The sequence below is a fragment of the Salvelinus alpinus genome, chromosome 2 (assembly GCF_045679555.1).
Source record: "Salvelinus alpinus chromosome 2, SLU_Salpinus.1, whole genome shotgun sequence".
NCBI lineage: Eukaryota > Metazoa > Chordata > Actinopteri > Salmoniformes > Salmonidae > Salvelinus > Salvelinus alpinus.
The window spans coordinates 79,756,521-79,826,977 of NC_092087.1; the positions used below are offsets into that span (position 1 = coordinate 79,756,521).

General features: G+C 44.5%; 4 protein-coding genes and 1 long non-coding RNA gene across 11 annotated transcripts; 2 read left to right on the forward strand and 3 right to left on the reverse strand.

Annotated features, from left to right (window-relative positions):
- Nucleotides 1-2,154: 2,154 nt before the first annotated feature.
- Nucleotides 2,155-4,656, reverse strand: LOC139544451 (uncharacterized). 5 transcript variants are annotated; one of them, XM_071351573.1, is made up of 4 exons: nt 4,505-4,656; nt 4,354-4,412; nt 4,108-4,248; nt 2,155-3,969 (listed from the first exon to the last, which is right to left on the reverse strand). In XM_071351573.1, exons 1-4 carry the CDS (start codon nt 4,540-4,542, stop codon nt 2,708-2,710), a joined length of 1,500 nt encoding a protein of 499 aa, XP_071207674.1. In that variant the 5' UTR covers nt 4,543-4,656; the 3' UTR covers nt 2,155-2,707. The 5 variants fall into 5 exon arrangements, with proteins under 5 accessions (XP_071207674.1, XP_071207666.1, XP_071207698.1 ...); XM_071351565.1 differs by having other exon boundaries at nt 2,155-3,695; nt 3,753-4,248; XM_071351597.1 differs by having other exon boundaries at nt 2,155-2,940; nt 3,022-4,248; nt 4,505-4,649.
- Nucleotides 4,657-7,143: 2,487 nt separating this feature from the next.
- LOC139544441 (involucrin-like) lies at nt 7,144-10,171 on the reverse strand. Its single transcript, XM_071351553.1, has 5 exons — nt 10,046-10,171; nt 9,910-9,962; nt 7,400-9,821; nt 7,292-7,321; nt 7,144-7,207 (listed from the first exon to the last, which is right to left on the reverse strand). Exons 1-4 carry the CDS (start codon nt 10,072-10,074, stop codon nt 7,303-7,305), a joined length of 2,523 nt encoding a protein of 840 aa, XP_071207654.1. The 5' UTR covers nt 10,075-10,171; the 3' UTR covers nt 7,144-7,207; nt 7,292-7,302.
- A 3,004-nt stretch (nt 10,172-13,175) lies between these two features.
- LOC139541370 (autotransporter adhesin BpaC-like) lies at nt 13,176-22,019 on the reverse strand. The gene is made up of 7 exons (XM_071345961.1): nt 21,873-22,019; nt 21,722-21,780; nt 21,141-21,615; nt 20,310-21,083; nt 14,055-14,125; nt 13,641-13,771; nt 13,176-13,248 (listed from the first exon to the last, which is right to left on the reverse strand). Exons 3-7 carry the CDS (start codon nt 21,565-21,567, stop codon nt 13,176-13,178), a joined length of 1,476 nt encoding a protein of 491 aa, XP_071202062.1. The 5' UTR covers nt 21,568-21,615; nt 21,722-21,780; nt 21,873-22,019.
- Nucleotides 22,020-41,181: 19,162 nt separating this feature from the next.
- On the forward strand, nt 41,182-44,547 carry LOC139544492 (involucrin-like). 3 transcript variants are annotated; one of them, XM_071351655.1, is made up of 5 exons: nt 41,182-41,331; nt 41,413-41,465; nt 41,554-43,199; nt 43,230-44,269; nt 44,350-44,547. In XM_071351655.1, exons 1-5 carry the CDS (start codon nt 41,303-41,305, stop codon nt 44,357-44,359), a joined length of 2,778 nt encoding a protein of 925 aa, XP_071207756.1. In that variant the 5' UTR covers nt 41,182-41,302; the 3' UTR covers nt 44,360-44,547. The 3 variants fall into 3 exon arrangements, with proteins under 3 accessions (XP_071207756.1, XP_071207762.1, XP_071207748.1); XM_071351661.1 differs by having other exon boundaries at nt 41,554-41,847; nt 42,067-44,269; XM_071351647.1 differs by having other exon boundaries at nt 41,554-44,269.
- Nucleotides 44,548-54,868: 10,321 nt separating this feature from the next.
- On the forward strand, nt 54,869-56,318 carry LOC139544510 (uncharacterized). The gene is made up of 3 exons (XR_011668885.1): nt 54,869-55,038; nt 55,127-55,184; nt 55,290-56,318. It is a non-coding gene; the product is annotated as an uncharacterized lncRNA (long non-coding RNA).
- The last annotated feature ends 14,139 nt before the right edge of the window (nt 56,319-70,457 follow it).

The window sequence follows — 70,457 nt, forward strand, 5'->3', positions numbered from 1 at the left end:
CCCCATATTGTTTTTATTTACTTTTCTGCTCTTTTTCACACCAGTATTTCTACTTGCACATCCTCATCTGCTCATCTATCACTCCAGTGTTAATTTGCTAAACTGTAATTACTTCACTACTATGGCCTATTTATTGCCTTACCTCCCCACGCCATTTGCACACACTGTATATAGACTTTCTTTTTTTCTATTGTGTTATTGACTGTACGCTTGTTTATCCCATGTGTAACTCTGTTGTTTGTGTCGCACTGCTTTGCTTTATCTTGGCCAGGTCGCAGTTGTAAATGAGAACTTGTTCTCAACTAGCTAACCTGGTTAAATAAAGGGGAAAAAATAAAAAATGATTAACACCAGGAACGCACAATCCCTCCATCAGTGCTCAGACTGTCCGCAATAGGCTGAGAGAAGCTGGACTGAGGGCTTGTAGGCCTGTTGTAAGGCAAGTCCTCACCAGACATCACCGGCAACAACGTCGCCTATGGGCACAATCCCAGCGTCGCTGGACCAGACAGGACTGGCAAAAAGTGCTCTTCACTGACGAGTCGCAGGTTTGTCTTACCAGGGGTGATGGTCGGATTCACATTTATCGTTGAAGGAATGAGTGTTACACCGAGGCCTGTACTCTGGAGTGGGATCGATTTGGAGGTGGAGGTCCGTCATGGTCTGGGGCGGTGCGTCACAGCATCATCGGACTGAGCTTGTCACTGCAGGTAATCTCAACGCTATGTTACGTCCTCCTCCCTTATGTGGTAACCTTCCTGCAGGCTCATCCTGACATGACCCTCCAGCATGACAATGCCACCAGCCATACTGCTCGTTCTGTGCGTTATTTCCTGCAAGACAGGAATGTCAGTGTTCTGTCATGGCAGGCGAAGAGCCCGGATCTCAATCCCATTGAGCACGTCTGGGACCTGTTGGATCGGAGGGTGAGGGCTAGGGGCATTCCCCCTAGAAATGTCCGGGAACTTGCAGGTGCCTTAGTGGAAGAGTGGGGTAACATCTCACAGCAAGAACTGGCAAATCTGGTACAGTCCATGAGGAGATGCACTGCAGTACTTAATGCAGCAGGTGGCCACACCAGATTCTGACTGTTACTTTTGATTTTGTCTCCCCTTTTGTTCAGGGACACATAATTCCATTTCGGTTAGTCATGTCTATAAAACTTGTTCAGTTTCTCAGTTGTAGAATCTTATGTTCATACAAATATTTACACATTAAGTTTGCTGAAAATAAACAGGGGACAGTGAGAGGAAGTTTATTTTTTGCAGAGTTTATATTAACTTCAGTTGCAGTGAAATTATAAAAATGTATCTTTAAATTGTCTTGGGAACAGGAGTGGATAAATATTTCTATCAGCGTCTCAGGGAAAACGTGAATTCACGTGTAATGTGCAAGCAGACAGCATTTCAACCACATAAAATACACACCCAAGACTAACTGAAGTCACAATTCTCAGCTTTCCATTTCCTTAAAATCTGTCAGAATTACATTTGGCACAGGACCAATGTTTTCACTGTGTTCTAGCATGCTACCTGGTCCTTAATTTTACCTGTTAAGATTACTAATGCATTCATTCTATCAACGTAAGACATTTGTGAGCACTACTTTAGTCTTCTGGGGCAACAAGTTATGACAGAAGAGAAGCTGCATGTATTAAACTATAGTTGACAAATGGCCTACCTAATGTAAGTAAGCAGTAACTTGTCTAAATTAGGGGTGAAAGTAGCCGTTAAGCTCAGTTATGGTGGATCAAACTGAGCAGGTAGCCCACTTTAAATTGATTTGTTTGACAGAGTCAGACAACCATGAAATGCGAAACGGAGCCTGTGCATACCACAAAAACAGAATTCAGAGGTTTACATGCCAAAGCAGCCCATCTCCGGGGTACAAGCTTTCTCAGGTTTTTGTAAAACACAAAATAAATACTTCAGTATTCCGATAAATGGAATATTGATGTAAACGTGGTCAGTGGCTTTAACGTAGAGCCAATCTTGGGATTTGTCAACCAGCAGCAAAGATAAAAAATAAATTATATATTTGAAATCCAAAAGATTAGGAACTGTGAACCACATTCCCTTTTACTACAAATTGTACTGGCAACCAACAAGCCAAAGGTAGACATTAAACACAGTATTTCAAAACACAAGGAGGCACTTTTAAAGGTACAATATTTTATTGTTTTACAAGTAATGCAGGGTAGCATGAGCAGCAGCAACTCCCTGGCCGACGCAAAAGCATACAGTGGAAGCTTAGTGTCAGCAACAACTCAGAATTGTCAACCAAAGGATGAATCTACCATTGCAATTCTGTTGATAGATGATTAGTACAAAGGATTTCAAAATCAGAACGCAACGTTCAGATTAGTGTAAAAAAATGTACATGACATTGCATCCCAGTAGCTGTTCCCTTGTGGTGGGGTTTCTTTAGCAGGTTGTCAGTTTTTAGCAGGTGGGGATATGCTTGGTTCAGAGAAGCCAACGTCACTACGGTCCTTGAGAGCATCTCCACTATCAAAAAGGTATAAACTCCCCAGTGGTGTGGCAGGTTTGGGAGTAGACAGTTTTGCCATTCTCATACACCGATTTGTAACTATATTGGGACGAGAACTGACTGTTCAAAGATGCTGCCTTGAACGCTGCTGGAGCTGACACATTGGGTGCTTTCATTGTCACCGTCAGACCGAAAATCCTGAGAAACATCACTGCTGCTAAAATCCATGTTTCTTGAGGAGTTGGCCCTCCTGTTCAAGGCCTGCGGCTCCTGCCGAGGCAAGGGCGCCTGCGGCTCCTGCCGAGGCAAGGGCGCCTGGCGAGGCAAGGGCTCCTGCCGAGGCAAGGGCGCCTGCCGAGGCAAGGGCTCCTGTGGCTCCTGCCGAGGCAAGGGCGCCTGTGGCTCCTGCCGAGGCAAGGGCGCCTGTGGCTCCTGCCGAGGCAAGGGCGCCTGTGGCTCCTGCCGAGGCAAGGGCGCCTGTGGCTCCTGCCGAGGCAAGGGCGCCTGTGGCTCCTGCCGAGGAAAGGGCGCCTGTGGCTCCTGCCGAGGCAAGGGCGCCTGTGGCTCCTGCCGAGGCAAGGGCGCCTGTGGCTCCTGCCGAGGCAAGGGCGCCTGTGGCTCCTGCCGAGGCAAGGGCGCCTGTGGCTCCTGCCGAGGCAAGGGCGCCTGTGGCTCCTGCCGAGGCAAGGGCGCCTGTCGCTCCTGCCGAGGCATTTGAACCAGATTCCGCACTTGATGAGGCAAAGTGGCCGGTTGCTTCACCTAAGTTATTTGGGCCAGTCGTGACGCTTGCTGAGGCATTGTGGGTGGCTGCTTCCGAGGCATTATGGGTGGCCGCTTGCGTGGCACTGTGTCCAGTTGCTTCCGCTGCCGAGGCATGGTGGCCAGTTGCTTCCGAGGCACCGTGGCCATTTGCTTCACCTAAGGCATTTAGGCCAGTCGTGACGCTTGATGAAGCATTGTGGCCAGTTGCTTCACCTAAGGTATTTGGGCCAGTCGTGACGCTTGCTGAGGCATTATGGGTGGCCGCTTGAGTGGCACTGTGTCCAGTTGCTTCCGCTGCCGAGGCCCCTTGGCCAGCTGCTTCACCTAAGGTATTTGGGCCAGTTGTAGCGCTTGATGAAGCATTGTGGCCAGTTGTTTCAGCTAAGGTATTTGGGCCAGTCGTGACACTTGAAGCATTGTGGCCAGCTGCTTCACCTAAGGTATTTGGGCCAGTCGTAGCGCTCGATGAAGCATTGTGGCCAGTTGCTTCAGCTAAGGTATTTGGGCCAGTCGTGATGCTTGCTGAGGCATTGTGGGTGACTGCTTCTGCTGCTAAGGCACGGGATCCGGTTGCTCCACCTAAGGTATTTGGGCCGGTCGTGACGCTTGCTGAGGCATTGTGGGTGGCTGCTTCCGAGGCATTATGGGTGGCTGCTTGCGTGGCACTGTGTCCAGTTGCTTCCGCTGCCGAGGCACCGTGGCCCGCTGCTTCACCTAAGGTATTTGGGCCAGTCGTAGTGCTTGATGAAGCATTGTGGCCAGTTGCTTCAGCTAAGGTATTTGGGCCAGTCATGATGCTTGCTGAGGCATTGTGGGTGACTGCTTCTGCGGCACGGGATCCAGTTGCTCCACCTAAGGTATTTGGGCCAGTCGTGACGCTTGCTGAGGCATTACGGGTGGCTGCTTCACCTGCCGAGGCACGGGAGCCGGTAGCTTCCGCTGCATTGTGGCCAGTTCTTTTTAATTGATTTTGGGGAATATATCTATAATTACCTACAAAAGAAAATGAAGTTTCAAATCGTAAAATGCCAGCATTTGAAGTTCTGCCATTTATACAGTGTTACTTTTACTGAATTAAATGTGCAGAACAAAACACACCTTTAGGTGGAGGATAACAGGTTATCCCTCCAATTAGCAGGCAACAAATCCAAGAAATTCTAAATAAAAATAAAAACATCCTAGTCAGTTAAATACAGCTACCTGTAAAACATGGAAGACAAGGGAAACAAACTAGAGCCATACAACTTACCTCAAAGACATTTCAAAACTCACAGCCATTTTTCTCATCAAACCTCAGTATTCAGAACTAATGGTAGCCAGAAGCCTTACCAGGAGATCCCTGATATTTTATCTGATTGTCTTTTAGCTGTGCCTTACAAAGGAATCATAGACCCTTCTAATCTGGCTGGTTAATTAAGTACATCTGCAAGCCACTGAACATAATTTCCATTGGTCCAATTTCCCAATTGAGATTAGGTGCGCTTGATTTCATTCAGCTGGTGTGCTGGAGGGTTTGCGCTTCATGGACAAATCCAATGGTTTTAAAGAGTGAACTCTACCTACCCATTGCACTGGGTGAGCTTAATCAAGTGCACCTTTATTTCATGCTAATTAAGATCCTGCCAGGGGCTTTTGCAGGTGCAACCTCAGTGGTCCGGTAGAAGTGTGTTGTGCAAAAATATATTTTAGATTTTTCAAAGTAGCCTCACTTTGCCTTGATTACAGCTTTGCACACTCTTGGCATTCTCTAAACCAGCTTCATCTGGAATGATTTTCCAACAGTCTTGAAGGAGTTCCCACATTTGCTGAGCACTTGTTGGCTGCTTTTCCTTCACTCTTTGGTCCAACTCATGCCAAACCATCTCAATTGGGTTGAGGTCGGGTGATTATGGAGGCCAGGTCATCTGATGCAGCACTCCATCACTCTCCTTCTTGGTCAAATAGACCTTACACAGTCTGGAGGTGTGTTGGGGTCATTGTCTTATTGAAAAACAAACGATAGTCCCACTAAGCGCAAACCAGATGGGATGGCGTATAGCTACAGAATGTTGTGGTAGCCAGTGTACCTTGAATTCTAAAAATATCACAGACCGTGTCACCAGCAAAGCACCCCCACACCATCACACCTCATCCTCCATGCTTCATGGTGGGAACCAGACATGCGGAGATCATCCGTTCAGCTACTCTGCATCTCACAAAGACACGGGGGTTGGTCTTGTTTTGGTTACTACATGATTCCATATGTGACTCACCACCTTCGGTCTTATGTAGTAAAATGTGAAATGGTGTTTTTTCTACATCTGCTAAAAGTAGAGACTCAGAGCTACAAAATGGTATATCATATACGGCATTTGAGGAACAATGGTAAAGTACTTCTGCTTTGAAAGTTGATCAACTTTTAATCTCACTTTTGAGAAAATCCCCTTTGAATGTTTTGGTATCTAGTTTAGAGCTCTTCTTTGTCTACACCCATTCAGCATCGTTCACACCCTCTTAATAAGCTTTAGCCCCACCCATCTTGTTTCGCTTTCAGAGCACACACTTGACGCTCTGGCCGATGATTTGTTTACCTCTGGATAACATGAAAACAGCCTAACCAGTTCTGCTGAATACAATTTCATGACTCTTTCTTGCAGACGTTTACTGACACCGGCCATATTCAACGGGTGTTGTACACACGTCACGTAGCGTTAGCTAACGAGCCAGCCAGCTAACGTCAGCTAGTTAAACAATGAATAAAGTGGCAACAATGCCACAGTGCTGGGAGCTAACCAACCAGGTCCAATGTTAGCTAGCTAACATTAGGCTCTAACTAGACAAGCAAACGGCTCTGGGAAACAAATAATAACGTCAGCTAGGGAACCAGCCAGCTAACAGTACACTTAGCGTGAAATGAAACCACTTTGTCAAAATTAGAAATGTGTCATATCTGAAAATGTAGTTAGCTAATGCTAGACTATAAACATGCATCATGGACGCATCTCCCTGTCATGAATGCCATACCACGGTTGCACGGTTTGAAGATGTAATCCGGAGACAGGTGTTTTCTCCATCTCTTTAGCTATCATACTCTAATTCCACTGATTTTCTCCAGAAAACGGAGAGCAACACTTATGCAGCTCCACTATACAAAACTTTTTTTTTAAAGCGGCGTTCGACAGGATTACCAAAACAGACTGACGAGCTCAACTAGACAGACAACTTCAATGGCAGACCAATCCGAACTCCTCTCGCTGCATGTCCAGCCCACTCATTATCTCAGACAATCATGGCTAGTGAGAAGTTTGCTTACTTTTACTGTGGCTTAACCAGCAAGGCTCATAATTTAACAATTGTATTTGTATTTACAGATGGCATACATGTTTGTTATTAAGGCAGATGAAAGTTCACATGTTCGAGAAGGAATTTCTGCCAAAAACGCATTTTGATTTTTACGTTCAAACGGCTCTCCTGTGAAGTCGTGACTTGCGACATACGCCTAGTTTCCTGAATCAGGTCACATATGTGTTATTTCATAGTTTTGATGTCTTCACTATTATTCTACAATGTAGAAAATAGTAAAAATAAAGAAAACCCTTGAATGAGTACGTGTGTCCAAATTTGAGTGCTACTGCATGGTAGACAAGATTGTCCGAGAACACAGAATTTACATTGTTTACATAAAAGCAGACCATTGAATGCATATACAATTTCATCCCGTGTCATGAGTCTTTGGTCAAACAGGCATGTAGACCCAAGCTTTTATTTTGAACAACCTGTAGCGAAGGTGAAAAGATTAGAAAACCAAAGAATTAACTGAACAGTAGTCATTTTTACTACCGAATGCACACCACCTGTTCTCAATTAACAAGCATTGGACACGAGAACCAATATCTCAGAGACAAGGCATTTTTGAAAGTAAAATTGTTTATGGATTCCATCATGCTAGAGCAGCAAGAGCACCAGCAACTTCCTGGTCGAAACAAAAACAGATAGAAATGTAAAATGTGTAAGCAACACAGAATGTTAAGTAACCAATGTCAAAAACATTTCTCACCATTAGAGCTTCTAGAGGATGAATCCATTCCTGTTGATAGATCTATGGTTAGTACAAAGGACTTCCAATTCAGAGCAAAGTTCAGAGCAGGTTAAAGTTACCCATTACCTTTCAGAATCCTTCACTAGTGGTGGATATATGCTTGGTTCACCAATGCCAACATAACTGTCCTTGGGAGCATTTCCACTGTCAACAGGCATAGCCTCCCTAGGAGTGTAGCGGGTTTGGGAGAAGACAGTTCTGCCATTCTCGTAGTGTGATTTGGAACTGTAGGAATAGATTGGGATGACACCAGACTGTTCAACAATGCTGGCCTGAGAGCTACCAGAGGCACCACCTTCAGTGCTTTCGTGGTGCTTCTGGACCATTTTAGCTGGATACCACACGTCGTGAGGCTGCTGGGGCATAGGGGCCGATTGCTTCTGTGCCAGATGCCACACTTGCTGAAGCATGGCAGCCGGTTGCTTATGCTGCTGGGACGTTTGAGCCGTTTGCCACAGTTGTTGGGGTATGCCAGTCAATTCCTTCTGAGGTAGATGCATAGGGGCTGGTTGCTTCTGGGAAAATTGAGCTGGATGCCACACTTGCTGAGGTGGCTGGGGAATGGCGGTCAGTTCAATTTGCTGCTGCGGTTCAGCGGCCGGTTGCTTCTGCAGCTGGGACTTTTGAGCTGGATGCAACACGTCCGGGGGCATGGTGGCTGGTTGCTTCTGCAGCATGGTGGCCAGTTGTTTCTGCAGCTGGGGCATTTGAGCTGGATGCAACACGTCCGGGGGCATGGTGGCTGGTTGCTTCTGCAGCATGGTGGCCAGTTGTTTCTGCTGCTGGGGCATTTGAGCTGGATACCATGCATGCTGGGGTGGCTGGGGAATGGTGGTCAGTGCTATTTGCTGCTGAGGTTCAGCGGCCGGTTGCTTCTGCAGCTGGGGCTTTTGAGCTGGATACCATGCATGCTGGGGTATAGCTGTTGGTTGTTTCTGCAGTAAAAGCATTGGGGCCAGTTGCTGTTGGGGCATTTGAGCTGGATACCACTCTTGCTGGGGCATGGCGGTCAGTTGCTTCTGTGGTAAAGGCATTGAGGCTGGTTGCTTCTGCTCCTGGGGAAATTGAGCTGGATGCCACACTTGCTGAGGTGGCTGGGGAATGGTGGTCAGTGCTATTTGCTGCTGAGGTTCAGCGGCCGGTTGCTTCTGCAGCTGGGGCTTTTGAGCTGGATACCATGCATGCTGGGGTATAGCTGTTGGTTGTTTCTGCAGTAAAAGCATTGGGGCCAGTTGCTTCTGCTCCTGGGGAAATTGAGCTGGATGCCACACTTGCTGAGGTGGCTGGGGAATGGTGGTCAGTGCTATTTGCTGCTGAGGTTCAGCGGCCGGTTGCTTCTGCAGCTGGGGCTTTTGAGCTGGATACCATGCTTGCTGGGGTATGGCGGTCAGTTCCTTCTGCCGCCGAGTTGCAGCGGCTTGTTGCTTCTGGACCATTTTAGCTGGATACCAGACATCGTGAGGCTGCTGGGGCATGGGGGCCAATTGCCACACTTGCTGAAGCATGGCAGCCGGTTGCTTATGCTGCTGGGGCATTTGAGCGGATTGCAACAGTTGTGGCGGAATGGCGGTCAGTTCCTTCTGCGGTTGATGCATAGGGACTGGTTGATTCTGGGGAAATTGAGCTGGATGCCACACTTGCTGAGGTGGCTGGGGCATGGCAATCTGCTGCTGAGGTTCAACGGCCGGTTGCTTCTGCCGCTGGGGCTTTTGAGCAGGATACCACACTTGCTGGGGCATGGCAGTCAATTGCTTTAGCAGCATTTGAGCTGGATGCAACACTTGCTGAGGTTGCTGGGTTATGGCGGCAGGTTCCTTCTGCTGCTGAGGTTTAGTAGCTAGTTGCTTTTGCTGCTGAGGCATTTGAGCTGGATGCCACACTTGCTTGGGCATGGTGGCCGGTTGCTTCTGGGGTGGACGCATTAGGGCTGGTTGCTTGTGCTGCATTTGAGCTGGATACCATACTTGCTGGGGCATAGCTGTTGGTTGTTTCTGCGGTATAGGCATTGGAGCCGGATGCTTCTGGGGCATGGTAGTCAGTTCCTTCTGCTGCTGAGGACCAGTAGCTGGTTGCTTTTGCTGCTGGGGAATTTGAACTGTATACCACACTTGCTGAGGTAGCTGGGGTATAGAGGCCTGTTCCTTCTGATGCTGAAGTACAGTAGCTGGTTGATTCTGGGGCATTTGAGCTGGATACAACACTGCTTGAGGCTGCTTAGGATAACTGGCCGGTAGAGTCTGCTGTTGGGTCATGGCGGCCGGTTGCTTTTCCTGCAGGGGCATTTGAACTGGATACAACATTTTCTGAGGTGCCTGGGGCATGGGGGCCAGTTGCTTTTGCAGGATGGCAGCCAGATGTTTCTGTTGCTCTTCGGTCAGCTGCGCTTGTAAGGGAGCTGTTGGAGAGTTGTAATTACCATATCCTTTAGACCTAAGTGAGCCTGCATAGAGCCATGCGGCATCAGAACCTGGTGCAGGACTCCCATCACCTAGGTTAGAATAAAGTAAAGTAAAATGCCAGCCTTTGAAGTCATTGGAACCACAACTACTATTTGAAATGAATGTGTAGAAACTCACTTGATGTAGAACAGGTTATCCCTCCAATTAGCAAGTAACAAAGCCAAGAAACTCTTAAGGGGAAAAAAGTATGTTATAAACATAGCTACCTGAAGGACAAGGGAAACAAACTAGATCAATACTTTCAAAAACCTACCTGAAAGCGATTCCAATTATCACAGCCATTTTGCACCTCAAAACCTCCACGGTAATCAGAACTGGCAAGCTTTTTGGTTCCTCCTTTAAATCAAATCCCAGACCCTTCTAATGTCATTGGATAATTAAGGACAGCTGTAAGCCCCTGAACTACATTTGAGTCCTAATTCCAAATTGACCCCTAAATCCTTCACCCTGGACTAAACACTTCTGTGAATCAGAAATGATTGAATAGGTATAAGCAATATGGCCACAATTGCATCCAGCCTATCAGAAGGCAAGGTGAAGCAATTTCCATATTGCTTTAACCTATCTGATCGTTTCAAATGCCCATAAGTGACTAAGTGGTAGGTGTAGGGGCTAGGGGTTGATTTGGAATTCAGAAATTTACTCAGGTGTGGTTGATTCTCTAATTGAGTTCCTGACAGGTTTGACAGCCCTTACTCTAAAGCACACTTCAAACTCATTACACAGAGGGCCAAGTGTCTGTGGGTTTTCGTTCCTTCCTTGTACTTGATTGCTGAATTAAGGCCACTAATTACTCCCCTCACCTACAGTAGTTGTCTAGGTCTTAATTGAAAGTTTAAAAAAACAAAAACCTACAGACACTAGACCCTCCATGGAATGAGTTTGACACCCCTGCTCTAAAGTTGGAAACAAATTTTGTCTTGGCACTTCATTGATCGGTTTAAATTATTGCTTGTACAAAATTCACTTGGTTCATTTGAAGATTAGAGACTAAATGAACAGTTAGGCACCACTATTTTACACATGCCTTTTAAACAGTGTGTTTCATTCAGCATAGCAACATTAGATGATTAACATGTTTCAGTTGCACCTAGTGCAACATCTTGGACAAATTCTGAAATCAGACAGACGCCAGTTAAACACTCACATTATGCAAACACACCACACACTTATGCTTTTGATGATCTGAGTCTTTAATTTTTCAGAGGCAAACATATAGTAGGGCTCGTTTGAGTGGCAGGGCTAAAGCAACTGACTGTAGACCAAAGTCAAGAAGTAAAGTCAGGAGAGGTGCATCTGCGACAACCGAAATTTGGATACTAATGTTGTTTTCCAACAGCAAGGCTCAGATCACCATGGCAGTGTTGCCATTGTTTATAAAAGGTTTCGTTTATAATGTCAAAAAAACATGTCTCCAACACCCACTCACAAACTGAAATAATTTGTGTGTACATTATACAATCAATAAATGAGAGAGAGCCTCAATCACATCATTCATTTATGCACTGTAGGCTACACATTAACTGCAGCAAATTGGTTCCTGTTTCAGTCATGTTTTTGTTCGCGTGGGTCAAACAAAAACACTAATGATTGGTTGACAATGGAGCCCCCACATGACAGGTGATGGCTGCAGGATGAAGTTGGTGAAGAGCAATTGCAGAAACTTGGAGTTTCTGCAGATTTTTGTAAAGTTTATGCAGTCGACATATAGACTCAAGTCGGAAATGTTTCATCCCCAGAAAGCAACACACTTTGAAAGGCGGTGACCAACAATTGTCACCGACTTGACAATAGTGATCAGCTCGAAGGTGCCCACTATCTCCATAAAATGTCTCCCTCATGTGGATGAAATAAAACACAAGACAACAACCCATCACATCATCCTCTGACCGTCTACCCTCCTTTATGGAAGCATTTTTTTCCAATGTTGTCTCAGCTTTGATTGCAGTACACATCCACAAACACATAAACTCGAATGCAACTGTTTAGATAGCTATGCATATATCTCCAGCCCCCTTAAATCTGCCAAAGTGTTTTCCCTATTCCGACTGATGGTTCCGCTTTGCATTCCATCTCTGATAATTATACTTGATTTCAAGTCTGTGCCTTGAAAATTCCAATCTCCTTTTCTTCTCCTGTCTCTTTCAGCACAGCAGGCAGACATTCTGTTCTTTTATATTCACCCCAAGTGCTCCAATCCTTCTTTACTTTATTGTACGGCCCTTAATGTCTAGAAATCTGCACTAACTCCCCTCTTCCACTGCTGTAGGCTGGCCTACTGTAACTGGAACGCAAATGTATGTCACTTAAATCAGACCTGGGTTCAAATACTATTTAAAATATTTCAATCAATTTCAAATACATTCAAAGAAAGTATTCTGATCTTTTATTTGAAAAGATAAGTTAAATGTTATGTATTTGGAAATAAACTTGGAAAGTGTTTGAAAAACTCAAAATCACACACTAATTGACACTCTAATGTATTAAATAAGTATTTGAAAATACTGTCAAATAATACAATTTGTATTATAACCCAGATATAACCCAGATACTGAAATACACATGTTTTTGAACACAGGTCTGCACTTAAATGTAGCATTTGCATGTAAACACACAAAGATGTATTGTATTGTAGTATACTGCATCATATTTTATTGTATTTGTTGTTTCTTTGCGATTGCATTTGAAATCCTCAACTGTTATTTTTTCTGAAGACAGATTCCAATTCTTCTTTCTCTGTTAGACCCTCCAGGCCCTATTAGTCTACTGAGGTCAGTCAGTTGCGATTGTAACCATCACATCCAAAATCTCAGTGGTGAGTAGCCACTGAGCTGTTGTCAACTCGCAGATGGCAGACTTGCCCTCACATAAACACACACCATGCCCACCAGAGCACACACATAGCCTACATAAGATTCAGGCAGAAATCAATACTGACTCCAAAACAGACACAATTATTATCACAAAGCTAATTATTTACATTCATTTATTTGTTTATTTTACAACTCAGTTTTAGGATAAGGTACTACTGCCTGCTTCACCTCCTAAAATTAAGGAAAAAGTATTTGGGAAGCAATGTAGATAGATTATATAGAGGAAACTCAGTATAATTTACTGCCTCTTTCTATATATTATCAAAGCCACTGAAATGTATACTGCTCCATAGACATGGGTTCAAAATGAATTTGTTTCTTTCAAATACTTTTTTAGCTGCTCTCATCTGTCACTCCAGGCAGGCTCAATCAACCCTCAAAGGCATTTGAAAGAAAACCAATACTATTTGAACTCAGGTTTGTTTTCACCTCAGACATTGAGATCGCCTCTTATGAGTGAGTGGAGATCTCTCCCTCGGGCATGAGCCATTTCATGTCTGACACGCCGTCCTAAATGCCCACCCGGGGAAGGTCACGTGACATCAGGCCGAAGCAGCACAGAGATTTTTCATTGGACTTCACCCTGTTTACCAGCACAAACAGGAACTGTGACAAATAAATCATAGTTATGTTCAGTAGGGCACAGCGTAGCAAAACGTTCTGCAACCAAAACTAAAACCAGTGGTTTTATTGGACGAGTAGTTCAATATATATATGAATTTTGTTGATGGGCAGTTCCTTATCTCCTGCATTTGGTAAGGGTTTTCACAGTTCACAGAGCAGTTCAAAACATCTGACTCCAATTAATCAATTTACAAATTCAATTCAAGCTGCAATTAAAGAGTTGATTCAAAATAACTTGTTCCAAATAGTGGATTAGGGACATTATCTTAAGATCTGAATCAAATAGCCAATAAAATAGAGGTTTTGGTGAGTTGCTCTTTTCAGGTCCAGTAGATGCTTGCCTGCTTTCACCTTTTCAACAAACTCTGGGACCAGAGCTCCTGACCTAGCCGGTCCTTGAGCACTTCATAGTCACCACTCCCCCTGTTGATGAAGAGCAGGATGTGCCCCTTCACCTCTGACTGGTACAGACCCACTGCTGTCTGTGTGAGAGAGAAAGAGAAAAATAAAAAGAGAGAGAGCGAGTGACGAAGAGAAAGACAGAGGTGTGGGAAATTGATATCAAAATAGGCATGTGACAGTACATTAACTGTCTGTAGATATAGTCTGGTTATATGACTGAACATGAAAGGCTAATAATACAAAGATGTGATGCCAAGGTGTAGTTTTAACAAGTAACAAGTTGTAGTTTTAACAAGTGTAAATTTGCTGTCCAGGTATTTGTAATGCGAGTCAAGCAGGTGATTTCTGATGGAAATTTTGGACGGTTGCTTCTGCCGAGTCATTGTGGACGGTTGCTTCTGCTGAAGAGGCATGCGAGCCCGCTCCTTTTGTTGCTGGGACATAGGAGCAGGTTCCTTTTAATGAAGTGTGGAGAATATATCTATAATTTAACAAAGACAAAAAACAAAGACAAAAAGTTCAAAATAGTAAAATTCCAGAATTTGAAGTCATTGGAACTATACAAATGCTGTTTTTTTTTACTTAATTAATTTGTGTATAACAAACAGCTTTAGGTATAGGATAACAGGTTGTCCCTCCAATGAATAGATCAATTGAAGGTCAGCATTCTCATAATATACAGTTAGTGAATGATTTCAGCAACAGTACTTGGTTTAGAAAAATGTACATGTTCAAAGACGATCTGTTGTGTGTAGAGAATATTTGAGTTAATTGACATATTCCCAACCAATTGTGTTTTTTGTTCGTTTCTTGAATTGTTTGGAACTTATTTTTTTACTTATTTTGTACATAATGTTGCCGCTACCATCTCTCATGACCAAAAATAACTTCTGGACATCAGAACTGCGATTACTCACCACGGACTGGCAGAATCCTTTTTTTTCCTTTAACGAATCCGACAAGCCCGACGTGAATGACATACTGCTTTTCCGGGAACAGGCCCAGATCCCCGTGATTTGTGTGAAGAGAAGGTGGAGAAAAAGTGGCCAGAGGCTGGACTGCCTTCTGAGAATTAGTAGGCGATCGAATAAACCCCCACTTCCTTCCATTCTGCTAGCAAACGTGCAGTCTTTGTAAAGTAAAATAGATGACCTACGCGAAAGATTAAACAACCAACGGGACATTCAAAACTGTAATATCTTATGCTTTATGGAGTCGTGGCTGAACGACGACATTATCAACATACAGCTGGCTATCCGGCAGGATAGAACAGCGGCGTCAGGTAAGACAAGGGGCGGTGGACTATGTATTTTTGTAAATAACAACTAGTGCACGATATCTAAGGAAGTCTCGAGCTATTGCCCTCCTGAGGTAGAATATCTCACGATAAGCTGTAGACCACACTATCTACCTAGAGAGTTTTCATCTGTATTTTTTGTAGCTGTCTACATACCAACACGGACTGAGGCTGGCACTAAGACCGCATTGAATGAACTGTATTCTGCCATAAGCAAACAGGAAAACGCTCACCTGGACATGGCGCTCCTAGTAGCCGGGGACTTGAATGCAGGGAAACTTAAATCCATCTTACCAAATTTCTATCAGCATGTTAAATGTGCAACCAGAGGGAAAGAAACTCTGGACCACCTTTACTCCACACACAGAGACGCATACAAAACTCTCCCTCACCCGCCATTTGGCAAATCTGACCATAATTCTATCCTCCTGATTCCTGCTTACAAGCAAAAATTTAAGCAGGACACACCAGTGACTTGATCAATAAAAAAGTGGTCAGATGAAGCAGCTGCTAAGCTACCGGACTGTTTTACTAGCACAGTCTGGAATATGTTCCGGAATTCCTCCAATGACATTGAGGAGTACACCACGTCTGTCATTGGCTACATCAATAAGTGCATCAATGACGTCATCCCCACAGTGACCGTACGCACATACCCCAACCAGAAACCATGGACTACAGGCAACATCTGCACTGAGCTAAAGGCTAGAGGTGCCGCTTTCAAGGAGCAGGACGCTAACCCGGAAGCTTATAATAAATCCCGCTATGCCCTCCGACAAACCATCAAACAGGCAAAGCATCAATACAGGACTAAGATCAAATCGTACTACACCGGCTCTGACGCTCGTCGGATGTGGCAGGGCTTGCAAACCTTTACAGACTATAAAGGGAAGCACAGCCGAGAGCTGCCCAGTGACACGAGTCTACCAGATGAGCTAAACTACTTCTATGCTCGCTTCGAGGCAAATAACACTGAAACACGCATGAGAGCAAAAGCTGTTCAGGAAGACTGTGTGATCACGCTCTCTGCAGCCGATGAGTAAGACCTTTAAACAGGTCAACATTCACAAGATCGCAGGGCTTGACGGATTACCAGGACATGTACTGCAAGCAGGTGCTGACCAACTGGCAAGTGTCTTCACTGACATTTTCAACCTCTCCCTGTCCGTAATACCAACATGTTTAAAACAGACCACCATAGTCCCTGTGCTCAAGAACACTAAGGTAACCTGCCTAAATGACTACCGACCCGTAGCACTTACGTCTGTAGCTATGAAGTGCTTTGAAAGGCAGGTCATGGCTCACATCAACACCATTATCCCAGAAACCCTAGACCCACTCCAATTTGCATACCGCCCTAACAGATCCACAGATGACGCAATTTTATTGCACTCCACACTGCCCTTTCCCACCTGGACAAAAGAACACCCATGTGAGAATGCTATTCTTTGACTACAGCTCAGCGTTCAACACCATAGTGCCCTCTAAACTCATCAATAAGCTAAGGACCCTGGGACTAAACACTTCCCTCTGCAACTGGATCCTGGACTTCCTGACTGGCTGCCCGCAGGTGGTAAGGGTAGGTAACAACACATCCACCACACTGATCCTCAACACAGGGGGCCATCAGGGGTGCGTGCCCAGTCCCCTCCTGTACTCCCTGTTCACTCATGACTGCATGGCCATGCACGACTCCAACACCATCATTAAGTTTGTCGACGACACAACAGTGGTAGGCCTGACCACCGACAACGGCGAGACAGCCTATAGGGAGGAGGTCAGAGACCATGCCATGTGGTGCAAGGACAACAACCATTCCCTCAACGTGATCAAGACAAAGGAGATGATTGTGGACTACAGGAAAGAGAGGACCGAGCATTCCCCTATTCTCATCGACGGGGCTGTACTGGAGCAGGTTGAGAGCTTCAAGTTCCTTGGTGTCCAAATCACCAACAAACTAACATGGTCCAAGCACACCAAGACAGTCGTGAAGCGGGCACGACAAAACCTATTCCCCCTCAGGAGACTGAAAAGATTTGGCATGGGTCCTCATATTCTCAAAATGTTCTACAGCTGCACCATCGAGAGTATCCTGACTGGTTGCATCACTGCCCGGTATGGCAACTGCTCAGCCTCCAACTGCAAGGCACTACAGAGGGTAGCGCGAACGGCCTAGTACATCACTGGGGCCAAGCTTCCTGCCATCCAGGGCCTCTATACCAGGCGGTGTCAGTTGTGTCAGGCCTTAAAAATTGTCAAAGACTCCAGCCACCCTAGTCATAGACTGTTTTCTCTGCTACCGCATGGCAAGCGGTACCGGAGCGCCAACTCTAGGTCCAAGAGGCTTTTAAACAGCGTCTACCCCCAAGGCATAAGATCCAGAACATCTAATCAAACGGCTACCCAGACTATTTGCATCCCCCCCTTTACACCGCTGCTACTTTCTATGGTTATCATCTATGCATAGTCACTTTAATAACTCCACCTACATGTACATATTACCTCAACTAACCGGTGCACCTGCACATTGACTCTGTACCACCCTGTATATAGTCTCGCTATTGTTATTTTACTGCTGCTCTTTAATTACTTGTTACTTTTATTTCTTATTTGTTTTTAACTGCATTGTTGTTTAGGGGCTCGTAAGTAAGTGTTTCACTGTAAGGTCTACACCTGTATTCGGTGCAATTGACTAATAAAATTTGATTTGATGCCTACCTATAACTACATCTAAAGTATGAACATACTGTATGAGTAAGGTCTGACATTTCCCCACTGGATATTGACCATGTTAACATGAGCACAGCAGTCTGGATTGTAGCTCATATCCCACATAAGGTCTTATTCGGGATGAGCTCTTTACATGTACTTTTGATATCCCGCTCATGAGTATCCCTGTATCCATGAATAAACAGAATATTCCTCATTTAAGTGTATGGGTTAAATGGAATAGTAACTGAAATATGGACACTGACGGCAGGACTATGCGCGCGAGAGGGTAGCTCCAGGTCATCTATAAATCTATGCTAGGTTAAGCTCCGCCTTATCTCAGCTCAATGGTCACGATAACAACACCCACCCGTAGCACACGCTCCAGCAGGTATATCTCACTGGTCGTCCCCAAAGCCAACACCTCCTTTGGCCGCCTTTCCTTCCAGTTCTCTGCTGCCAATGACTGGAATGAATTGCAAAAATTGCTGAAGTTGGAGACCTATATTTCCCTCACTAACTTTAAACATCAGCTATCTGAGCAGCTTAGCGATCGCTGCAGCTGTTCAGAGCCCATCTGTAAATAGCCCATCCAATCTACCTACCGCATCCCCAAATTGTTTATATTTACTTTTCTGCTCTTTTGCACACCAGTATTTCTACTTGCACATCCTCATCTGCTCATCTATCACTCCAGTGTTAATTTGCTAGAGTGGGGTAACATCTCACAGCAAGAACTGGCAAATCTGGTACAGTCCATGAGGAGATGCACTGCAGTACTTAATGCAGCAGGTGGCCACACCAGATTCTGACTGTTACTTTTGATTTTGTCTCCCCCTTTGTTCAGGGACACATAATTCCATTTCTGTTAGTCATGTCTATGGAACTTGTTCAGTTTGTCTCAGTTGTAGAAACTTATGTTCACACAAATATTTACACGTTAAGTTTGCTGAAAATAAACAGGTGACAGTGAGTTTCTTTTTTGCAGAGTTTATTAACTTCAGTTGCAGTGAAATTATAAAAATGTATCTTTACATTGTCTTGGGAACAGGAGTGGATAAATATTTCTATCAGCGTCTCAGGGAAAATGCAAATGGACGTGTAATGTGCAAGCAGACAGCATTTCAACCAAATAAAATACACCCAAGACTAACTGAAGTAACAATTCTCAGCTTTCCATTTCCTTAAAATCTGTCAATTACATTTGGCACAGGACCAATGTTTCCACTGTGTTCTAGCATGCTACCTGGTCCTTAAATAATTTTACCTGTTAAGATTACTAATGCATTCATTCTATCAACGTAAGACATGTGAGCACTACTTTAGTCTTCTGGGGCAACGAGTTATGACAGAAGAGAAGCTGCATGTATGAAACTATAGTTGACAAATGGCCTACCTAATGTAAGTAAGCAGAAACCTGTCTAAATTAGGGGTGAAAGTAGCCATTAAGCTCAGTTATGGTGGATCAAACTGAGCAGGTAGCCCACTTTAAATTGATTTGTTTGACAGAGTCAGACAACCATGAGATGCGAAACGGAGCCTGTGCATACCACAAAAACAGAATTCAGAGGTTTACATGCCACAGTAGCCCATCTCCGGGGTACAAGCTTTCTCAGGTTTTTGTAAAACAGGATTTGATGTTTACATGTCAACACAAAGTAAATACTTCAGTATCCCGAGTAACGGAATATTGATGTAAACGTGGCCAGTGGCTTTAACGTAGAGCCAATCTTGGGATTTGTCAACCAGCAGCAAAGATACAAATAAATTATATATTTGAAATCCAAAAGATTAGGAACTGTGAACCACATTCCCTTTTACTACAAATTGCACTGGCAACTAACACTGTTCTCAACCAGCAAGCCAAAGGTAGACAGACACAGTATTTCAAAACACAAGGAGGCACTTTTAAAGGTACAATATTTTATTGTTTTACAAGTAATGCAGGGTAGCATGAGCAGCAGCAACTCTCTGTCCGACGCAAAAGCATACAGTGGAAGCTTAAAGTGTCAGCAACAACTCAGAATTGTCATCCAAAGGATGAATCTACCATTGCAATTCTGTTGATAGATGATTAGTACAAAGGATTTCAAAATCAGAACGCAGTTCAGATGACTGTAAAAAAATGTACATGACATTGCATCCCAGTAGCTGTTCCCTTGTGGTGGGGTTCCTTTAGCAGGTTGTCAGTTTTTAGCAGGTAGGGATATGCTTGGTTCAGAGATGCCAACGTCACTATGGTCCTTGAGAGCATCTCCGCTATCAAAAAGGTATAACCTCCCCAGTGGTGTGGCAGGTTTGGGAGTAGACAGTTTTGCCATTCTCATACACCGATTTGTAACTATATTGGGATGAGAATTGACTGTTCAAAGATGCTGCCTTGAACGCTGCTGGAGCTGACACATTGGGTGCTTTCATTGTCACCGTCAGACCCAAAATCCTGAGAAACATCACTGCTGCTAAAATCCATGTTGCTTGAGGAGTTGGCCTTCCTGTTCAAGGCCTGTGGCTCCTGCCGAGGCAAGGGCGCCTGTGGCTCCTGCCGAGGCAAGGGCGCCTGTGGCTCCTGCCGAGGCAAGGGCGCCTGTGGCTCCTGCCGAGGCAAGGTGCGCCTGTGGCTCCTGCCGAGGCAAGGGCGCCTGTGGCTCCTGCCGAGGCAAGGGCGCCTGTGGCTCCTGCCGAGGCAAGGGCGCCTGTGGCTCCTGCCGAGGCAAGGGCGCCTGTGGCTCCTGCCGAGGCAAGGGCGCCTGTGGCTCCTGCCGAGGCAAGGGCGCCGTTGGCTCCTGCCGAGGCAAGGGCGCCTGTGGCTCCTGCCGAGGCTTTTGAACCAGATTCCGCACTTGATGAGGCATTGTGGCCGGTTGCTTCACCTAAGGTATTTGGGCCAGTCGTGGCGCTTGCTGAGGCATTATGGGTTGCTGCTTCTGCTGAGGCACGGGAGTCGGATACTTCACCAAAGGCATTTGTGCCAATCGTGAATTTTGATGAAGCATTGTGGCCAGTTGCTTCCCCTAAGGTATTTGGGCCAGTCGTGACGCTTGCTGAAGCATTGTGGGTGGCTGCTTCCGAGGCATTATGGGTGGCCGCTTGCGTGGCACTGTGTCCAGTTGCTTCCGCTGCTGAGGCATGGTGGCCAGTTGCTTCCGAGGCACCGTGGCCATTTGCTTCACCTAAGGTATTTGGGCCAGTCGTGACGCTTGATGAAGCATTGTGGCCAGCTGCTTCACCTAAGGTATTTGGGCCAGTCGTGACATTTGCTGAGGCATTGTGGGTGGCTGCTTCCGAGGCATTACGGGTGGCCGCTTGCGTGGCACTGTGTCCAGTTGCTTCCGCTGCCGAGGCATGGTGGCCAGTTGCTTCCGAGGCACTGTGGCCATTTGCTCCACCTAAGGTATTTGGGCCAGTCGTGACGCTTGATGAAGCATTGTGGCCAGTTGCTTCACCTAAGGTATTTGGGCCAGTCGTGACGCTTGCTGAGGCATTATGGGTGGCCGCTTCCGAGTCATTACGGGTGGCAGCTTGCGTGGCACTGTGTCCAGTTGCTTCCGCTGCCGAGGCATTATGGGTGGCCACTTGCGCGGCACTGTTGCCAGTTGCTTCCGCTGCCGAGGCACTGTGGCCAGCTGCTTCACCTAAGGTATTTGGGCCAGTCGTGGCGCTTGATGAAGCATTGTGGCACGTTGCTTCAGCTAAGGTATTTGGGCCAGTTGTGACGCTTGATGAAGCATTGTGGGTGGCTACTTCTGCTGCTGAGGCACGGGTTCCGGTTGCTCCACCTAAGGTATTTGGGCCAGTCGTGACACTTGCTGAGGCATTAAGGGTGGCTGCTTCACCTGCCGAGGCACGGGAGCCTGGTAGCTTCCGCTGCATTGTGGCTAGTTCCTTTTAATTGATTTTGGGGAATATATCTATAATTACCTACAAAAGAAAATAACGTTTCAAATCTTAAAATGCCAGCATGTGAAGTTCTGCCATTTATACAGTGTTACTTTTACTGAATTAAAATTTGCAGAACAAAACATACCTTTAGGTGGAGGATAACAGGTTATCCCTCCAATTAGCAGGCAACAAATCCAAGAAATTCTAAATAAAAATAAAAACATCCTAGTCAGTTAAATACAGCTACCTGTAAAACATGGAAGACAAGGGAAACAAACTACAGCCATACAACTTACCTCAAAGACAATTCAAAACTCACAGCCATTTTTCTCATCAAAACCTCAGTATTCAGAACTAATGGTAGCCAGAAGCCTTACCAGGAGATCCCTAATAACGTATCTGGTTGTCTTTTTAGCTGTGCCTTACAAAGGAATCATAGACCCTTCTAATCTGGCTGGTTAATTAAGTACATCTGCAAGCCACTGAACATAATTTCCATTGGTCCAATTTCCCAATTGAGATTAGGTGTGCTTGATTTCATTCAGCTGGTGTGCTGGAGGGTTTGCGCATCATGGACAAATCCAATGGTTTTAAAGGGTGAACTCTACCTACCCATTGCACTGGGTGAGCTTAATCAAGTGCACCTTTATTTCATGCTAATTAAGATCCTGCCAGGGGCTTTTGCAGGTGCAACCTCAGTGGTCTGGTAGAAGTGTGTTGTGCAAGAATATATTTTAGATTTTTTAAAGTAGCCTCACTTTGCCTTGATGACAGCTTTGCACACTCTTGGCATTCTCTCAACCAGCTTCATCTGGAATGCTTTTCCAACAGTCTTGAAGGAGTTCCCACATTTGCTGAGCACTTGTTGGCTGCTTTTACTTCACTCTATGGTCCATGTCATTCCAAACCATCTCAATTGGGTTGAGGTCGGGTGATTGTGGAGGCCAGGTCATCTGATGCAGCACTCCATCACTCTCCTTCTTGGTCAAATAGACCTGTGTTGGGTCTGGATTGTCCTATTGGACCTATTGTCCTATTGAAAAACTAACAATAGTCCCACTAAGCGCAAACCAGATGGGATGGTGTATAGCTACAGAATGTTGTGGTAGCCAGTGTACCTTGAATTCTAAATAATATCACAGACTGTGTCACCAAGAAAGCACCCCTACATCATCACACCTCGTCCTCCATGCTTCATGGTGGGAACCAGACATGCGGAGATCATCCGTTCAGCTACTCTGCGTCTCACAAAGACACAGCGGTTGGTCTTGTTTTGGTTACTACATGATTCCATATGTGACTCACCACCTGGATTCGGTCTTATGTAGTAAAATGTGAAATGGTGTTTTTTTACATCTGCTAAAAGTAGAGACTCAGAGCTACAAAATGGTATATCATACACGGCATTTGAGGAACAATGGGAAAGTACTTCTGCTTTGAAAGTTGATCAACTTTTAATCTCACTTTTGAGAAAATCACCTTTGAATGTTTTGGTATCTAGTTTAGAGCTCTTCTTTGTCTACACCCATTCAGCATCGTTCACACCCTCTTAATAAGCTTTAGCCCCACCCATCTTGTTTCGCTTTCAGAGCACACACTTGACGCTCTGGCCGATGATTTGTTTACCTCTGGATAACATGAAAACAGCCTGACCAGTTCTGCTGAAAACAATTTCATGACGCTTTCTTGCAGACGTTTACTGACACCGGCCATATTCAACGGGTGTTGTACACACGTCACGTAGCGTTAGCTAACGAGCCAGCCAGCTAACGTTAGCTAGTTAAACAACAATGAACAAAGTGGCAACAATGCCACAGTGCTGGGAGCTAACCAACCAGGTCCAATGTTAGCTAGCTAACATTAGGCTCTAACTAGACAAGCAAACGGCTCTGGGAAACAAATAATAACGTCAGCTAGGGAACCAGCCAGCTAACAGTACACTTAGCTTGAAATGAAACCACTTTGTCAAAATTAGAAATGTGTCATATCTGAAAATGTAGTTAGCTAATGCTAGACTATAAACATGCATCATGGATGTGTCTCCCTGTCAGGAATGCCATACCACGGTTGCACGGTTTGAAGATGTAATACGGAGACAGGTGTTTTCTCCATCTCATTAGCTATCATACTCTAATTCCACTGATTTTCTCCAGAAAACGGAGAGCAACACTTATGCAGCTCCACTATACAAAACTTTTTTTTTAAAGCGGCGTTCGACAGGATTACCAAAACAGACTGACGAGCTCAAATAGAGAGACAACTTCAATATGTTAGACCAATCCGAACTCCTCTCTCTGCATGTCCAGCCCACTCATTATCTCAGACAATCATGGCTAGTGAGAATTAATTTAATTTCTTTAACTTCTTTAGGGTAGGGGGCAGTATTTTCACGTCCGGATGAAAAGAATGCCCAGAGCAAACGGCCTGCTACACAGCCATAAAAGCTAGAATATGCATATTATTAGTAGATTTGGATAGAACACTCTGAAGTTTCGAAAACTGTTTGAATGATGTCTGTGAGTATAACAGAACTCATATGGCAGGCAAAAACATGAGAAAAAAATCCAACCAGGAAGTGGGAAATCTGAGGTTGGTCGATTTTCAACTCAGCTCCTATTGAAGATACAGTGGGATATTGGTAATGTTGCACTTCCTAATGCTTCCACTAGATGTCAACAGTCTTTAGAACCTTGTCTGATGCTTCTACTGTGAAGTGGGGGCAAGAGAGGGGATTGAGTAAAGTCTATCATGAGCTGAACATGCGCGTTCATGTGAGAGCGAGCTCTGTTCCATCGCACTACTGAAGACAATGGAATTCTCCGGTTGGAACATTGAAGAATTATGTTAAAAACATCCTAAAGATTGATTCAATACTTAGTTTGTTATGTTTTTACGGACTGTAATATAACTTTAACTTTTCGCTGGCCTTGCCCACGCGTCGTGAGTTTGGAAAGTGAACTGAACGCTAGAACAACAAGGAGGAATTTGGACATAAATTATGAACATTATCGAACAAAACAAACATTTATTGTGGAACTGGGAATACATTCTGATGAAGATCAAAGGTAAGTGAACGTTTATGTTATTTCTGACTTATGTTGACTGCACAATATGGCGGATATATTTGTGTCTTGATTGGGCTCTGAGCGTCGACTCAGATTATTGCATGGTTTGCTTTTTCCGTACAGCTTTTTTGAAATCTGACACAGCGGTTGCATTAAGGAGAAGTGCGTCTAAAATTCCATGCATAACAGTTGTATCTTTTAGCAATGTTTATTATGAGTGTTCCTGTAAATTGATGTGGCTCTCTGCAAAATCAAAGGATGTTTTGGAACTTCTGAACGTAAGGCGCCAATGTAAACTCAGATTTTTGGATATAAATATGAACTTTACCGAACAAAACATACATGTATTTTGTAACATGAAGTCCTATGAGTGTCATCTGATGAAGATCATCAAAGGTTAGTTGTCACGATCTCACAAGGATGACGCTGGAGAGACGAAGCAGGTACGGGGAGTAACATTTAATAAATAACGGACATGGAACGAGACATAAACAGCTTAGCAAACAGAAAAACAATCAATGCAGAAGCAGGGAACAGAGCTGGGGAACTGACACATATAGGGGAGGAAATGAACAGGTGATAAGAGTCCAGGTGAGTCCAATAACGCTGATGCGCGTGACAAGGAAAGGCAGGTGTACGTGATGGATGGCAGGAGTGAGTGATGCAAGGCATTCTGGCGCCCTCAAGCGCCAGGGGGAGGGAAAGAGCGGGAGCAGACGTGACAGTTAGTGATGAATTTTATCTATATTTCTGCTTTTTGTGAATCCTCTCTTTGGCTGGAAAAATGGCTGTGTTATTCTGTGAATAGGCACTCACCTAACAATCGCTTGGTTTGCTTTCATCGTAAAGCATTTTTGAAATCGGACACTGTGGCTGGATTTACCACAAGTGTATCTTTAAAATGGTGTAAAATACATGTATGTTTGAGGAATTTTAATTATGGGATTTCTGTTGTTTTGAATTTGGCGCCCTGCAGTTTCACTGGCTGTTGAAAATGTGACGTTATCGTCTCTCGTACCCTAGAGAGGTTAACTAGGCAAGTCAGTTAAGAACAAATTCTTATTTACAGTGACCGCCTACTTGTACAGCCCACCGGCCAAACGCCTAACCCGGACGACGCTGGGCCAATTGTGCGCTGCCCTATAGGACTCCCGATCACAGCCATTTGTGATACAGCCCTGATCGAACCCTGGTCTGTAGCGACGCCTCTAGCGCTGCAGTGCCTTAGACTGCTGCACCACTCGGGAGACCTTCTTGCTGGGGCATAGGAGCCGGTTCCTTTTGTTGCTTTGGAATAGGAGCTGGTGTCTTTTTATATCCATAATTACATAGGAACCAAGAAAATTCAGCATAGTAAAATGCCATCATTTATTAGTTATTGGCACTATACAAAGTGTTATTTTAACTGAATTACTTTGTATAGCACACACACACCTTTAGGTGGAGGATAGCAGGTTATCCCTCCAATGAACAGGCAACAAATCCAAGGAATAATACATTTTAAAAAATAGCAGCAGAGAACTGGAAGGAAAGGCGGCCAAAGTAGGAATTTGCTTTGGGGATGACCAGTGTGATATACCTGCTGGAGGGCATGCTCCGGGTGGGTGCTGCTATGGTGACCAGTGAGCTGAGATAAGGCGGGGCTTTACCTCGCAGAGACTTGTAGATGACCTGGAGCCAATGGGTCTGGCGACAAGTATGAAGCGAGGGCCAGCCAACGAGAGCGTACAAGTCGCAGTGGTGGGTGATATATGGGGCTTTGGTGAAAAAACAGATGGCACTGTGATAGACTGCATCACATTTGTTGAGTAGAGTGTTGGAGGCTATTTTATAGATGACATCACCGAAGTCGAGGATCGGTAGGATGGTCAGTTTTACGAGGGTATGTTTGGCAGCATGAGTGAAGGATGCTTTGTTGCGAAATAGGAAGCCGATTCTAGATGCTTAATGTGAGTCTGGAAGGAGAGTTTACAGTCTAGCCAGACATCTAGGTATTTGTAGTTGTCCACATATTCTAAGTCAGAACCGTCCAGAGTAGTGATGCTAATCGGGCGGGAGGGTGCGGGCAGCAAACGGTTGAAAAGCATGCATTTAGTTTTACTTGCATTTAAGAGCAGTTGGAGGCCACGAAAGGAGAGTTGTATTTCATTGAAGCTCGTCTGGAGGTTAGTTAAAACCTCTGGGATATGTGGGACGCTAGCATCCCGCATGGCCATCATCCAGTGAAAATGCAGAGTGCCAAATTCAAATAAATTGCTATAAAAATTTTACTTTCATGAAATCACACATGCAATACACCAAATTAAAGCTACACTTGTTGTGAATCCAGACAACGTGTCAGATTTCAAAAAGGCTTTACGACGAAAGCACACCAAACGATTATGTTAGGTCAGTACATAGCCACAGAAAAACAAAGCCATTTTCCAGCCAAAGCGAGGAGTCACAAAAAGCAGAAAGAGATAAAATGAATCACTAACCTTTGATGATCTTCATCAAATGACACTCATAGGACATCATGTTACACAATACATTTATGTTCTGTTCGATAACGTGCATATTTATATTCACAAATCTCGGTTTACATTGGCGCCATGTTCAGAAATGCCTCCAAAATATCCGGAGAAATTGCAGAGAGCCACGTCAAATAACAGAAATACTCATCATAAAACTTTGATGAAAGATAAATGTTTACATATAATTAAAGATAAATTTGTTCTTAATGCAACAGATATACGAAATTACAACATAAATAATCCCTTACCTTTGATCATCTTCATCAGAATGCACTCCCAGGAATCCTAGTTCCACAATAAATCGTTGTTTTGTTCGATAATGTCCATTACTTATGTCTAAGTAGCTACTTTTGCTAGCATGTTTAGTGCACATGTCCAAACGCTCGCGCAGATGCAGGCAAACTCGGACGAAAACTTCAAAAAGTTATATAACAGGTCAAATAAACTGGTCAAACTAAGTAGAGAAGGTTAGTACAAAGGACTTCCAATTCAGAGAGCAAAGTTAAAACCTCTACCACTTCTCTCGCCCGGATCCTCCTCATCAAAAAAGCTGACTAGCATAGCCTAGCCTAACGGGACAGGGATATCATATAATATAATTTTCATGAAATCACAAGTCCAATACAGCAAATGAAAGATAAACATCTTGTGAATCCAGCCATCATTTCCGATTTTTAAAATGTTTTACAGCGAAAACACAAAATGTATTTCTATTAGCTAACCACAATAGCCAAAGACTCAACCGCATATTTTCACCATGTTTCTACCGCATAGGTAGCTATCACAAAACCGACCAAATAGAGATATAATTAGTCACTAACCAAGAAACAACTTCATCAGATGACAGTCTTATAACATGTTATACAATACATTTATGTTTTGTTTGAAAAATGTGCATATTTGAGGTATAAATCATAGTTTTACATTGCAGCTACCATCACAAATAGCACCGAAGCAGCCAGAATAATTACAGAGAGCAACGTGAAATACCTAAATACTCATCATAAAACATTTATGAAAAATACATGGTGTACAGCAAATGAAAGATAAACGTCTTGTGAATCCAGCCAATATTTCCGATTTTTTAAGTGTTTTACAGCGAAAACACAATATATATTTCTATTAGCTCACTACAGTAGCCAAACACACAACGCAATTTAATCCCCGCAAAAATAGCTTGCACAAAACCGACAAAATAGAGATAAAATTAATCACTAACCTGGAACAAATTCATCAGATGACAGTCTTATAACATCATGTTATACAATACAATTATGTTTTGTTCGAAAATGTGCATATTTAGAGCTACAAATCCTGATTATACATTGTGAATACGTAGCATCGATTCACCAGAATCTCCCGAGATATTTTGGACACTCACCTAATCTGACCAAAGAACTCATCATAAACTTTACATAAAAATACTTGTTGTATGGCAAATGAAAGATACACTGGTTCTTAATGCAACCGCCTTGTTAGATTTTAAAAAATAACTTTACCATAACAAACAGCTTGCGTTATTGCGAGACAGCGCTCGCCAAAACGGCAGAGAATAGGAATCAACATTTTCCACAGAAATACGAAATAACATCATAAATTGTTCTTACTTTTGCTGAGCTTCCATCAGAATCTTGTACAAGGAGTCCTTGGTCCAGAATAAATCGTTGTTTGGTTTCAGAATGTCCTTTTCTTCTGTCGAATTCACGCCACAATGCTAGCCAATGTTGATAACGTTCCCAATTTCTCTCGACGCAAAGAACGGAAAACTCCAAAAGTCCCAATAAACGTTGAATAATCTGATAAAACTCGGTTGAAAAAAACTACTTTACGATGTTATTATCACATGTATTAAATAAAATCAGAGCCGGAGATATTCGCCGTGTAAACCGAACGCTTATCAGAAGACAATATCGAGGTGCTTCGCTCGCCTTGGTAGAGAAAGGAAATTCCTGACCTGCCACTCCAAAAGCTCTTGTTCGACCTCAGATCGAGCTAGACACCCCATTCCAACTTCCACTGCCTGTTGACATCTAGTGGAAGGCATATGAAGTGCATGCATATCGATAAATATAAGGCAATTGAATAGGCAGGCCCTGAAACAGAGCCTCGTTTTCAGATTTTTCACTTCCTGCATGGAAGTTCACTGCAAAATGAATTCTGTTTTACTCACAGACATAATTCAAACAGTTTTAGAAACTTCTGAGTGTTTTCTATCCAATAGTAATAATAATATGCATATTGTATGATCTAGAAAAGAGTACGAGGCCGTTTCATTTGGGCACGATTTTTCCCAAAGTGAAAACAGCGCCCCCCTATTGACAAGAATTAAGAGCAGGTTAAAGTGAACCATTACCTTGCAGAATCCTTCACTAGTGGTGGTATATGCTTGGTGCACCAATGCCAACATAACTGTCCTTGGGAGCATTTCCACTGTCAACAGGCATAGCCTCCCTAGGAGTGTAGCGGGTTTGGGAGAAGACAGTTCTGCCATTCTCGTAGTGCGATTTGGAACTGTAGGAATAGATTGGGATGACACCCGACTGTTCAACGATGCTGGCCTGAGAGCGACTAGAGGCACCATCTTCAGTGCTTTTGTAGTGCTTCTGCTGAGACATTGGGGCCAGTTGCATCTGGGGCATTTGAGCTACATGCCATAATTGCTGAGGCATGGGGTCAGTTGCTGCTGTGGCATGGCAGTGTGTTGCTTCCGCTGCTGGGACATTTGAGCTGGATTCCTCACTTGCTGGGGTATGGTGACCGGTTCGTTCTGCTGCGGTTCAGCAGCCGGTTTCTTCTGCGGTATTTGAGCTGGTTGCCACTCTTGCTGAGGCATGTCGGTCAGTTGCTTCTGCGGTAGAGGCATGGAGGCCAGTTGCTGCTGGGACATTTGAGCTGGATACCACACTTGCTGGGGTACGGTGGTCGGTTGCTCCTGCGGTAGAGGCGTGGAGGCCGGTTGCTTCTGCTGCTGGGGAAATTGAGCTGGATGCCACACTTGCTGATGCGTCTGCGGCATGGCGGTCAGTGCAGCGACTTGTTGCTTATGGACCATTCTACCTGGATACCACATCTCGTGAGGCTACTGCACCAGATGCCACACTTGCTGAAGCATGGCAGCCGGTTGCTTATGCTGCTGGGGCATTTGAGCTGTTTTCCACAGTTGTTGGGGTATGGCAGTCAGTTCCTTCTGCGGTAGATGCATAGGGGCTGGTTGCTTCTGCTCCTGGGGAAATTGATCTGGATGCCACACTTGCTGAGGTGGCTGGGGCATGGCGGTCGGTTCAATTTGCTGCTGAGGTTCAGTAGCTGGTTGTTTTTGCTGCTGAGGCATTTGAGCTGGATGCCACGCTTGCTGGGGCATGGTGGCCTGTTGCTTCTGCGGTTGACGCATTGTGGCTGGTTGTTTCTGCTGCTGGGGCATTTGAGTTGAATACCATGCTTGCTGCGGTATAGCTGTTGGTTGTTTCTGCAGTATAGGCATTGGGGCCAGTTGCTGCTGGGGCAAAAAACAAAAACACTAATGATTGGTTGACAATGGAGCCCCCACATGACAGGTGATGGCTATAGGATGAAGTTGGTGAAGAGCAATTGCAGAAACTTGGAGTTTCTGCAGCTTTTTGTAAAGTTCATGCAGTCGACATATAGACTCACGTCGGAAATGTTTTATCCCCAGAACGCAACACACTTTGAAAGGCGGTGAACAACAAATGTCACCGACCTGACAATAGTGATCAGCTTGAAGGTGCCCACTATCTCCATAAAATGTCTCCCTCATGTGGATGAAAAAAAACACAAGACAGCTACCCATCTCATCATCCTCTGACCGTCTACCCTCCTTTGTGGAAGCATTTTTTCCTAATGTTGTCTCAACTTTGATTGCAGTACACATCCACAAACACAAACTCGAATGCAAATGTTTAGATACCTATATCTCCAGCTCCATTAGTGTTTTTGTTTGACCCACGCGAACAAAAACATGACAGAAACAGGAACCAACTTGCTAAAATTAATGTGTAGCCTACAGTGCATAAATGAATGATGTGATTGAGGCTCTCTCTGGGTCTCGACCCCGCCCTGTGCAACTGGGTACTGGACTTCCTGACGGGCCGCCCCCAGGTGGTGAGGGTAGGTAACAACATCTCCACCCTGCTGATCCTCAACACTGGGGCCCCACAAGGGTGCGTTCTGAGCCCTCTCTTGTACTCCCTGTTCACCCACGACTGCGTGGCCAATCATCAAGCTTGCGGACGACACTACAGTGGTAGGCTTGATTACCAACAACGACGAGACGGCCTACAGGGAGGAGGTGAGGGCCCTCGGAATGTGGTGTCAGGAAAATAACCTCACACTCAACGTCAACAAAACAAAGGAGATGATTGTGGACTTCAGGAAACAGCAGAGGGAGCACCCCCCTATCCACATCGACGGGACAGTAGTGTAGAGGGTAGTAAGTTTTAAGGTCCTCGGCGTACACATCACAGACACAGACAGTGTTGTGAAGAAGGCGCAGCAGCGCCTTTTCAACCTCAGGAGGCTGAAGAAATTCGGTTTGTCACCAAAAGCACTCACAAACTTCTACAGATGCACAATCGAGAGCATCCTTTCGGGCTGTATCACTGCCTGGTACGGCAGCTGCTCCGCCCACAACCGTAAGGCTCTCCAGAGGGTAGTGAGATCTGCACAACGCATCACCGGGGGCAAACTACATTTACATTTACATTTAAGTCATTTAGCAGACGCTCTTATCCAGAGCGACTTACAAATTGATGCATTCACCTTATGAAATCCAGTGGAACAACCACTTTACAATAGTGCATCTAACTCTTTTAAGGGGGAGGGTGGGGTTAGGAGGATTACTTTATCCTATCCTAGGTATTCCTTAAAGAGGTAGGGTTTCAGGTGTCTCCGGAAGGTGGTGATTGACTCCGCTGACCTGGCGTCGTGAGGGAGTTTGTTCCACCATTGGGGTGCCAGAGCAGCGAACAGTTTTGACTGGGCTGAGCGGGAACTGTACTTCCTCAGAGGTAGGGAGGCGAGCAGGCCAGAGGTGGATGAACGCAGTGCCCTTGTTTGGGTGTAGGGCCTGATCAGAGCCTGAAGGTACGGAGGTGCCGTTCCCCTCACAGCTCCGTAGGCAAGCACCATGGTCTTGTAGCGGATGCGAGCTTCAACTGGAAGCCAGTGGAGAGAGCGGAGGAGCGGGGTGACGTGAGAGAACTTGGGAAGGTTGAACACCAGACGGGCTGCGGCGTTCTGGATGAGTTGTAGGGGTTTAATGGCACAGGCAGAGAGCCCAGCCAACAGCGAGTTGCAGTAATCCAGACGGGAGATGACAAGTGCCTGGATTAGGACCTGCGCCGCTTCCTGTGTGAGGCAGGGTCGTACTCTGCGAATGTTGTAGAGCATGAACCTACAGGAACGGGTCACCGCCTTGATGTGAGTTGAGAACGACAGGGTGTTGTCCAGGATCACGCCAAGGTTCTTAGCGCTCTGGGAGGAGGACACAATGGAGTTGTCAACCGTGATGGCGAGATCATGGAACGGGCAGTCCTTCCCCGGGAGGAAGAGCAGCTCCGTCTTGCCGAGGTTCAGCTTGAGGTGGTGATCCGTCATCCACACTGATATGTCTGCCAGACATGCAGAGATGCGATTCGCCACCTGGTTATCAGAGGGGGGAAAGGAGAAGATTAATTGTGTGTCGTCTGCATAGCAATGATAGGAGAGGCCATGTGAGGATATGACAGAGCCAAGTGACTTGGTGTATAGCGAGAATAGGAGAGGGCCTAGAACAGAGCCCTGGGGGACACCAGTGGTGAGAGCACGTGGTGCGGAGACAGATTCTCGCCACGCCACCTGGTAGGAGCGACCTGTCAGGTAGGACGCAATCCAAAGGTGGGCCGCGCCGGAGATGCCCAGCTTGGAGAGGGTGGAGAGGAGGATCTGATGGTTCACAGTATCAAAGGCAGCCGATAGGTCTAGAAGGATGAGAGCAGAGGAGAGAGAGTTAGCTTTAGCAGTGCGGAGCGCCTCCGTGACACAGAGAAGAGCAGTCTCAGTTGAATGACTAGTCTTGAAACCTGACTGATTTGGATCAAGAAGGTCATTCTGAGAGAGATAGCAGGAGAGCTGGCCAAGGACGGCACGTTCAAGAGTTTTTGAGAGAAAAGAAAGTAGGGATACTGGTCTGTAGTTGTTGACATCGGAGGGATCGAGTGTAGGTTTTTTCAGAAGGGGTGCAACTCTCGCTCTCTTGAAGACGGAAGGGACGTAGCCAGCGGTCAAGGATGAGTTGATGAGCGAGGTGAGGTAAGGGAGAAGGTCTCCGGAAATGGTCTGGAGAAGAGAGGAGGGGATAGGGTCAAGCGGGCAGGTTGTTGGGCGGCCGGCCGTCACAAGACGCGAGATTTCATCTGGAGAGAGAGGGGAGAAAGAGGTCAAAGCACAGGGTAGGGCAGTGTGAGCAGAACCAGCGGTGTCGTTTGACTTAGCAAACGAGGATCGGATGTCGTCGACCTTCTTTTCAAAATGGTTGACGAAGTCATCCGCAGAGAGGGAGGAGGGGGGAGGAGGGGGAGGAGGATTCAGGAGGGAGGAGAAGGTGGCAAAGAGCTTCCTAGGGTTAGAGGCAGATGCTTGGAATTTAGAGTGGTAGAAAGTGGCTTTAGCAGCAGAGACAGAAGAGGAGAAAGTAGAGAGGAGGGAGTGAAAGGATGCCAGGTCCGCAGGGAGGCGAGTTTTCCTCCATTTCCGCTCGGCTGCCCGGAGCCCTGTTCTGTGAGCTCGCAGTGAGTCGTCGAGCCACGGAGCAGGAGGGGAGGACCGAGCCGGCCTGGAGGATAGGGGACATAGAGAGTCAAAGGATGCAGAAAGGGAGGAGAGGAGGGTTGAGGAGGCAGAATCAGGAGATAGGTTGGAGAAGGTTTGAGCAGAGGGAAGAGATGATAGGATGGAAGAGGAGAGAGTAGCGGGGTAGAGAGAGCGAAGGTTGGGACGGCGCGATACCATCCGAGTAGGGGCAGTGTGGGAAGTGTTAGATGAGAGCGAGAGGGAAAAGGATACAAGGTAGTGGTCGGAGACTTGGAGGGGAGTTGCAGTGAGATTAGTGGAAGAACAGCATCTAGTAAAGATGAGGTCAAGCGTATTGCCTGCCTTGTGAGTAGGGGGGGAAGGTGAGAGGGTGAGGTCAAAAGAGGAGAGGAGTGGAAAGAAGGAGGCAGAGAGGAATGAGTCAAAGGTAGACGTGGGGAGGTTAAAGTCACCCAGAACTGTGAGAGGTGAGCCATCCTCAGGAAAGGAACTTATCAGGGCGTCAAGCTCATTGATGAACTCTCCAAGGGAACCTGGAGGGCGATAAATGATAAGGATGTTAAGCTTGAAAGGGCTGGTAACTGTGACAGCATGGAATTCAAAGGAGGCGATAGACAGATGGGTCAGGGGAGAAAGAGAGAATGTCCACTTGGGAGAGATGAGGATCCCAGTGCCACCGCCCCGCTGACCAGAAGCTCTCGGGGTGTGCGAGAACACGTGGGCAGACGAGGCGAGAGCAGTAGGAGTAGCAGTGTTGTCAGTGGTAATCCATGTTTCCGTCAGTGCCAAGAAGTCGAGGGACTGGAGGGACGCATAGGCTGAGATGAACTCTGCCTTGTTGGCCGCAGATCGGCAGTTCCAGAGGCTGCCGGAGACCTGGAACTCCACGTGGGTCGTGCGCGCTGGAACCACCAGGTTAGAATGGCGGCGGCCACGCGGTGTGAAGCGTTTGTATGGTCTGTGCAGAGAGGAGAGAAGAGGGATAGACAGACACATAGTTGACAGGCTACAGAAGAGGCTACGCTAATGCAAAGGAGATTAGAATGACAAGTGGACTACACGTCTCGAATGTTCAGGAAGTTAAGCTTACGTTGCAAAAATAAAATAAAATCTTATTGACTAAAATCTTATTGACTAAAATGATATAGTACTGCTGGCGGTGAAGTAGGCTGGCTAGCAGTGGCTGCGTTGTTGACTTTGTTTGAACGTGTAGCTGGCTAGGTAACCTCGACAATTTCTCAAAAACTACACAATTATCTTGGATACAAGGACAGCAAAGACAACTATGTAGCTAGCTAACACTACGCTAATCAAGTCGTTCCGTTGTAATGTAAGTTGTAGTGTGAGTTTCTACAGTGCTGCTATTCGGTAGAAGTTGGCTAACTAGCAGTGTTAGCTAGCAGTGTTGACTAGGTAGGAGACGGCAGCGCAGCGCGGTGGACGAAAATAGCTGGCTAGTTAACCGAATAATTACTCTAACCAACTCTAAGCTACACAATTACCTTAGATACAAAGATAGCAAAGAGAACTGTGTAGCCAGCTAACACTACACTAATCAAGTCGTTCCGTTGTAATGTAATCGTTTCTCCAGTGCTGCTATGCTGCTATTCGGTGGCTAGCTGGCTAGCTAGCAGTGTTGACTACGTTACGTTACGAAAATAGCTGGCTAGTTAACCGAATAGTTACTCTAACCAACTCTAAGCTACACAATTATCTTAGATACAAAGATAGCAAAGAGAACTGTGTAGCCAGCTAACACTACACTAATCAAGTCGTTCCGTTGTAATGTAATCGTTTCTCCAGTGCTGCTATTCGCTGGCTAGCTAGCAGTGTTGACTACGTTGTTACGTTCGGACGAAAATAGCTGGCTAGCGAACCTCAATAACCTCAATAACTACACAATTATCTTTGATACAAAGACGGCTATGTAGCTAGCTAAGATCAAACAAATCAAACCGTTGTACTGTAATGAAAATGAATGAAAATGGTAAAACTACCTGTGGAGCGAGGCGGAATTGCGACTGCACGCTCCAAACCGGAAACCGGTGTAGGTGACCCTCCAGGACACCTACACCACCCGATGTCACAGGAAGGCCATAAAGATCATCAAGGACAACAACCACCCGAGCCACTGCCTGTTCACCCCGCTATCATCCAGAAGGCGAGGTCAGTACAGCTGCATCAAAGCAGGGACCGAGAGACTGAAAAACAGCTTCTATCTCAAGGCCATCAGACTGTTAAACAGCCACCACTACCATTTAGTGGCTGCTGCCAACATACTGACTCAACTCCAGCCACTTTAATAATGGGAATTTATGGAAATCTATGTAAAAATGTATCACTAGCCACTTTAAACAATGCCACTTAATATGTTTTCATTCCCTACATTACTCATCTCATCTCATATGTATATGTATATACTGTACTCTATATCATCAACTACATCTTGCCATCTTTATGTAATACATGTATCACTAGCCACTTTAAACTATGCCACTTTATGTTTATATACCCTACATTACTCATCTCATATGTATATACTGTACTCTACCATCTACTGCATCTTGCCTATGCCGTTTTGTACCATCACTCATTCATATATCTTTATGTACATATTCTTTATCCCTTTACACTTGTGTGTGTATAAGGTAGTAGTTGTGGAATTGTTAGGTTACTCGTTGGTTATTACTGCATTGTCGGAACTAGAAGCACAAGCATTTCGCTACACTCGCATTAACATCTGCTAACCATGTGTATGTGACAAATAAAATTTGATTTGACTTTGGTCTACAGTCAGTTGCTTTAGCCTTTCCACTCAAACGAGCCCTACTATATGTTTGCCTCTGAAAAATTAAACTCAGATCATCAAAAGCATAAGCATTTGTTTTTCATCCCCAATTACAAGATTTTCAGACAAGATAGAACGGCCAAAGGGGGCGGTGTTGCAATCTACTGCAAAGACTGCCTGCAGAGTTCTGTTATACTATCCAGGTCTGTTCCCAAACAATTTGAACTTCTACTTTTAAAAATCCACCTCTCTAAAAACAAGTCTCTCACCGTTGCCGCCTGCTATAGACCACCCTCTGCCCCCAGCTGTGCTCTGGACACTATATGTGAACTGATTGCCCCCCATCTATCTTCAGAGCTCGTGCTGCTAGGCGACCTAAATTTGAACATGCTCAACACCCCAGCCACCCTACAATCTAAGCTTGATGCCCTCAATCTCACACAAATTATCAATGAACCTACCAGGTACCACCCCAATTCCGTAAACACGGGTACCCTCATAGATATCATCCTAACAAACTTGCCCTCCAAATACACCTCTGCTGTTTTCAACCAAGATCTCAGCGATCACTGCCTCATTGCCTGCATCCGTAATGGGTCAGCGATCAAACGACCTCCACTCATCACTGTCAAACGCTCCCTGAAACACTTCAGCGAGCAGGCCTTTCTAATCGACCTGGCCGGGGTATCCTGGAAGGATATTGATCTCATCCCGTCAGTAGAGGATGCCTGGTCATTTTTTTAAAATGCCTTCCTCACCATCTTGAATAAGCATGCCCCATTCAAGAAATTTAGAACCAGGAACAGATATAGCCCTTGGTTCTCTCCTGACCTGACTGCCCTTAACCAACAGAAAAACATCCTATGGCGTTCTGCATTAGCATCGAACAGCACCCGTGATATGCAACTTTTCAGGGAAGCCAGAAACCAATATACACAGGCAGTTAGAACAGCCAAGGCTAGCTTTTTCAAGCAGAAATTTGCTTCCTGCAACACAAATTCAAAAAAGTTCTGGGACACCGTAAAGTCCATGGAGAATAAGAACACCTCCTCCCAGCTTCCAACCGCTCTGAAGATAGGAAACACTGTCACCACCGACAAATCCACTATAATTGAGAATTTCAATAAGCATTTTTCTACGGCTGGCCATGCTTTCCACCTGGCTACCCCTACCCCGGACAACAGCACTGCCCTCCCCTCTGCTACTCGCCCAAGCCTTCCCCATTTCTCTTTCTCCCAAATACAGTCAGCTGATGTTCTAAATGAGCTGCAAAATCTGGACCCTTACAAATCAGCCGGGCTAGATAATCTGGACCCTTTCTTTCTAAAACTATCTGCTGAAATTGTTGCCACCCCTATTACTAGCCTCTTCAACCTCTCTTTCGTGTCGTCTGAGATCCCCAAAGATTGGAAAGCAGCTGCGGTTATCCCCCTCTTCAAAGGGGGGGACACCCTTGACCCTAACTGCTACAGACCTATATCTATCCTACCCTGCCTTTCTAAGGTCTTCGAAAGCCAAGTCAACAAACAGATTACCGACCATTTCGAATCCCACCACACCTTCTCCGCAATGCAATCTGGTTTCAGAGCTGGTCATGGGTGCACCTCAGCCACGCTCAAGGTCATAAACGATATCGTAACCGCCATCGATAGGAAACAATACTGTGCAGCCGTATTCATTGACCTGGCCAAGGCCTTTGACTCTGTCAATCACCACATCCTCATTGGCAGACTCGACAGCCTTGGTTTCTCTAATGATTGCCTCGCCTGGTTCACCAACTACTTCTCTGATCGAGTTCAGTGTGTCAAATCGGAGGACCTGTTGTCCGGGCCTCTGGCAGTCTCTATGGGGGTGCCACAGGGTTCAATTCTTGGACCGACTCTCTTCTCTGTTTACATCAATGATGTCGCTCTTGCTGCTGGTGATTCTCTGATCCACCTCTACGCAGACGACACTATTCTGTATACTTCTGGCCCTTCTTTTGACACTGTGTTAACAACCCTCCAGGCGAGCTTCAATGCCATACAACTCTCCTTCCGTGGCCTCCAACTGCTCTTAAATACAAGTAAAACCAAATGCATGCTCTTCAACCGATCGCTGCCTGCTCCTGCCCGCCTGTCCAACATCACTACTTTGGACGGCTCTGACTTAGAATATGTGGACACCTACAAATACCTAGGTGTCTGGTTAGACTGTAAACTCTCCTTCCAGACTCACATCAAACATCTCCAATCCAAAGTCAAATCTAGAATTGGCTTCCTATTCCGCAACAAAGCATCCTTTACTCATGCTGCCAAACATACCCTTGTAAAACTGACCATCCTACCAATCCTCGACTTCGGTGATGTCATTTACAAAATAGCCTCCAAAACCCTACTCAATAAATTGGATGCAGTCTATCACAGTGCCATCCGTTTTGTCACCAAAGCCCCATATACTACCCACCACTGCGACCTGTACACTCTCGTTGGCTGGCCCTCGCTTCATACTCGTCGCCAAACCCACTGGTTCCAGGTCATCTACAAGACCCTGCTAGGTAAAGTCCCCCCTTATCTCAGCTCGCTGGTCACCATAGCAGCACCTACCTGTAGCACGCGCTCCAGCAGGTATATCTCTCTAGTCACCCCCAAAACCAATTCTTCCTTTGGACGCCTCTCCTTCCAGTTCTCTGCTGCCAATGACTGGAACGAACTACAAAAATCTCTGAAACTGGAAACACCTATCTCCCTCACTAGCTTTAAGCACCAGCTGTCAGAGCAGCTCATAGATTACTGCACCTGTACATAACCCATCTACAATTTAGCCCAAACAACTACCTCTTTACCTACTGTATTTATTTATTAATTTATTTTGCTCCTTTGCACCCCATTATTTCTGTCTCTACTTTGCACTTTCTTCCACTGCAAACCAACCATTCCATTGTTTTTTTAGTTTTTATTTTACTTGCTGTGTTGTACTCACTTCGCCTCCATGGCCTTTTATATTTTTATTTATTTATACATATATTTGTTTGCCTTCACCTCCCTTATCTCACCTCACTTGCTCACATTGTATATAGACTTATTTTTTTTTTCACTGTATTATTGACTATATGTTTGTTTTACTCCATGTGTAACTATGTGTTGTTGTATGTGTCGAACTGCTTTGCTTTATCTTGGCCAGGTCGCAATTGTAAATGAGAACGTGTTCTCAATTTGCCTACCTGGTTAAATAAAGGTTAAATAAAATAAAATAAAAAATAAAAAAATAAGCGTGTGGTGTGTTTGCATGATTTGAGTGTTTAACTGGCGTCTGTCTGATTTCAGAATTTGTCCAAGATGTTGCACTATGTGCAACTGAAACATGTTAACCATCTACTGTTGCTATGCTGAATGAAACACACTGTTTAAAAGAAGGCCGTGTAAAATAATGGTGCCTAACTGTTCATTTAGCCTCTAATCTTCAAATGAACCAAGTGAATTTTGTACAAGCAATAATTTCAACCGATCAATGAAGTGTTGTAACAGCAGCCTTCCCTCTCTTCACGAGAAGAGAGGGTGTAACAGGGATCGGACCAACACGCAGCGTAGCCAGTGCTCAACATGTTTAATAAAACGATAAACAGTAAACACAATCCGATACAGCCCTATCTGGTGCAGAGAAAACACAAAGACAGGAAACAACCACCCACAAACCCCAACACAAAACAAGCCACCTATATATGATTCCCAATCAGAGACAACACAAAACACCTGCCTCTGATTGAGAACCATATTAGGCCAAACATAGAAACAGACAAACTAGACAAACAACATAGAATGCCCACCCAGCTCACGTCCTGGCCAATACTAAAACAAGCAAAACACACAAGAACTATGGTCAGAACGTGACAAGTGCCAAGACAAAATGTGTTTCCTACTTTAGAGCCGGGGGTGTCAAACCATGGAGGGCCTAGTGTCTGTAGGTTTTTGTTTTTTCCTTTCAATTAAGACCTAGACAACTACTGTAGGTGAGGGGAGTAATTAGTGCCTTAATTCAGCAATCAAGTACAAGGAAGGAACGAAAACCCACAGACACTTGGCCCTCCGTGTAATGAGTTTTAAGTGTGCTTTAGAGTAAGGGCTGTCAAACCTGTCAGGAACTCAATTAGAGAATCAACCACACCTGAGTAAATTTCTGAATTTCAAATCAACCCCTAGCCCCTACACCTACCACTTAGTCACTTATGGGCGTTTGAAACGATCAGATAGGTTATAGCAATATGGTAATTGCTTCACCTTGCCTTCTGATAGGCTGGATGCAATTGTGGCCATATTGCTTAAACCTATTCAATCATTTCTGATTCACAGAAGTGTTTAGGCCAGGGTGTAGGATTTAGGGGTCAATTTGGAATTAGGAATCAAATGTAGTTCAGGGGCTTACAGCTGTCCTTAATTAGCCAATGACATTAGAAGGGTCTGGGATTTGTTTAAATGGAGCAACCAAAAAGCCTGCCAGATACAGCAAAAGGGATATTTTGCTAGGGCTTATACCGGCCATTAGTTCTGATTACTGGGGAGGTTTTGAGGTGCAAAATGGTAGTGATGATTGGAATCGCTTTCAGGTAGGTTTTTAAAGTATTGATCTAGTTTGTTTCCCTTGTCCTTCAGGTAGCTATGTTTCTAACATACTTTTCCCCCCTAAGAGTTTCTTGGCTTTGTTACCTGCTAATTGGAGGGAATACCTGTTCTACATCAAGTGAGTTTCTACACATTCATTTTAAATAACAGTTGTGGTTCCAATAACTTCAAAGAATGGCATTTTACTTTACTTTATTCTAACCTAGGTGATGGGAGTCCTGCACCAGGTTCTGATGCAGCATGGCTCTATGCAGGCTCACTTAGGTCTAAAGGATATGGTAATTACAACTCTCCAACAGCTCCATTGCAAGCGCAACTGACCGAAGAGCAACAGAAACATCTGGCCGCCATCCTACAAAATCAACTGGCCCCCATGCCCCAGGCACCTCAGAAAATGTTGTATCCAGCTCAAATGCCCCAGCAGGAAAAGCAACCGGCCACCATGACCCAAGAGCAGACTCTACCGGCCAGTTATCCTAAGCAGCCTCAAGCAGTGTTGTATCCAGCTCAAATGCCCCAGAAGCAACCAGCTACTGTACTTCAGCATCAGAAGGAACAGGACTCCATACCCCAGAAGCAACCGGCTCCAATGCCTAAACCACAGAAACAACCAATCGCTATGCCCCAGCAAGTATGGTATCCAGCTCAAATGCAGCAGAAGCAACCAGCCCCAATGCCTCCACCCCAGAAGCAACCGGCCATGTACCAGCAAGTGTGGCATCCAGCTCAATTGCCCCAGCAGCAAAAGCAACCAGCTACTGAACCTCAGCAGCAGAAGGACCCGGCCGCCATAACCCAGCAACCTCAGCAAGTGTTGCATCCAGCTCAAATGCTGAGTAAGCAACTGACTGCCATGCCCCAGCAAGTGTGGTATCCAGCTCAAAAGCCCCTGCAGCGGAAGCAACCGGCCGCTGAAGCTCTGCAGCAGATTAAACTGACCGCCATGCCCCAGCCTCAGCAAGTGTGGCATCCAGCTCAATTTCCCCAGGAGCAACCAGTCCCTATGCGTCAACTGCAGAAGGAACTGACCGCCATTCCACCACAACTGTTGCAATCCACTCAAATGCCCCAGCAGCATAAGCAACCGGCTGCCATGCTTCAGCAAGTGTGGCAACCGGCCCCCATTCCCAAGCAGCCTCATGACGTGTGGTATCCAGCTAAAATGGTACAGAAGCAACAAGCCGCTGCAACTCGGCGGCAGAAGGAACTGACCGCCATGCCCCAGCAAGAGTGGCATCCTGCTCAAATGCCCCAGAAGCAACCAACCGCTGAACAGCAGCAGAAGCAACCGACCGCCAAGCCCCAGCAAGTGTGGTCTCCAGCTCAAATGCCCCAGAAGCAACCTACTGCCTTGGCCCAGCAAGTGTGGACTCCAGCTCAATGTCCCCAGCAGCAGAAGCAACCGGCTGCTGAACCTCAGCAGCAGAAGGAACTGGCCACCATAACGCAGCAAGCTTTGCATCCAGTGAAAATGCCCCAGCAGCAACAGAAACCGGCCACCATACCCCAGCAGCAACCGACCGCCATGCCCCAGCAAGCGTGGTATCCAGCTCAAAAGCCCCAGCTGCGAAAGCAACCGGCCGCTGAACTTAAGCAGCAAATTGAACCGACCGCCATCCCCCAGCTACCTCAGGAGGTGTGTCATCCAGCTCAATTTCCCCAAGAGCAGAAGCAACCAGCCCCAATGCCTTTACCGCAGAAGGAACTGACCGCCATACCCCAGCAAGTGAGGTATCCAGCTCAAATTCCCCAGCAGCAACTGGCCCCAATGCCTGTAATGCCGAAACAACCAACAGCTTTACCCCAGCAAGCATGGTATCCAGCTCAAATGCCCAAACAGCAGAAACAACTGGCCCCAATGCCTCAACCGCAGAAGCAACAGGCCACCATGTCCCCGCAAGTGTGGCATCCAGCTCAAATGCCTCAGCAGCAAAAGCAACCAGCTACTGAACCTCAGCAGCATATTGAACCGACCGCCATGCCCCAGCCACCTCAGCAAGTTTGGCGTCCAGATCAATTTCCCCAGGAGCAGAAGCAACCAGCCCCTATGCATCTACCGCAGAAGGAACTGACTGCCATAACCAAACAACTGTGGCAAACAGCTCAAATGCCCCAGCAGCATAAGCTACCGGCTGCCATGCTTCAGCCAGTGTGGTATCTGGCGCAGAAGCAACCGCCCCCTATGCCCCAGCAGCCTCACGACGTGTGGTATCCATCTAAAATGGTCCAGAAGCAACAAGTCGCTGCACTGACCGCTAATGCGCAGACGCATCGTCAAGTGTGGCATCCAGCTCAATTTCCCCAGCAGCAGAAGCAACCGGCCTCCACGCCTCCACCGCAGGAGCAACCGACCGCCGTACCCCAGCAAGTGTGGTATCCAGCTCAAATGTCCCAGCAGCAACTGGCCTCCATGACTCTACCACAGAAGCAACTGACCGGCATGCCTCAGCAAGAGTGGCAACCAGCTCTAATACCGCAGAAGCAACCGGTTGCTGAATCGCAGCAGAACGAACCGGCCACCATACTCCAGCAAGTGAGGTATCCAGCTCAAATGTCCCAGCAGCGGAAGCAACACACTGCCATGCTACAGCAGCAACTGACCCCCATGCCTCAGCAATTATGGCATGTAGCTCAAATGCCCCAGAAGCAACTGGCCCCAATGTCTCAGCAGAAGCACTACAAAAGCACTGAAGTTGGTACCTCTGGTAGCTCTCAGGCCAGCATCGTTGAACAGTCGGGTGTCATCCCAATCTATTCCTACAGTTCCAAATCACGCTACGAGAATGGCGGAACTGTCTTCTCCCAAACCCGCTACACTCCTAGGGAGGCTATGCCTGTTGACAGTGGAAATGCTCCCAATGACAGTGATGTTGGCATATTTGAACCAAGCACATACCCACCACTAGTAAAGGATCCTACAAGGTAACATACAACTTTAATCTGATCTTAACTTTGCTTTCTGAATTCGAAGTACTTTTTACTAACCATGTATCTGCCAACAGGAACATCTAATGGTGGATTCATCCTTTAGAAGCTGATGGTGAGACGTTTAATGTCAAAAATGAAATAAGATTCTGTTGCTGACACTGTTGAAATTTCTTTCAGGTTTTAGTCATGCTTTTGTTTTGACCAGGAAGTTGCTGGTGCTCTTGCTACTCTTGCATGATTGAATCAATAAAAATGTGTCATTGAAATACTGAGGGTTCTCCTGTGCCCACTGTGCTTGCTGACTTCAAACAGATGATGTGGGTTGCCAGTGCAGTTTGTAGTAAAAGGGATTATGGCTCAGTTTTCAAATATCTGGTGTGTACATTTGCTACTGGTTGTTCAAATTCAAAGATTGGCTCTACATTAATGTTAAGTGGATAATGTCAGACCTTCCTCATGGTCATATTTTGTAGATGTTGACAACCCTTCAAATGACTGGATTCAGCTATTTTGGCCTCGCCAGCGTATAAAATCGAGCACACAGCCATGCATGCAGCCTTACTGAAGAGCTCAGTGACTTTCAACGTGGCACATTCATAGGATGACACTTTTCCAAGTCAGTTTGTCAAATAAGTCCTGTTAATGTGATAGGCCACACAAACTCTCAGAACAGTGCTGTAGCGCGTAATCGTCTGTCCTCGGTTACAACACTTGGTGTAAAGCTCGCTGCCATTGGACTCTAGCGCAATGGAAGTGAGTTCTCTGGAGAGACTGATCACTCCATCGTGCAGGACGATTCTGGGTTTTGCGGATGCCAGGAGAACGCTACCTGCCCGACTGCATAGTGCCAAATAATGTTTGGTGGCGGAGTAATGGTCTGGGGCTGTTTTTGATGGATTGGGAAAAACTGCTTAGTTCCAGTGACGGGAAATCTTAACGCTACAGCGTACAAAAACATTCTAGACAATTCTGTGGTTCCAACTGTGGCAACAGTTTGGGGGAAGGCCCTTTGCTGTTTCACCATGACAATGCCCCTGTGCACAACGCAAGGTGCATAAAGAAATGGTATGAGATAGGCCTGCAAAGAGCTTTGACCGTAACAAACACCTGTGGGATGAATTGGAATGCCGACTGCGAGCCAGGCTTAATCAACATCAGTTTCTGACATCATTAATGCTGTTGCGGCTGAATGGAAGGAAGTCCCCGCAGCAATGTTCAAATATCTAGTGGAACGCCTTCCCAGAAGAGTGGAGGCTTTTATAACTGCAATGGGGGAGAACCAACTCTATATTAATGCCCATGATTTTGAAATGAGATGTTCAACAATCTGGTGTCCACATAATTTTGGTCATGTAGTGCACTTTAGATGTAGGCATGCATTGTACACAGTGTTGACAATCCAGACGTATTCTTCAACCTGAGTCTGAGCCTTAGGGAGAGTACTAAGCTAACATAAAGAATTGTTTTAAACGTTCAAACCATGATCAATTAGCTGTATGAATTTTTGGGACACTTTAGGTATCAATATTTAATCATAATGTTTTGATAAAATATAGAATTTTGCCTTTGCTACTGTCGTGTCTTTGCTATCATTAAAGTGAAGACTTATAGTTTTTATCAAAGATTCCTGTAATTAGGGATTACGTGATCAACTGAGTAATAACGTAACTAATTAACTATGAATTCGAGGGCACCAGGGAAAGTAGTCAGATTACAAAGTTATAATTTCCCAATATAACCTTTCAGATATTTTCATATCTGATCAATAGTCTTCTGATTAATGATTTATTTATTTTACCTCACGTTAGTCTCATTCCAAACGTAAATTGTTGGTTATCTGCACGAACCCAGTCTTCACTATGAGTCATCCATACATCAATTGTCTTAAATCATTTATTTATTACTAACTAATTAATTCACAGAAATGCATAAACAAACAAACTTAAAAATGGTTACATGAAATGATGGGAGAAATATGCCCTAGTGGGCTGAACCGGCATGGCGGCTTGTTAGACAAAGGGAAAGTTGGGGGTCGACTCAGTAGTCACTACAGAGTTCATAACTATAACAATTGACATGCTAATCCTTTACACATGAACGCTCACTCATTCGAGAACAACTGCAATCAATATATATATATTTACGCTCGGTGTGTCGTCTTGATCGTTGGAGAGAAGTTAGTTTTTGTTGGAGAGTTTGGTCCGTCTTGGTTATTGTGGATAGTTCAGAGTGGCATTCGTTATAGATTGGATGTTTCGGCGGTTGTCTTTCTTCGCGTTCAATAATACCGAATTCCTAGCTGCAGACTAGTAGTCAATATCAAGGACTTGTTCTTATTCGTCTAAGAGTTTAACCTGTTTGGGCTGCAGGGGCAGTATTGAGTAGCCTGGATAAAAGGTGCCCATTTCAAACGGCCTCGTACTCAATTCTTGCTCGTACAATATGCATATTATTATTACTATTGGATAGAAAACACTCTTTAGTTTCTAAAACCGTTTGAATTATATCTGTGAGTAAAACAGAACTCATTTTGCAGCAAACTTCCTGACAGGAAGTGGAAAATCTGAAATCGATGCTCTGTTCTAGGGCCTGCCTATAAATGTGCTTGATGTGTATTAGTATACATGCACTTCATACGCCTTCCACTAGATGTCAACAGGCAGTGAGAGAAGAAATGGAGTGTATAACATGATCTGAGGTCGAATAAAAGCTCTTGGCATGACGAGACACCAATTTCCTGTTTTCTGGAACGCGCGAGAAGGGACCTGGTATTGCCTTCTGAAAAGCTGTCGTTATAGACGACTAATATCTCCGGCTTTGATTTTATTTGATAAATGTGACAATATCATCGTAAAGTATGTTTTTTCAATATAGTTTTATTAGATTATTGAATTTTTTTCGGGACGTTAGGCGTGTTGCTTTGTCTGTGTTTGTTCACGAAGGAGAGCTTCGCGCCACTTTGCTAGCTTTCCGTGCTAATTGACTGGAGAAGAGGACATTCTAAAACCAAACAACGATTGTTCCCGAACAAAGGACCCCTTGTACAACATTCTGATGGAAGATCATCAAAAGTAGGACCCATTTTATGATGCTATTTCATATACAGTGGGGAGAACAAGTATTTGATACACTGCCGATTTTGCAGGTTTTCCTACTTACAAAGCATGTAGAGGTCTGTAATTTTTATCATAGGTACACTTCAACTGTGAGAGACGGAATCTAAAACAAAAATCCAGAAAATTACATTGTATGATTTTTAAGTAATTCATTTGCATTTTATTGCATGACGTAAGTATTTGATCACCTACCAACCAGTAAGAATTCCGGCTCTCACAGACCTGTTAGTTTTTCTTTAAGAAGCCCTCCTGTTCTCCACTCATTACCTGTATTAACTGCACCTGTTTGAACTCGTTACCAGTATAAAAGACACCTGTCCACACACTCAATCAAACAGACTCCAACCTCTCCACAATGGCCATGACCAGAGAGCTGTGTAAGGACATCAGGGATAGAATTGTAGACCTGCACAAGGCTGGGATGGGCTACAGGACAATAGGCAAGCAGCTTGGTGAGAAGGCAACAACTGTTGGCACAATTATTAGAAAATGGAAGAAGTTCAAGATGACGGTCAATCACCCTCGGTCTGGGGCTCCATGCAAGATCTCACCTCGTGGGGCATCAATGATCATGAGGAAGGTGAGGGATCAGCCCAGAACTACACGGCAGGACCTGGTCAATGACCTGAAGAGAGCTGGGACCACAGTCTCAAAGAAAACCATTAGTAACACACTACGCCGTCATGGATTAAAATCCTGCAGCGCACGCAAGGTCCCCCTGCTCAAGCCAGCGCATGTCCAGGCCCGTCTGAAGTTTGCCAATGACCATCTGGATGATCCAGAGGAGGAATGGGAGAAGGTCATGTGGTCTGATGAGACAAAAATAGAGCTTTTTGGTCTAAACCCCACTCACCGTGTTTGGAGGAAGAAGAAGGATGAGTACAACCCCAAGAACACCATCCCAACCGTGAAGCATGGAGGTGGAAACATCATTCTTTGGGGATGCTTTTCTGCAAAGGGGACAGGACGACTGCACTGTATTGAGGAGAGGATGGATGGGGTCATGTATCGCGAGATCTTGGCCAACAACCTCCTTCCCTCAGTAAGAGCATTGAAGATGGGTCATGGCTGGGTCTTCCAGCATGACAACGACCCAAAACACACAGCCAGGGCAACTAAGGAGTGGCTCCGTAAGAAGCATCTCAAGGTCCTGGAGTGGCCTAGCCAGTCTCCAGACCTGAACCCAATAGAAAATCTTTGGAGGGAGCTGAAAGTCCGTATTGCCCAGCGACAGCCCCGAAACCTGAAGGATCTGGAGATGATCTGTAGGGAGGAGTGGGCCAAAATCCCTGCTGCAGTGTGTGCAAACCTAGTCAAGAACTACAGGAAACGTATGATCTCTGTAATTGCAAACAAAGGTTTCTCTACCAAATATTAAGTTCTGCTTTTCTGATGTATCAAATACTTATGTCATGCAATAAAATGCAAATTAATTACTTAAAAATCATACAATGTGATTTTCTGGATTTTTGTTTTAGATTCCGTCTCTCATAGTTGAAGTGTACCTATGATAAAAATTACAGACCTCTACATGCTTTGTAAGTAGGAGAACCTGCAAAATCGGCAGTGTATCAAATACTTGTTCTCCCCACTGTATCTGTCGAACATGTGTACTATTAGTTTGCGCCCAGATTTTGGGCACGCTCTCGCTATAACTAAGCTGGATGTCGTAATGAAGTTATTTTTTGAATTCTAACACGGCGATTGCATTAAGAACTAGTGTATCTATCATTTCCTATACAACATGTATTTTTTAGTAACGTTTATGAATAGTTATTTGGTCAGAATAGTTGAGTGTCATAAAAATATCCGGACATTCTGGGAAAAAGATGCTACGTTAGCACAATGTATAACCACTGATTTCAGCTCTAAATATGCACATTTTCGAACAAAACATAAGTGTATGTATAACCTGATGTTATAGGACTGTCATCTGATGAAGCTTATCAAGGTTATTCAAAAATTATATATCTTTTGCTGGTTTGTTACGATCGCTAACTTTTGCTGCTGGTAAATGGCTTGTGTTTCTGGCTATTGTGGTAAGCTAATATAATGCTATATTGTGTTTTCGCTGTAAAACACTTAAGAAATCGGAAATATTGGCTGGATTCACAAGATGCTTTTCTTTCATTTGCTGTACACCATGTATTTTTCAGAAATGTTTTATGATGAGTATTTAGGTATTTCACGTTGGTGTCTGTAATTACTCTGGCTGCTTCGGTGCTATTTGTGACGGTAGCTGTGATGGTAGCTGCAATGTAAAACTGATTTATACCTCAAATATGCACATTTTTCGAACAAAACATAGATTTATTGTATAACATGTTATAAGACTGTCATCTGATGAAGTTGTTTCTTGGTTAGTTTGGTTGGTTCTTGGTTAGTTAGGTTGGTTTTGTGCATGCTACCTGTGCCGTGAAAAATGTCTGTCCTTTTTTGTATTTGGTGGTGAGCTAACATAAATATACGTGGTGTTTTCGCTGTAAAACATTTTAAATATCGGACATGTTGGCTGGATTCACAAGATGTTTATCTTTCATTTGCTGTATTGGACTTGTTAATGTGTGAAAGTTAAATATTTCTAAAAAATATCTTTTGAATTTCGCGCCCTGCACTTGAAGTGGCTGTTGTCATATTGTGCCCGGCTTCGGGCTTGCAGCCCAAAGAAGTTAACCGAGCGGTATGGTTAAAGATTCAGCAATGGTACTTAACCTTCGTTCTCCCCATATGGAGAAAAACATGGTCCAATGATAATTTCTCAGAGTTGGCTTTTATTCGGATAGCAGGAAGGGGCTGTCCTTGGATGTCTGACCCGTACTGGGCTCAGGGGCGGTCCTTGGATTTAGTTCAAATACAAAAGGGATTTGTATTTTTCTTCATTAAACAGTCCAAAATCATATTACACAATTATACAAACAGTATCATACTCACTCATTCATTTTATACAACAAACAGATGTAAACCTCATATCTGAGGTTATTATATAAACAGCGGTATGGTAATGTAGCCCCACAGTCTCACATGAGTTTCCCACGTGGTGACAAACGGGAATGTTAATAGCTGGGATCTTCACCGATTTTTAATACTTTTTCCGGAACATGAAATCTGTTCTGTGAGGTGGAAGAAACCTCTTTGTCCTGAAAGTTTACCCTCTCTCTAATACTGTTTAGCCATGAGGAGATTCTCAGGAATTTACGACGTCTCTCTGTGATCACAGCATGGGTTGAAGGAGGAAAGGGAGAGGCAGGGAGAGGGGGATGGGGTTTGCAATACCCAAGCAGGCAACGTCATGAAACTACTATAGCCCACAGAAACACATTGAATAACACCTTTATATAAATGGCAAGGTTTTGAAGTCTGGCCAATATCTAGGTGATGGCACATATTTAACCCTTTATGTATGTTGGCACAACTACCTCCATACTTCCATTAGTTTCTATGGGTTACCTTCAGATGAGTCTGTGAAACTTGTTGTGGTCGTAGAGCAAAACGGAACCATGTTTGTGAGTCTCCCCTTTCCATAGTGGTCATAATACTTTGTAGACCAAACCGTTCAGACGCCACAAATGCTTTTGTGAGAAGATGGATTTCTGTTATGTCACATGGTCTGACAAAATCCGCTGTAGCTCGGCCCCCGTACACCAGATGCGGAAGGGCGACATGGGCAGGCGGATAAAGTGGATTAAGATGCAGCCCATGCAAAAACCTGATATTTCTAACTTAAATGTATCGATTTTTTTTGTTGTTTCCTATATTGATTCACATGAGCGTCAATAGATTTTTAACCTATAGCTCATTCCTCCTGCAAGTCCATTTATCGTACCACAGGGTCTTAAAAAATGGATTCAGTGTACTTGATCTTTACAATGCCTGGAACGGTTTAACTTATCAATAAACAAAATATTCCCAAACAGACAACGGAACGTCAACCCTCGTAAACCTGACTATCCTACCGATCCTTGACTTCGGTGATGTCATTTACAAAATAACCTCCAACACTACTCAGCAAATTGGATGCAGTCTATCACAGTGCCATCCGTTTTGTCACCAAAGCCCCATATACTACCCACCACTGCGACCTGTATGCTCTCATTGGCTGGTCCTCGCTACATATTCGTCGCCAAACCCACTGGCTCCTGGTCATCTATAAGTCTTTGCTAGGTATAGCTCTGCCTTATCTCAACTCACTGGTCACCGTAGCAACACCCACCCCTAGCACGCGCTCCAGCAGGTATATTTCACTGGTCATCCCCAAAGCCAACACCTCCTTTGGCCACCTTTCCTTCCAGTTCTCTGCTGCCAATGACTGGAACGAATTGCAAAAATCACTGAAGTTGGAGACTTATGTCTCCCTCACTAACTTTAAGCGTCAGCTGTCAGAGCAGCTTATCGATCGCTGCAGCTGTACACAGCCCATCTGTAAATAGCCCATCCAACCAACTACATACCTCATCCCCATATTTGTTTTTGTTTTTCTGCTCTTTTGCACATCAGTATTTCAACTTGCACATCCTCATCTGCACATATATCACTCCAGTGTAAATTGCTAAATTGTAATTACTTTGCCACTATTGGCCTGTTTATTGCTGTACCTCCTTACTTCATTTGCACACACTGTATACAGATTTTTCTATTGTGTTATTGACTGTACGTTTGTTTATCCCATGTGTATCTGTGTGGTTGTTTTTGTCGCACTGCTTTGCTTTATCTTGGCCAGGTCGCAGTTGTAAATGAGAACTTATTCTCAACTGACCTAACTGGTTAAAGGTCAAATTAAAAAAATAAGAACAAGTACATTTTTCTAAACCAAGTTTTGTTGGTGAAATCATCTAACTACATAGTATGAGAACTCAGACCTTAAATGGATCCATTTAAGTTCCAATGATGAAGCAGGGAAGCTTAGCTAGCATAATGTGTCACATGGAACTTATTCACAAACATTGACGCAAATGAATACATTTGCATGCTGTAGTCGACTGCCTGTTTCGACAAAGACTCAATGACACGGGATGAAATTGTATATGCATTCAATGGTCTGCTTTTATGTAAAAAATGTAAATTCTGTGTTGTCGGACAATCTCTTGTCTACCATGCAGTAGCACTCACATTTGGACACACCTACTCATTCAAGGGTTTTCTTTATTTTTACTATTTTCTACATTGTAGAATAATAGTGAAGACATCAAAACTATGAAATAACACATATGTGACCCGATTCTGGAAACTAGGCGTATGTCGCAAGTCACGACTTCACAGGAGAGCCGTTTGAACGTAAAAATCAAAATGCGTTTTTTGGCAGAAATTCCTTCTTGAACATGTGAACTTTCATGTGCCTTAATAACAAACATGTATGCCATCTGTAAATACAAATACAATTGTTAAATTACGAGCCTTCCTGGTTAAGCCACAGTAAAAGTAAGCAAACTTCTCACTAGCCATGATTGTCTGAGATAATGAGTGGGCTGGACATGCGTAGAGAGGAGTTTGGTTTGGTCTGCCATATTGAAGTCGTCTGTCTATTTGAGCTCGTCAGTCTGTTTTGGTAATCCTGTCGAACGCCGCTTTAAAAAAAAAAGTTTTGTATAGTGGAGCTGCATAAGTGTTGCTCTCCGTTTTCTGGAGAAAATCAGTGGAATTAGAGTATGATAGCTAAAGAGATGGAGAAAACACCTGTCTCCGGATTACATCTTCAAACCGTGCAACCGTGGTATGGCATTCCTGACAGGGAGACGCGTCCATGATGCCTGTTTATAGTCTAGCATTAGCTAGCTACATTTTCAGATATGACACATTTCTAATTTTGACAAAGTGGTTTCATTTCAAGCTAAAGTGTACTGTTAGCTGGCTGGTTCCCTAGCTGACGTTATTATTTGTTTCCCAGAGCCGTTTGCTTGTCTAGTTAGAGCCTAATGTTAGCTAGCTAACATTGGACCTGGTTGGTTAGCTCCCAGCACTGTGGCATTGTTGCCACTTTGTTCATTGTTGTTTAACTAGCTAACGTTAGCTGGCTGGCTCGTTAGCTAACTCTACGTGACGTGTGTACAACACCCGTTGAATATGGCCGGTGTCAGTAAACGTCTGCAAGAAAGCGTCATGAAATTGTTTTCAGCAGAACTGGTCAGGCTGTTTTCATGTTATCCAGAGGTAAACAAATCATCGGCCAGAGCGTCAAGTGTGTGCTCTGAAAGCGAAACAAGATGGGTGGGGCTAAAGCTTATTAAGAGGGTGTGAACGATGCTGAATGGGTGTAGACAAAGAAGAGCTCTAAACTAGACACCAAAACATTCAAAGGGGATTTTCTCAAAAGTGAGATTAAAAGTTGATCAACTTTCAAAGCAGAAGTACTTTCCCATTGTTCCTCAAATGCAGTGTCTGATATACCATTTTGTAGCTCTGAGTCTCTACTTTTAGAAAATGTAAAAAAACACCATTTCACATTTTACTACATAAGACCGAGTTACCAGACTCAAAAATTGCAGCCCAAATAAATGCTTCACAGAGGTCAAGTAACAGACACATCTCAACATCAACTGTTCAGAGGAGACTGCGTGAATCAGGCCTTCATGGTCGAATTGCTGCAAAGAAACCACTACCAAAAGACACCAATAAGAAGAGACTTGCTTGGGCCAAGAAACACGAGCAATGGACATTAGACCGGTGGAAATCTGTCCTTTGGTCTGAGTCCAAATTTGAGATTTGTGGTTCCAACCGCCGTGTCTTTGTGAGACGCAGAGTAGGTGAACGGATGATCTCCACATGTCTGGTTTCCACCATGAAGCATGGAGGACGAGGTGTGATGGTGTGGGGGTGCTTTGCTGGTGACACGGTCTGTGATATATTTAAAATTCAAGGTACACTGGCTACCACAACATTCTGTAGCTATACGCCATCCCATCTGGTTTGCGCTTAGTGGGACTATCGTTTGTTTTTCAATAGGACAATGACCCAACACACCTCCAGACTGTGTAAGGTCTATTTGACCAAGAAGGAGAGTGATGGAGTGCTGCATCAGATGATCTGGCCTCCATAATCACCCGACCTCAACCCAATTGAGATGGTTTGGCATCACTTGGACCATAGAGTGATGTAAAAGCAGCCAACAAGTGCTCAGCAAATGTGGGAACTCCTTCAAGACTGTTGGAAAAGCATTCCAGGTGAAGCTGGTTGAGAGAATGTCAAGAGTGTGCAAAGCTGTCATCAAGGCAAGTGAGGCTACTTTGAAAAATCAAAAATATATTTTTGCACAACACACTTCTACCGGACCACTGAGGTTGCACCTGCAAAAGCCCCTGGCAGGATCTTAATTAGCATGAAGGTGCACTTGATTAAGCTCACCCAGTGCAATGGGTAGGTAGAGTTCACTCTTTAAACCATTGGATTTGTCCATGATGCGCAAACCCTCCAGCACACCAGCTGAATGAAATCAAGCGCACCTAATCTCAATTGGGAAATTGGACCAATGGAAATTATGTTCAGTGGCTTGCAGATGTACCTAATTACCCAGCCAGATTAGAAGGGTCTAGGATTCCTTTGTAAGGCGCAGCTAAAAAGACAATCAGATACGTTATCAGGGATCTCCTGGTAAGGCTTCTGGCTACCATTAGTTCTGAATACTGAGGTTGAAATAAGAAAAATGTTGTCTTTTAGGTAAGTTGTATGGCTCTAGTTTCCATTGTCTTCCATGTTTTACAGGTAACTGTATTTAACTGACTATGATGTTTTTATTTTTATTTAGAATTTCTTGGATTGTTGCCTGCTAATTGGAGGGATAACCTGTTATCCTCCACCTAAAGGTGTGTTTTGTTCTGCACATTTAATTCAGTAAAAGTAACACTGTATAAATGGCAGAACTTCAAATGCTGGCATTTTATGATTTGAAACTTTCTTTTCTTTTGTAGGTAATTATAGATATATTCCCCAAAATCAATTAAAAAGAACTGGCCACAATGCAGCGGAAGCTACCGGCTCCCATATCTCGGCAAGTGAAGCAGCCACCCATAATGCCTCAGCAAGCGTCATGACTGGCCCAAATACCTCAGCTGAAGCAGCTGGCCACAGTGACGCGCAAGCGGCCACCCATAATGCTTCGGCAAGTGTGGCAACTGGCCCAAATACCTTAGGTGACGCAACTGGCCACGGTGCAGCGGAAGCAACTGGACACAGTGCCACGCAAGCGGCCACCCATAATGCCTCGGAAGCGACCACCCACAATGCCTCAGCAAGCGTCACGACTGGCCCAAATACCTTAGGTGAAGCAACTGTCCACAGGCCCCCTTGCAGGAGGCGCCCTTGCCGACGCGCCCTTGCCTCGGCAGGGGCCACAGGCGCCCTTGCCTCGGCAGGGGCCACAGGCCTTGAACAGGAGGGCCAACTCCTCAAGCAACATGGATTTTAGCAGCAGTGATGTTCCTCAGGATTTTGGGTCTGACGGTGACAATGAAAGCACCCAATGTGTCAGCTCCAGCAGCGTTCAAGGCAGCATCGTTGAACAGTCAGTTCTCGTCCCAATATAGTTACAAATCGGTGTATGAGAATGGTTAAACTGTCTACTCCCAAACCTGCCACACCACTGGGGAGGTTATACCTTTTTGATAGCGGCGATGCTCTCAAGGACTGCAGTGACGTTGGCATCTCTGAACCAAGCATATCCCCACCTGCTAAAAACTCCTCCACAAGGGAACGGCTACTGGGATGCAATGTAATGTTCAACTTTTACACTCATCTGAACGTTGCGTTCTGATTTTGAAATCCTTTGTACTAATCATCTATCAACAGAATTGCAATGGTAGATTCATCCTTTGGATGACAATTCCGAGTTGTTGCTGACACTTTCTTTTAGCTGTATGCTTTTGCGTCGGCCAGGGAGTTGCTGCTGCTCATGCTACCCTGCATTACTTGTAAAACAATAAAATATTGTACCTTTAAAAGTGCCTCCTTGTGTTTTGAAATACTGTGTTTAATGTCTACCTTTGGCTTGCTGGTTGAGAACAGTGTTAGTTGCCAGTGCAATTTGTAGTAAAAGGGAATGTGGTTCACAGTTCTTAATCTTTTGGATTTCAAATATATAATTTATTATTATCTTTGCTGCTGGTTGACAAATCCCAAGATTGGCTCTACGTTAAAGCCACTGACCACGTTTACATAAATATTCCGGTACTCGGGATACTGAAGTATTTACTTTGTGTTGACATGTAAACATCAAATCCTGTGTTACAAAAACCTGAGAAAGCTTGTACCCCGGAGATGGGCTGCTGTGGCATGTAAACCTCTGAATTCTGTTTTTGTGGTATGCACAGGCTCCGTTTCGCATCTCATGGTTGTCTGACTCTGTCAAACAAATCAATTTAAAGTGGGCTACCTGCTCAGTTTGATCCACCATAACTGAGCTTAACGGCTACCCTAATTTAGACAGGTTTCTGCTTACTTACATTAGGTAGGCCATTTGTCAACTATAGTTTAATACATGCAGCTTCTCTTCTGTCATAACTTGTTGCCTCAGAAGACTAAAGTAGTGCTCACAAATGTCTTACGTTGATAGAATGAATGCATTAGTAATCTTAACAGGTAAAATTAAGTACCAGGTAGCATGCTAGAACACAGTGGAAACATTGGTCCTGTGCCAAATGTAATTCTGACAGATTTTAAGGAAATGGAAAGCTGAGAATTGTAACTTCAGTTAGTCTTGGGTGTGTATTTTATGTGGTTGAAATGCTGTCTGCTTGCACATTACACGTGCATTTGCATTTTCCCCGAGACGCTGATAAATATTTTTCCACTCCTGTTCCCAAAACAATTTAAAGATACATTTTTATAATTTCACTGCAACTGAAGTTAATATAAACTCCTCAAAAAAAGAAACTTCCTTTCACTGTCAACTGTTTATTTTCAGCAAACTTAACGTGTAAATATTTGTATGAACATAAGATTCTACAACTGAGACAAACTGAACAAGTTCCACAGACATGACTAACAGAAATGGAATTATGTGTCCCTGAACAAAGGGGGAGACAAAATCAAAAGTAGAAGTCAGAATCTGGTGTGGCCACCTGCTGCATTAAGTACTGCAGTGCATCTCCTCATGGACTGTACCAGATTTGCCAGTAATTGCTGTGAGATGTTACCCCACTCTTCCACCAAGGCACCTGCAAGTTCCCGGACATTTCTAGGGGGAATGACCCTAGCCCTCACCCTCCGATCCAACAGGTCCCAGACGTGCTCAATGGGATTGAGATCTGGGCTCTTCGCCTGCCATGACAGAACACTGACATTCCTGTCTTGCAGGAAATCACGCACAGAACGAGCAGTATGGCTGGTGGCATTGTCATGCTGGAGGGTCATGTCAGGATGAGCCTGCAGGAAGGTTACCACATAAGGGAGGAGGATGTCTTCCCTGTAACACACAGCGTTGAGATTGCCTGCAGTGACAAGCTCAGTCCGATGATGCTGTGTGACACCGCCCCAGACCATGACGGACCTCCACCTCCAAATCGATCCCGCTCCAGAGTACAGGCCTCGGTGTAACACTCATTCCTTCAACGATAAACGCGAATCCGACCATCACCCCTGGTGAGACAAAACTGCGACTCTTCAGGGAAGAGCACTTTTTGCCAGTCCTGTCTGGTCATAGTAGTGAAGTACTTACAGTTTAGCAGTGATAGAAGAGTGATAAATGAGCAGATGATGTGCAAGTAGAAATACTGGTGTGCAAAAGAGCAGAAAAGTAAATAAAAACAATATGGGGATGCGGTAGGTAGATTGGATGGGCTATTTACAGATGGGCTGTGTACAGCTGCAGCGATCGGTAAGCTGCTCAGATAGCTGATGTTTAAAGTTAGTGAGGGAAATATAGGTCTCCAGCTTCAGCGATTTTTGCAATTCATTCCAGTCATTGGCAGCAGAGAACTGGAAGGAAAGGCGGCCAAAAGGGGTGTTGGCTTTGGGGACGACCAGTGAGATATACCTGCTGGAGCGTGTGCTACGGGTGGGTGTTGTTATCGTGACCATTGAGCTGAGATAAGGCGGAGCTTAACCTAGCATAGACTTATAGATGACCTGGAGCCAGTGGGTCTGGCGAATAATATTTAGCGAGGGCCAGCCGACTAGAGCATACAGGTCGCAGTGGTGGGTGGTATAATGGGCTTTGGTGACAAAACAGATGGCACTGTGATATACTGCAACCAGTTTGCTGAGTATTAGAGTATTGGAAGCTATTTTGTAAATGACATCGCCGAAGTCGAGGATCGGTAGGATAGTAAATTTTACGAGGGTATGTTTGGCAGCGTGAGTGAAGGAGGCTTTGTTGCGAAATGGGAAGCCGATTCTAGATTTAATTTTGGGTCTGGAAGGAGAGTTTACAGCCTAGCCAGACACCTAGGTATTTGTAGTTGTCCACATATTCTAAGTCAGAACCGTCCAGAGTAGTGATGGTGGGCGGGTGCTCGCAGCGAAAGGTTGAAAAGCATGCATTTGGTTTTACTAGCGTTTAAGAGCAGTTGGAGGCCACGGAAGGAGTGTTGTACGGCATTGAAGCTCTGTTGGAGGTTAGTTAGCACAGTGTCCAAAGAAGGGTGAGATGTATACAGAATGGTGTTGTCTGCGTAGAGGTGGATCAGGGAATCACATGCAGCAAGAGCGACATCGTTGATGTATACAGAGAAGAGTCGGCCCGAGAATTGAACCCTGTGGTACGCCCATAGACTGCAAGAGGTCCGGACAACAGGCCCTCCGATTTGACACACTGAAATCTATATCAGAGAAGTAGTTGGTGAACCAGGCAAGGCAATCATTAGAGAAACCAAGGCTGTCAAGTCTGCCAATAAGAAGGTGGTAATTGACAGAGTCGAAAACCTTGGCCAGGTTGATGAATACGGCTGCACAGTAATGTCTCTTATCGATGGTGGTTACGATATCATTTAGGACCTTGAGCGTGGTTGAGGTGCACCCATGACCAGCTCTGAAACCAGATTGCATAGCGGAGAAGGTACGGTGGGATTCGAAATGGTCAGTAATCTGTTTGTTGACTTGTCTTTCGAAGACCTTAGAAAGGCAGGGTAGGATAGATATGTATATAGCAATTTGGGTCTAGAGGATCATGGACCAATCCAATAGTTTTATAGAGGGAAATCTAACTATCCATTGCACTGGGTGAGCTGAATCAAGTTCACATTTGAATGCAGGCTAATGAAGTTCCTGCCAGGGGCTTTTGCAGGGGCAACCTCAGTAGTCCGGTAGAAAAGTGTTGTGCAAAAAGGCTGCAGACACATTGAGATTGTGTCCAAAAATTCCATATTGTGACAAATGAAATGAAGTTGTCTGTTGAAGTACACTAGACAAGAGATTGTCAAACAGCAAATTCAATGCATATACAATTTCATTCATGTTCATGAGTCTGTGGCCAAACAGTCAACTACAACAGGCAAATATGTGAAGTTATCCAAAGGTTCTGGGTGACATCTTATGCTAGCTAAACTGTTATGCTAGTGCCTACCAGCTTCCTCTTTGGAACTTAATGGATCCATTTAAGGGCTAAATTCTCATACTACGCAGTTAGATTAATAATTGGTTAAGAAAAATGTACATGATCGAAGACAGTCAGTACAAAATATATTTATTAATTCATAGTTTAAACCGTTCCAGGCATCGTAAAAATCAAATACCGAATCCATTCTATAGGAGCCTGAGGTACAATAAATGGACTAGGGGGAATGGCCACGGGTGAAGAGTATTGAGGCACGTCAAAGGCCCATCAAAATCCAGTTGAAGATAGAACGTTTTGAATGGGCTGCGTCTCAATCCACTGCATCCGCCTGTCGCCCTTACGCATCTGCGGTGGACAGGGGCCGAGCTACAGTGGTGTTTGAAAAAAAGCAGTCTAAAAACATCTATAGCGTCAGAACGGTTTGGCCTACAAACTATGACCATTATGGAAAATTGACTCCCGAACATAGTTAAGTTTCCCTCTATGACCCCACAATTGTAAGACGCATCTGAAGGTAACCCATACAAACAGAAGTATGGAGGTAGATGTGCCACAGGGGTTGAAGTGTCCAAAATAACATTTGAGCCATCACCCAGATATGGAACAGACACTGCTAAACTGATTTGACTCTTTGCCATTTGTGGTATGGGCTATAGTATAAGGCCAAATGCAAGTTTGAAACCAAAAGGTCACTCAATTCTAATAGCTAAATGAGCCATGGTCTGACAACTAAAAACAATTCCCTATATGTTAGCTTACTCACCAACAACTTAGACTGAGGTTGAAGACAGTCTCACTGTTTACAAAGCATGCCTACATCTAAAGTACGAACATATGAGCAATGTCTGACAACTCACCCCTTGACAAATGTTCTCATGTAGACCCAAGCTTTTATTTTGAACAACCAGTAGCAAAGGTAAAAGATCAGAAAACCAAAGAATTAACTGAACAGTCATTTTACTACAGACTGCACACCACCTGTTCTCAATTAGCAAGCAATGGACACGAGAACCATTATTTCAAAGAGACAAGGCATTTTTGAAAGAAATTGTTTATGTATTCCATCATGCTAGAGCAGCAAGAGCACCAGCAACTTCCTGGTCAAAACAAAAGCAGAAAGAACTGCAGTGTCAGCAACACAGAATGTTAAGTAACCAATGTCAAAAACAATTCTCACCATTAGAGCTTCTAGAGGATGAATCCATTACATTTTCCTATTGATAGGTCTATGGTTAGTACAAAGGACTTCAAATTCAGAGCAACGTTCAGAGCAGGTTAAAGTTGCCCATTACCTTGCAGAATCCTTCACTAGTGGTGGATATATGCTTGGTGCACCAATGCCAACATAACTGTCCTTGGGAGCATCTCCACTGTCAACAGGCATAGCCTCCCAAGGAGTGTAGTGGGTTTGGGAGAAGACAGTTCTGCCATTCTCGTAGCGCGATTTGGAACTGTAGGAATAGATTGGGATGACACCCGACTGTTCAACGATGCTGGCCTGAGAGCTACCAGAGGCACCATCTTCAGTGCTTTCGTAGTGCTTCTGCGGAGACATAGGGGCCAGTTGTTTCTGGGGCATTTGAGCTACATGCCATAATTGCTGAGGCATGGGGATCAGTTGCTGCTGTGGCATGGCAGTGTGTTGCTTCCGCTGCTGGGACATTTGAGCTGGATACCTCACTTGCTGAGGTATGGTGGCCGGTTCGTTCTGCTGCGATTCAGAAACCGGTTGCTTCTGCGGTATTTGACCTGGATGCCACATTGCTGATGCGTTTGACAATTTGCTGCTGAGGTTCAGCGGCCGGTTGCTTCCACAGCTGGGGCTTTTGAGCTGGATACCATGCTTGCTGGGGCATGGCGGTCGGTTGCTTCCACAGCTGTGGCTTTTGAGCTGGATACCACACTTGCTGGGGAATGGCGGTCGGTTGCTTCTGCGGTTCAGCGGTTGGTTGAAAGTCTGTTATAAACATAGCTACCTGGAACACCTGAAGGACAAGGGACACAAACTAGATCAATCCTTTTAAAAATCTACCTGAAAGCGATTCCAATCATCACAGCCATTTTGCGCCTCTAAACCTCCCCAGTAATCAGAACTAATGACCGGTATAAGCCCTAGCATAATATCCCTTTTGTTGTATCTGGCAGGCTTTTTGGTTGCTCCATTTAAACAAATCCCAGACCCTTCTAATGTCATTGGCTAATTAAGGACAGCTGTAAGCCCCTGAACTACATTTGATTCCTAATTCCAAATTGACCCCTAAATCCTACACCCTGGCCTAAACACTTCTGTGAATCAGAAATGATTGAATAGGTATAAGCAATATGGCCATAATTGCATCCAGCCTATCAGAAGGCAGAAGGTGAAGCAATTACCATATTGCTATAACCTATCTGATCGTTTCAAATGCCCATAAGTGACTAAGTGGTAGGTGTAGGGGCTAGGGGTTGATTTGGAATTCAGAATTTACTCAGGTGTGGTTGATTCTCTAATTGAGTTCCTGACAGGTTTGACAGCCCTTACTCTAAAGCACACTTCAAACTCATTACACGGAGGGCCGAGTGTCTGTGGGTTTTCGCTCCTTCCTTGTACTTGATTGCTGAATTAAGGCCACTAATTACTCCCCTCACCTACAGTAGTTGTCTAGGTCTTACACTAGACCCTCCATGGAATGAGTTTGACACCCCTGCTCTAAAGTTGGAAACACATTTGGTCTTGGCACTTCATTGATCGGTTTAAATTATTGCTTGTACAAAATTCACTTGGTTCATTTGAAGATTAGAGACTAAATGAGCAGTTAGGCACCATTATTTTACACGGCCTTCTTTTAAACAGTGTGTTTCATTCAGCATAGCAACAGTAGATGGTTAACATGTTTCAGTTGCCCATAGTGCAACATCTTGGACAAATTCTGAATTGACAGACGCCAATTAAACACTCACATTATGCAAACACACCACACACATATGCTTTTGATGATCTGAGTCTTTAATTTTTCAGAGGCAAACATATAGTAGGGCTCGTTTGAGTGGCAGGGCTAAAGCAACTGACTGTAGACCAAAGTCAAGAAGTAAAGTCAGGAGAGGTGCATCTGCGACAACCAAAAGTCGGATACTAATGTCGTTTTCATTAACTGCAGCATATTGGTTCCTGTTTCAGTCATATTTTTGTTCGCGTGGGTCAAACAAAAACACTAATGATTGGTTGACAATGGAGCCCCCACATGACAGGTGATGGCTGCAGGATGAAGTTGGTGAAGAGCAATTGCAGAAACTTGGAGTTTCTGCAGAGTTTTGACAATAGTGATCAGCTCGAAGGTGCCCACTATCTCCATGTCTCCCTCATGTGGATGAAATAAAACACAAGACAACTACCCATCTCATCATCCTCTGACCGTCTACCCTCCTTTATGGAAGCATTTTTTTCCAATGTTGTCTCAACTTTGATTGCAGTACACATCCACAAACACATAAACTCGAATGCAACTTTTTAGATAGCTATGCTTATATCTCCAGCCCCCTTAACCATATCGTGTTTTCCCTATTCCGACTGATATTTCCGCTTTGCATTCCATCTCTGACATTATACTTGATTTCAAGTCTGTGCCTTGAAAATTCCAATCTCCTTTTCTTCTCCTGTCTCTTTCAGCACAGCAGGCAGACATTCTGTTCTTTTATATTCACCCCAAGTGCTCCAATCCTTCTTTACTTTATTGTACGGCCCTTAATGTCTAGAAATCTGCACTAACTCCCCTCTTCCACTGCTGTAGGCTGGCCTACTATAACTGGAACGCAAATATATGTCACTTAAATCAGACCTGGGTTCAAATACTATTTAAAATATTTAAATTCATTTCACATACATTCAAAATAAGTATTCTGATCTTTTATTTGAAAACATAAGTAGTTAAATGTTTTGACATATTTGGAAATACACTTGGAAAGTGTTTGAAAAACTCAAATTCACACACTCAAATACACTCCAACGCAATTAAATAAGTATTTGAAAATACTGTCAAATAATACAATTTGTATTTTAACCCAGATATTTTAACCCAGATACTGAAATACACATGTTTTTGAACACAAGTCTGCACTTAAATGTAGCATTTGCATGAAAATACACAAAGATGTATTGTATTGTAGTATACTGCATCATATTCTATTGTATTTGTTGTTTCTTTGTGATTGCATTTGAAATCCTCAACTGCTATTTTTTCTGAAGACAGATTCCACTTCTTCTTTCTCTGTTAGACCCTCCAGGCCCTATTATCTCTCCCTCGGGCATGAGCCATTTCATGTCTGACACGCCGTCGTAAATGCCCACCCGGGGAAGGTCACGTGACATCAGGCCGAAGTAGCACAGAGATTTTTCATTGGACTTCACCCTGTTTACCAGCACAAACAGGAACTGTGAAAAATAAATCATAGTTATGTTCAGTAGGGCACAACGTAGCAAAACATTCTGCAACCAAAACTAAAATCTGTGGTTTTATTGGACGAGACCAATGTCAAAAGTAGTTCAATATATATATGAATTTTGTTGATGGGCAGTTCCTTATCTCCTGCATTTGGTAAGGGTTTTCTCAGTTCACAGAGCAGTTCAAAACATCTGACTCCAATTAATCAATTTACAAATTCAATTCAAGCTGCAATTAAAGAGTTGATTCAAAATAACTTGTTCCAAATAGTGGATTAGGGACATTATCTTAAGATCTGAATCAAATAGCCAATATAATAGAGGTTTTGGTGAGTCGCTCTTTTCAGGTCCAGTAGCTGCTTGCCTGCTCTCACCTTTTCAACGAATTATGGGGCCAGAGCTCCTGACCTAGCCGGTCCTTGAGCACTTCATAGTCACCACTCCCCCTGTTGATGAAGAGCAGGATGTGCCCCTTCACCTCTGACTGGTACAGACCGTCAGTCCGTCCGTCTGTCTGTGTGTGTGAGAGAAAGAGAGAGAGAGAGAGAGAGAGAGAGAGAGAAAGAGAGAGAAAGAGAAAGACAAAGACAAAGACAAAGAGAAAGACAGAGGTATGGGAAATAGATATCAACAGAGGCATGTGACAGTACAATAACTGTCTGTAGATATAGTCTGGTTATATGACTGAACATGAAAGGCTAATAATACAAAGACGTGATGGCAAGGTGTAGTTTTAACAAGGCTGGATTAAATCTTGTGTAAATTTGCTGTCGAAGTATTTGTAATGCGAGTCAAGCAGGTGATTTCTGATGGAAATTTTGGCCGGATGCTTATGCCGAGTCATTGTGCCTGGTTGCTTCTGCTGCTGAGGTACGAGAGCCGGTTGCTTCACCTAAGGTATTTGCGCCAGTCGTCACACTTGCTGAGGCATTGTGGCTGGTTGCTTCTGCCGAGTCATTGTGGATGGTTGCTTCTGCTGAAGAGGCATGCGAGCCCGTTTCTTTTGTTGCTGGGACATAGGAGTAGGTTCCTTTTAATGAAGTGTGGAGAATATATCTATAATTTACCTAGGAAACAAAGTCAAAAAGTTCAAATTAGTAAAATGCCAGAATTTGAAGTCATTGGAACTATACAAATGCTGTTTTATTTTACTTAATGAATTTGTGTATAACAAACAGCTTTAGGTGTAGGATAACTGGTTGTCCCTTGAATAAATAGATCAATTGAAGGTCAGCATTCTCATAATATGCAGTTAGTGAATGATTTCAGCAACAGTACTTGGTTTAGAAAAATGTACATGTTCAAAGACGATCTGTTGTGTGTAGAGAATATTTGAGTTAATTGACATATTCCCAACCAATTGTGTTTTTTGTTCGTTTCTTGAATTGTTTGGAACTTATTTTTTTACTTATTTTGTACATAATGTTGCCGCTACCATCTCTCATGACCAAAAATAACTTCTGGACATCAGAACTGCGATTACTCACCACGGACTGGCAGAATCCTTTTTTTTCCTTTAACGAATCCGACAAGCCCGACGTGAATGACATACTGCTTTTCCGGGAACAGGCCCAGATCCCCGTGATTTGTGTGAAGAGAAGGTGGAGAAAAAGTGGCCAGAGGCTGGACTGCCTTCTGAGAATTAGTAGGCGATCGAATAAACCCCCACTTCCTTCCATTCTGCTAGCAAACGTGCAGTCTTTGTAAAGTAAAATAGATGACCTACGCGAAAGATTAAACAACCAACGGGACATTCAAAACTGTAATATCTTATGCTTTATGGAGTCGTGGCTGAACGACGACATTATCAACATACAGCTGGCTATCCGGCAGGATAGAACAGCGGCGTCAGGTAAGACAAGGGGCGGTGGACTATGTATTTTTGTAAATAACAACTAGTGCACGATATCTAAGGAAGTCTCGAGCTATTGCCCTCCTGAGGTAGAATATCTCACGATAAGCTGTAGACCACACTATCTACCTAGAGAGTTTTCATCTGTATTTTTTGTAGCTGTCTACATACCAACACGGACTGAGGCTGGCACTAAGACCGCATTGAATGAACTGTATTCTGCCATAAGCAAACAGGAAAACGCTCACCTGGACATGGCGCTCCTAGTAGCCGGGGACTTGAATGCAGGGAAACTTAAATCCATCTTACCAAATTTCTATCAGCATGTTAAATGTGCAACCAGAGGGAAAGAAACTCTGGACCACCTTTACTCCACACACAGAGACGCATACAAAACTCTCCCTCACCCGCCATTTGGCAAATCTGACCATAATTCTATCCTCCTGATTCCTGCTTACAAGCAAAAATTTAAGCAGGACACACCAGTGACTTGATCAATAAAAAAGTGGTCAGATGAAGCAGCTGCTAAGCTACCGGACTGTTTTACTAGCACAGTCTGGAATATGTTCCGGAATTCCTCCAATGACATTGAGGAGTACACCACGTCTGTCATTGGCTACATCAATAAGTGCATCAATGACGTCATCCCCACAGTGACCGTACGCACATACCCCAACCAGAAACCATGGACTACAGGCAACATCTGCACTGAGCTAAAGGCTAGAGGTGCCGCTTTCAAGGAGCAGGACGCTAACCCGGAAGCTTATAATAAATCCCGCTATGCCCTCCGACAAACCATCAAACAGGCAAAGCATCAATACAGGACTAAGATCAAATCGTACTACACCGGCTCTGACGCTCGTCGGATGTGGCAGGGCTTGCAAACCTTTACAGACTATAAAGGGAAGCACAGCCGAGAGCTGCCCAGTGACACGAGTCTACCAGATGAGCTAAACTACTTCTATGCTCGCTTCGAGGCAAATAACACTGAAACACGCATGAGAGCAAAAGCTGTTCAGGAAGACTGTGTGATCACGCTCTCTGCAGCCGATGAGTAAGACCTTTAAACAGGTCAACATTCACAAGATCGCAGGGCTTGACGGATTACCAGGACATGTACTGCAAGCAGGTGCTGACCAACTGGCAAGTGTCTTCACTGACATTTTCAACCTCTCCCTGTCCGTAATACCAACATGTTTAAAACAGACCACCATAGTCCCTGTGCTCAAGAACACTAAGGTAACCTGCCTAAATGACTACCGACCCGTAGCACTTACGTCTGTAGCTATGAAGTGCTTTGAAAGGCAGGTCATGGCTCACATCAACACCATTATCCCAGAAACCCTAGACCCACTCCAATTTGCATACCGCCCTAACAGATCCACAGATGACGCAATTTTATTGCACTCCACACTGCCCTTTCCCACCTGGACAAAAGAACACCCATGTGAGAATGCTATTCTTTGACTACAGCTCAGCGTTCAACACCATAGTGCCCTCTAAACTCATCAATAAGCTAAGGACCCTGGGACTAAACACTTCCCTCTGCAACTGGATCCTGGACTTCCTGACTGGCTGCCCGCAGGTGGTAAGGGTAGGTAACAACACATCCACCACACTGATCCTCAACACAGGGGGCCATCAGGGGTGCGTGCCCAGTCCCCTCCTGTACTCCCTGTTCACTCATGACTGCATGGCCATGCACGACTCCAACACCATCATTAAGTTTGTTGACGACACAACAGTGGTAGGCCTGACCACCGACAACGGCGAGACAGCCTATAGGGAGGAGGTCAGAGACCATGCCATGTGGTGCAAGGACAACAACCATTCCCTCAACGTGATCAAGACAAAGGAGATGATTGTGGACTACAGGAAAGAGAGGACCGAGCATTCCCCTATTCTCATCGACGGGGCTGTACTGGAGCAGGTTGAGAGCTTCAAGTTCCTTGGTGTCCAAATCACCAACAAACTAACATGGTCCAAGCACACCAAGACAGTCGTGAAGCGGGCACGACAAAACCTATTCCCCCTCAGGAGACTGAAAAGATTTGGCATGGGTCCTCATATTCTCAAAATGTTCTACAGCTGCACCATCGAGAGTATCCTGACTGGTTGCATCACTGCCCGGTATGGCAACTGCTCAGCCTCCAACTGCAAGGCACTACAGAGGGTAGCGTGAACGGCCTAGTACATCACTGGGGCCAAGCTTCCTGCCATCCAGGGCCTCTATACCAGGCGGTGTCAGTTGTGTCAGGCCTTAAAAATTGTCAAAGACTCCAGCCACCCTAGTCATAGACTGTTTTCTCTGCTACCGCATGGCAAGCGGTACCGGAGCGCCAACTCTAGGTCCAAGAGGCTTTTAAACAGCGTCTACCCCCAAGGCATAAGACTCCAGAACATCTAATCAAACGGCTACCCAGACTATTTGCATCCCCCCCTTTACACCGCTGCTACTTTCTATGGTTATCATCTATGCATAGTCACTTTAATAACTCCACCTACATGTACATATTACCTCAACTAACCGGTGCACCTGCACATTGACTCTGTACCCCCCTGTATATAGTCTCGCTATTGTTATTTTACTGCTGCTCTTTAATTACTTGTTACTTTTATTTCTTATTCTTATTCATATTTGTTTTTAACTGCATTGTTGTTAAGGGGCTCGTAAGTAAGTGTTTCACTGTAAGGTCTACACCTGTTGCATTCGGTGCAATTGACTAATAAAATTTGATTTGATTCCTACCTATAACTACATCTAAAGTATGAACATACTGTATGAGTAAGGTCTGACATTTCCCCACTGGACATTGACCATGTTAACATGAGCACAGCAGTCTGGATTGTAGCTCATATCCCACATACGGTCTTATTCGGGATGAGCTCTTTACATGCATTTTGATATCCCGCTCATGAGTATCCCTGTATCCATGAATAAACAGAATATTCCTCATTTAAGTGTATGGGTTAAATGGAATAGTAACTGAAATATGGACACTGACGGCAGGACTATGCACGCGAGAGGGTAGCTCCAGGTCATCTATAAATCTATGCTAGGTTAAGCTCCGCCTTATCTCAGCTCAATGGTCACGATAACAACACCCACCCGTAGCACACGCTCCAGCAGGTATATCTCACTGGTCGTCCCCAAAGCCAACACCTCCTTTGGCCGCCTTTCCTTCCAGTTCTCTGCTGCCAATGACTGGAATGAATTGCAAAAATCGCTGAAGTTGGAGACCTATATTTCCCTCACTAACTTTAAACATCAGCTATCTGAGCAGCTTACCGATCGCTGCAGCTGTTCACAGCCCATCTGTAAATAGCCCATCCAATCTACCTACCGCATCCCCATATTGTTTATATTTACTTTTCTGCACACCAGTATTTCTACTTGCACATCCTCATCTGCTCATCTATCACTCCAGTGTTAATTTGCTAGAGTGGGGTAACATCTCACAGCAAGAACTGGCAAATCTGGTACAGTCCATGAGGAGATGCACTGCAGTACTTAATGCAGCAGGTGGCCACACCAGATTCTGACTGTTACTTTTGATTTTGTCTCCCCCTTTGTTCAGGGACACATAATTCCATTTCTGTTAGTCATGTCTATGGAACTTGTTCAGTTTGTCTCAGTTGTAGAATCTTATGTTCATACAAATATTTACACGTTAAGTTTGCTGAAAATAAACAGGTGACAGTGAGAGGAAGTTTCTTTTTTGCAGAGTTTATTAACTTCAGTTGCAGTGAAATGATAAAAATGTATCTTTACATTGTCTTGGGAACAGGAGTGGATATATATTTCTATCAGCGTCTCAGGGAAAATGCGAATGGACGTGTAATGTGCAAGCAGACAGCATTTCAACCACATAAAATACACACCCAAGACTAACTGAAGTAACAATTCTCAGCTTTCCATTTCCTTAAAATCTGTCAGAATTACATTTGGCACAGGACCAATGTTTCCACTGTGTTCTAGCATGCTACCTGGTCCTTAATTTTACCTGTTAAGATTACTAATGCATTCATTCTATCAACGTAAGACATTTGTGAGCACTACTTTAGTCTTCTGAGGCAACAAGTTATGACAGAAGAGAAGCTGCATGTATGAAACTATAGTTGACAAATGGCCTACCTAATGTAAGCAGAAACCTGTCTAAATTAGGGGTGAAAGTAGCCATTAAGCTCAGTTATGGTGGATCAAACTGAGCAGGTAGCCCACTAAATTGATTTGTTTGAGAGTCAGACAACCATGAGATACGAAACGGAGCCTGTGCATACCACAAAAACAGAATTCAGAGGTTTACATGCCACAGTAG

Excerpts from the sequence above, each read along its gene's own strand:
- LOC139544451 (XM_071351565.1), bottom strand. The coding sequence starts at position 4,542 with ATGAGAAAAATGGCTGTGAGTTTTGAAATGTCTTTGAG. Across the intron at positions 4,413-4,504 it reads AGTTTTGAAATGTCTTTGAG|AATTTCTTGGATTTGTTGCC; the intron begins GTAAGTTGTATG and ends ATTTTTATTTAG. Across the intron at positions 4,249-4,353 it reads CTGTTATCCTCCACCTAAAG|GTAATTATAGATATATTCCC; the intron begins GTGTGTTTTGTT and ends TTTCTTTTGTAG.
- LOC139544441 (XM_071351553.1), bottom strand. The coding sequence starts at position 10,074 with ATGGCTGTGATAATTGGAATCGCTTTCAG. Across the intron at positions 9,963-10,045 it reads ATAATTGGAATCGCTTTCAG|AGTTTCTTGGCTTTGTTACT; the intron begins GTAGGTTTTTGA and ends TTTCCCCTTAAG. Across the intron at positions 9,822-9,909 it reads GATAACCTGTTCTACATCAA|GTGATGGGAGTCCTGCACCA; the intron begins GTGAGTTTCTAC and ends ATTCTAACCTAG.
- LOC139541370 (XM_071345961.1), bottom strand. The coding sequence starts at position 21,567 with ATGCAGCGGAAGCTACCAGGCTCCCGTGCCTCGGCAGGTGAAGCAGCC. Across the intron at positions 21,084-21,140 it reads GACTGGCCCAAATACCTTAG|GTGGAGCAAATGGCCACAGT; the intron begins GTGAAGCAACTG and ends CAAATACCTTAG. Across the intron at positions 14,126-20,309 it reads TGCCTCGGCAGGAGCCACAG|CAACAAAAGGAGCGGGCTCG; the intron begins GCGCACCTTGCC and ends CCTATGTCCCAG.
- LOC139544492 (XM_071351647.1), top strand. The coding sequence starts at position 41,303 with ATGGTAGTGATGATTGGAATCGCTTTCAG. Across the intron at positions 41,332-41,412 it reads ATGATTGGAATCGCTTTCAG|AGTTTCTTGGCTTTGTTACC; the intron begins GTAGGTTTTTAA and ends TTCCCCCCTAAG. Across the intron at positions 41,466-41,553 it reads GAATACCTGTTCTACATCAA|GTGATGGGAGTCCTGCACCA; the intron begins GTGAGTTTCTAC and ends ATTCTAACCTAG.